We start from the raw sequence: 72089 nt of genomic DNA on the forward strand, positions 1-72089 counted from the left end.
CCACGGCAGTCCAGTTTGTAGCCCAGCAGCCAGAGCCATTCACACTTTGTCCTATTCTAGAGAAGGCTTTCCAGCAATCTGAGCTGCTTTCAGGCTTTTGGCTGAGCTCCAGAGCTCAGCCCACCATCTCACCTCATCAGCTGCAGTCAGGGACCTTGGCACACACCAACTGGCAGAAATTTAGGTGCTTGCTGAGTTAAATAGGAGCTGAGAGGTGGTTTGGAGAGTGTCACTGACTCCTCTGTGGTAGGCAGTTAATGTGCCTGTGTCACCAGCTTCTGTGTTTCTCTGCTAGTTACTCTCATAGGAAGTGCTGCTTGTTAGACTTCAGTCTTCAGGGAAGAATGCAAGTCCTGTGAGAAGTTTGACTCATGGACCTGTTAAAGAAGTCTTGTACTCATTTTAAGATTCAGCCTGAGTTAAAGGTTTGGTGCACTCCTATCTTTCTTTTAACTATAGACTATTTTACTTCCCTGTAGCTTTGGGTAATGTCTCTTTAACAGTGAATACACAGCTGTTGTTGTTGTTGTTTTCTCTGCAGTTTTCTGTTGGTCTGTTCCTTTTCCTTGAATTTTTTTTAAGATGTGGAGAGGATAAGAAAGTTTTTAAATAGAACTTTGAAACAGGTCAGCTGTGCTTTCATGTATTTTTGGCTTTTACAGTAGGTCTGTCTATACAACAGCTCACAAAAGAAGCAGATTTTCTTATTGTTTGTTGCTTTGTTGCCGTTAAGGCAAAGGAGTCGGTTGATGTGGCAAGCAGGTGGCATGACACTAAGTATACATGACAGTATATATGTAATACCATTTTCTTTAAGGAAGCTTGTACGCTATTTCTCATTGCTGAGCTAAAGGTCAGGGTGTCAGGTGACTTCTGCAGCAAGAAACAATTCTCCAGTCTGCAAAACTTCTGGTGAAGTTGGTGACATTAAGAAAGATGGAGGCAAATTGGAGAGAATCCAAAGGAGATCAACAAGAATGATTAGAGGCTTTGCAAACATGACCTATGAGGAAAAGTTAAAAGAATTGCATTTGTTTAGTCTAGAAACAAGAAGTCTGAATAGGGACATGCTAACAGTCCTTAGCCATGTTTAAAAAAGTCCAGAACTGCTATAAACCGGGTGCTGATCAAATGTTCTACATGGATACCAAGGGCAGGATGAAAGTTAATCAGCTGAACTCGCAGCAAGGGGCACAGAGAGTAGATTGTCAAGGGGAGCACAACTCTGCAAGTTAAGCGTGCAGCAACTTGAGGAGGAGTGCAGTCACTACCGCTGCACCTCGTGACAAACTGACATGGGTGTTCTTGACCTACTTGTGCTGCAGAATAATTAGACATTGAACTTTGAGGACTCCTGTAACATGGAATCCTTCCTGAAAATCTTAGATATGCAAAGAGTACATTTCTTTTCTGCAGAAGTGTGTCCACCTTCCTGCCATGTCTTGGTAATGACTATTTTCATTTTAATGATTTTGATGGAGCTTTCATGTCCCTTCTGTCAAAAACGTTCAGTTTGTCAGGCTTTTCTTGTGCTGCTTTACTCTCCCTTAGCAGAGGGAGGAAGCTGCATGGCTTAGCATCATTGTTGCCTTTGCTGACCATTTTTGACAGGCAGTGAATGGCCTTGTATTTCACCATTTTACACTGCGACTACCTTCTTTGCTCAGGTGAGGTTGCACTCCTGTAACTCTGGTAGGCAGAGTTACTTTAGACACAGCCTCATTTTTTGACTGGCAGAGGCATCAAGCTTTCTACATCAATGATACAACTTGGTCCTTTGCAACTGGAAAAAAGGGCCCTTCACCCTTTTTCACTAATAGTACAAATTTTTTGGTGTTTCAGTGCAGACTCCAGGTTCTCAAATGAGCTCACTCATTTACACTCATAATATGCACATTGTGTGGGTAGGACAGCATCGTTTAACCCTACAACATGTAGTACAACATACCCTGCAGTACAGCTGGAGTCCTAGTTACTCCTCAGGGAAGCCTATTACAGCAGCACAATCCCATGTATCAGTAATAAAGTGTTTCGAAGTCTCATAGGAATGTTAATAAGTTTGAGATAAACATAGCATGTTAACATTCAGGACCTCTTGCTACATTTTGCTTTAATTTAGTTCTCACTGCCCTATTTTCAGCCAGGACTCACAGTTTCACAGGGCTCCAAGTGTAGACACAAAGATAAGGATTTAAGTGCCAAAACATCTGTTTAAGTATACTTGAAACATCCTGAGGTCTTCAGAATATGTGCAGGGAATAGACATAGGGGACACAAGACACGTGAGAGGTCCCTTCATCACTACAAAGTGGTTGAGGACTGGGTAAGGCACCTCTCAGGCAGCTCAGCCAGTGGCAAGGCATGTTGCAGATATGGCATCTAATACCTCTGTGTGCAGAGTGCCTCTAATTTTTGCCTTGATCTTTGCTTGATAATATATTTCAGTTCTTACACACACTTGACTTAAGGCTTGTTCTGTAAGGAAATACCTCCATCTGCTTCTCCTACAATTTTTTAGAACACTCAGGATGTTCTGTTTTTAACAAGCCTTGGCCAGAGAACTTAAAAATAGTTCATGGTGTGTCTGAAAATCTGAAAATTAGGAGTACTGCCTTGGTCTTTTTATTTTATTTAATTTGGGGTTTATTTTTGTTGTGTTTGTTTGTTTGTTTGTTTGTTTTAACATGTAGGCAATTTTTAAAAAATGCCCTTAAATATTCCATCTCTCCTCCTTATTTTCTTCCTTTGGTAAAGGGTCTGCATAGGACAATCTCTGCAGAGTCCCCCTTCCCAGCATGCAGAGTTCAGACCAAAGTACATATTCAACAGCAGCATGAAATGGCTACATACAGCCACCTTTTAATCACAGGTCAAGTCAGCAGCCAAAAGGTGATGTAGGTTCCCTGTGAGGAAAAGAAAGGTCAAGGAGTGGGGATGGAGAAAGATTTGCTTAGCAGAGTAAGTCCAGAGAGCAGGTACTGGCTGGTACAGAATCTGGCAGGCAAGAAACAGGGATAATTGCTAGAAACCATGACTTGTAACATAACTAGTTAAGAAGGGGAAATAAAAAAATTGATATTATTATTTATTTTTAAGCATTAAAATGACAGCTAAAGGCCTAAACTCATTATCTGAGTTACTAAATGTCATTCAAAGCTTGGTTATGGCTCAAAGACTAATGCCACTGTATATCATATTTGATTCTATGTACTGGTCTTATGTTATGCCCACAACCATTCTACCTGAGAAATGATGGCTTTGCCAGAAATAAAGACCTTTGAAATGACAGGATGGAAGGGAAAATATGAGAAAATATATTTATTTTTATGTATTTCAATGAAAAATGTGATAAGATGCTAGCTTCTTGCAAGGTATTGTTTCTAAGGTTCAGCCAAAGCTCTTCTGTGGTGTAAATTAGTCTTGTCCTGGGGCAGAACCCGAGGTCTACAGACTTTCTTCAGAGGCAGATCTGCCACTGTTGGGATCCTTCCTATTTTACTTACATACTTACCCATCTCTATGTGTGCTAACCTATACCTTTACACTGATCCATATCACAATAAAAACACAAGCAGTTATTTTTTTCCTAAAGAGATACGATGTTCTAGTATTAAGAAGGCGTAACACAAAATAATAGGGGTTACAGGAAATCAAATTTACTTAGGTCCATTCTCTTGGGTGTATTACATGTCATGAGCCTTCTGCCACTAACAAATCTACTGTTAAATCCATCAAAATTCACCTATGTTTAGCTATTCATTTTATGTATATTAACTTGAACAGAACATTTATTTGGCTTAAATTTTATTTTCAGTGGTGGAATGTATGTTCCAAATGCAAGTGCAGATGATTTGCTAGGATTTAGTTAGGAGGAATGTGGAATGTTAGTTTACAAAGATAATAACCGAGCTATTAAAGCCAACAACCCCTTTTAAAGCAAACATACCATTAAAATATAGGAACAGTTTATAGTGTAAATAAAATTGAGGATATGGATTATTTAAAGATAAAATTTTTAGGGGTAGCTATGAGAAAGTTGAATAAATATATATATAATTGTACCACTGTGTTTCTCTAAACTGAACTTAAAAAAATGCAAATAAAGGATGATAGTTTATGGGTGGGGAGAGACAGCTACACAGAGAGTGATGTTAGAAATCCATTTTACTTATGGAGATGTATAATAGTGATTTGACTTTTATTCTCTAATCTGAATCAGATTTCAGGAGAAAAAAAAAAAATTGTGCCTAAACTCCTAAGTGGCAGAATTTATCTTGCTTGTGAATCCATGCAGTGGAAAGGGAAGCAAGACATTTGCTTCTAGATCATTCTCCTTGTCTGAATGACAGATACAATAATTCCCTCTATTAACCAGATCCATTGTCTTTATTTTGCACAGAAGTACTGTATTGCTGAGGTAGACTTCCACTGCTATGCATATTTTAAGGGTTATTTGGCAACACAAGTAAAGCTAAAAGTAGCCTCTTAATCTAATTAATTGACATTTCTGAATCTTGCTTTCACAACAACACATGGTTTCATGTTCTGGGTTTTAGCACTTGTCAAGCTTTTTTGGAGAATGTTTTGGTCAGAATGACAAGATAATTTGTGACTGAGGCTCCAAGCTAGAGAAGTGTTTAAGGCTATAATGATTTATTATCATCACAGAATAACAAAATTTACAAAGCGTTTCATCAGAATTTTTGAAATAAGTTTGCCACCATGGTAGAAGCAGGCAGGGAGGGGGATGTCTTCCTATACAAATGCCAGGGTGACTTACTTGTAATAATTACAGTGTTAAATTTATTTTGGAGCTTTTCTTGACAGACTTACAGCACGGTTGAGACAAGAGGTGAGGGAATCTTAACAACCAAGAAGGTAAAACTCTGCCTTTTTTTAAACAAACACCGTGGCTAAAATAAAAACAACTAATACGTGCTTCATGCAATAAATAATCTACAGAGCCGCATTAAATATCAATATGAATGCCTCAGCAGGAGAGACTGGAAACAGGGACACTGAAAAAAGTTTAAAACAGTGGATGTCTGTGCTGATGTTATAAAAATGCATACAAAACTATTTTCTTAAAGGACAAAATAGGTGATGTTACTGAGTGACGGAACATTAATGGGCTGGCATTTGTGGACTTCCAGGCAACTGCTATAAAAAGAAATGATGTAGCAACACTAATTTTGACTTCATCTTGATTCTCTGCAAAGTGAGCTAAGGATGCCAGACTTCCTGAGACAAAATGTCTGACTCTGAGTGCAAGGCATTTCCACTTATTCTCTGTGTTTCTATAATTTACTTATTATGTAATTAAATACCTTGAAACCTTAGGCATTGGTTAGTTTAGACAAAGTTGTGACAGTTATTTGACTTCAGAGGCCAGGAATAGAAGCCACTTCTCCAATGCCCTAAAGTGATTTTGAGGCTGTTCTGTTTGAGTATCAAATGCATACCTTTCCAGAGCAATCCTTGTTTTTTAAAGATGCAGTCATAGCTCATTGAGGGATGAGGTCAGGAGTAAACAAGGTTGGCAGCAATAATGCATGCAACATTGTTCAGTAACAACAGAGGTAATATCACATATCCACAGCAAGTCCTTTGTCTCAAAGGATCACAGAGTTGCTTCTCATAGAAATCAGCTTTAATTATTGTATGTGTTTATAAGGCACTAGCACTGCAATATCTATCTGCCCTTTCCAACAGCTAGTATGCAGTGAACTAATAGCAACTTTGGAGCTGGCACAGGGAATGACCACTTGTATTCCAGGCTTTTTTTTTTCCCCCCCTCCCCTCCCTTTCCCTTCTTTTTCTTCCTTTCTTTTCACTTTTCACAGAATTAGCCAGGCACTTGCATTTAGTGAGCTGGAATGTAAAAAGATGTGTCTTGCATCTCCTATGAGAGCTTGCCAGATTTGGGCTCTGATGGATTTCTGGCAAGAGTCAGTTCCGGAGCTGAAGACCCACCACAGAGAATATCTATTTATTTAAACTATTTATAGCATTTCTAAAGAACTCCTTACTGTATTATCTCAGCATGTCACAGAAATTAAAGGTACACCATGAATTAAAGGTATAACACCAGCATCCAGCATTGTCTGAAAAAAAGGCCCTGCAGGGCTTCTAGTGGGAGTCCATACCAGAAGCAGACCGTGGTGGTCACGGTTGGGGATAAGCAATGGTGTGGTGTCTAATTGTACAAGCGTTGAATGTCACATGGGACTGTGGCAGGTCCAAATGTTCTGTTCTCCACCGGCCAGTTTCTATGGGGTTCAACAGTCAGCCCAAAATGGAGCTTATTGTCATAGTGTAGTCTATTAATTACACATATGTTAAGCACTGAATTAAATTCTGGATAGATGATGAATGGATGCAGCCTTCTACCAGATGAGTGAGGGTGAGACACCTAAGCTGGCAACCTTTGCTTCAGGCAGCAGAAGGAAAATTATTGGAGTCAGTGCCACATTGAACTGCCCTGTAAATTTGGCCATGTGCCTTCTGTTGCTGCTGAGAGCTAGTTTCCTGCTTGGGTAGGGAGACCTTGTTTCCACTTAATCCTTAATTTTGACACAAACAAAACTAATAACATGCCTGCTTCCAGGCTCAATGAGAAGCAAATGTGTGACTGAAAGCCCTCCCCTGCAGTCTGTAGGTGTTGCAGTCTTGCTATGTGTATCTTTAGGACAACTCCTATAGATAATGAATGAAACACTGGTGAACAGGGTCTTGTGACTCTTCTCAAGTAGGAAACCTGATACAGCCACAGCACTATGAAGTTAGTTTGCAGTAAATTCTTACAAAGCAGTCTCCTCTTTTCTGCTACCATCAAAGTCAGCTGTATATTCTAATTAGGATGAAAGTGGCTGATTGGTCCAAAGTTCAACGAGCTTGTTTAGATTCTGTTCATTGTCCCAGGGAGGCAATCACACCTTACCCATTCCCCTCTGCACCCCAAGTCAGTTAATACAACCACCAGAAGTAAAGCTGGGGCTCTCTATATTGGAGCAGTAATGTAATTGCTAGAGTTGGCATTGAACTACCTTGCCAATGATTTTTCCCAGAAAGGAAGTTCAGAGACTAGGTCATAATTGGTAGACTCATTAGTATTAAATTATGTGGGTTTTATTAGGGGCCAGACATTCACTTGTTTAAATGTAGCTGGCATTTTAATGCCTCTCTGAGGGAATGTAATATGTACTGCATAGGCAATACATACTGACTTTTATTGGTACAGACCAAATTCACAGGTGACTAGGGCACCTGCTTCTATTGATGTTTAAGGCTTGTTCAGGGTGGTGGTAGTGCAGTTAAGAAGCAGAATGAGAGAAATGAGACACCACCTTTTTTTCTTTTTTCCTCCCTCCCCCCCCAGTCTTTCTTTAATCCTTCCTTGCTTTTGCCTACAAAAGATTGAGAGCCTCTTGCAGAAAGCAATGCTTTTCATGTGTACCTTCCCAGGTAAGAAGAACAATAGCAGTAATAACTATTTATAGGAAATATACTATGATGTTATAGAAGTCAGGTGGCATTTCAAATTGACCATGTCCCTCAGAATACAGATGCTTCATATGCACATGAAACTGAGTTGCAGCAAGGTAGAGCATTATGGCTGTCAACATTGCATGAAGCATACAATAGGAACAAAGAAATATGCATTTAATGGAACTTGGGGTGACTATAAGGTCTTAAACAATTACTACATGTTTTAATGTAAGCATATGATTGCTATACAAAAAAGTCCTTGGCATCCCACATCCTTTGTAAAGTGTGTGTGTTCTTAATACATAGTAAATAATCCAGTGACAACCTGTTGTTTTTACTAAGATGCAGTGATGATGAATAGATAAAACCTTTGCTGTTGACTGATCTTTTTTACTCTCCAGGGTTTTATTGGTACTTTTCCTGAGGCTTTCTGTATGTCCAGTTGGCATAACGTTGGTTTTTTTATGATGAATTGAAATTCTACTTTCTTTAAGTAACTGTTTTTATCTGTTGAAAATCTTGAAGCTTTTGACAATGCATATTTAAATTCAAGAGGAAAAAAAACACACAGGTGGAAATAAAAAGACTGCTCCATAGGGGATTGTGCACCTTAGACTGATCCAATCACACTTGGAATAGCTGGAGAATTGCTGTGTGGTTAACTAACTTGCAGGGTGATATGGGAAAGCAGTCTCTCAGAGTGTAATTAAATGATAAGTTCACATTCAAGGGACAATTGTAAGTTACTCAGACTGTCATATACAATGCCAAAAATAGGCTGTCTCATGATGAATACCCTTATTAACAGCAACACTGCTCTGTGTTCATGGTATATGGCTAGGGAATTCAACAGGACTTGGTCCTGTTTGTTAAACATCTCCCAGTAGATTTTATATGAGATTCATATAAAAGATGACTACATCTGAAAAGCAAATAGACTACATACTTTTTGCCCATGCTGGTGTGGTCGTTAATCATGTATTAATAGTCAAATCTGGTGTGGATTCACACCTTTACTTGATGTCACAAAAGCTATTTGTTAACAGAATACAACAATATGAACTTTGTTATTACCAGGAGAAGGTGTCTGAGGATAATCTGTGTTCATTACAAACTCCCTTTAAGGAGTGGCTTCATGGCTTTGAAAGGTGATGTCTCTACCACTTTCATGTTTTGCTGTGAGAGCTCTTGGTGGGAGTCACTCGTCTTTCAGTTATATAATGCAGCTATTAACTGTTATAACTTTACCTCTGAGTTTATGCTTGATCAATAAGAACACACTAGTTCAGCTAGTCCAGTCAAAATGAGCCTTCCAGCAGGCCCAGGAAATGCTCATTCAATCAAGAATGGGGGAAATAACTACCCCCTGCTTCACACTTGGGGAGCATGAGATGGGCTTTTGGACAGCTGATTGTTTGTATCCAAGACATGAAGCTCTAACTTCCTTGACGATCAGTCCCAAAGCAAAACCTCTTTGTGTTGTGCTCTTGGCAGGATGTTCCAACCAATAAACTAGCTATGGTGCAGTGCACCAGCTTCCAGTTTCCAGGTGGATTTACATTGACTGTATTGCAGCCTTGTTTGTTTAAATAACCAGAACCCTATCTGTTCAAATAAATCAATATCAGACATTCTGAGTGTTCTAAATGGTGCTAATTTTGAAGTTAATGTTGCAGCAAGGTCTCATGTGAAGTCCATGGGAGTGAAAAAACTTGATTTGGATGCTTCTGTGGTGTTAGATCAACCACAGTGATTTAATCCTGAAAGAATATCTTCTGTGTCTTTTTTATTCCAAATACTATTCAGATATGATGCAGAAGGCATTCAGGCATACTGTGTTTGTTTGTCTTGGTTATTTTCCTAAACTTCAGGTAAATTATCTGGTTTATGTTGTTCTTATTCCTTAGGTAGGTTTCTTTTTCTGACACACAGCTACAGAGCAGGGCTGCAAGCCGCGGATGAACTGAGGGAGGCTGTGAGATCTTCCCTGGGTACAAGACAAGCCAGGCAGCACATTCCGTGCCTAAGGCTAATCATTGCTTGGGCTGTCTGTGGGGCTCATGGCCAGTGTAAGGCAGGGCTGATCATTGCTATGAGGCCTCAGTGCTGAGGAGCCCTGTCAGCAGTCAGAAGGTTCTAAGAAGTCCTTCCTTAAAGGCCAGCTGGTGGCTGGGTGCTGGTGGGCATGTCTGCTGCATCCGGTACAGTTCCAACCACTTTGTTTTAGGCATGTGCATTTTTGCATCCCAAGTCTAAGATATTTGGGAGCTTTAGATTAGCTTTCATTTTAATAAAAATGAGAACATGTATTCTCTTCTACTGAATGTGCATCTCCTGTGTGCAGATTTTCTGGAGCGTCCTATGCTTGTTTATTTGTATTTTAAATCCAGAAAGGAGCGTGCAGGGCTGAGGTTGATCAGTTGGCACTGCTACAGGTTTCCTTCATTCCTGGTAAGTGGAATTTTACTGATTTGTAGGCTTATAAAAGCTCTCAACAAGTCAGTTGGACTACCCAAGTTGCCGTGTCTCTGGTAGACTTCTTTGTGTGCCATGACTGAGGGGCTGTGGAGTGGCACTGGTGACTCTGCCCTCTGTGCCTTCATTGGTGGAAGCTGGCATAGTGTGTGACCATGCTTAATGCCTCAGCAGAAACATCTCCAAGCTGTGTGGTTGCTCCATAGAAGTAAACTTATAGAGGTAAGGTTACCTCTATACCTTGCTGGAGGACAAGTGCTGTTTGCCCTTTTTCACCTGTCAGAGCTTTCTGAAATGGATGTCTCAGACCCTTGGACTTATGTTAAGAAGGACAGACATCAACAAGCAGAAAAAGTAGGTATGGAAAGATAGTTTGTTTTCTGATAGATGGAGTGTAGCAAGCTGTGGGGGAATGCATACAGCTTTGCTCTCCACAGAGCTTCCTTCACTGGCGCCTGGATCCAGTCTTATGTTTGTGGCACTTAAGAGATGTAGAGTGCTATTGCGCTGTGCTCCTAGTGCAGAGGGTCTGCAGGCATGCAAAATGGAGCAGTTCAGATGGAATTTAGTTAAAAGACTGAGATAATATGCAGAACAGTCTGTAGGAATGCTGATAGTTTTGTCTGCATGGTTTATTAAAATTTGCATAACTTTTGATCTTATCTGAAATGTAGTACGACCAGCTGCACCAATACCATGGCATTCACACAGGGCTGACTCACTCAAGGAATAGTGCAGGCCCTGCAGAATCAGCCACAGTGTCTTTTTGCAGCAATGTAAAGCTTGGGTTCTCTAAAGTGCTTCCCATGGACCCTTCCTGGAACAACTTCTGGGATGGGAATGAGGGAAAGCCCCTCAGATTTATTTAAGATCTCTGTTTTACTCTAAATCTATTTGCGGGAATTCTCCCTTAGAAGGTGCCTCTGGTGGGGGATTGTGGCATTTACGTGCCAGTGGCTCATGTTGGGTGTAGGAGTCTGGGTCAAGCTGAAGATGTTCCAGGGCTACAAAAACCATGGTTGGATGTATTTCTAACTGACTCTGCACTTAACCTTTTAATAGAGAAAATTCTTAGAATTTGGACTGCTACATCAGGAGTTAAATCACTTCTGGTTTTCACTGTCAAATAGCTGGAAAAAGGTGATGGGGGAAAAAAGGATAAAGTTATTAGCTGAAAATCACAAATCGTTCAAGGAGATTTGGGCATCTTAATTGCACTGAAATTTGACTGAAACATAGACCTGTGTATAGAATGAACCTGATTTTGCATTTCTTTTTAAATATATGAAATTATGAGGAAAGAGGATGTGAAAATGTTTGTGCACATTCTTTCAGTGTGATTTATGTGACAAATCCACGTTGCTGGTGTATTTTTTTCATTTTGCCTTCCAAAGTCACATGTATCTCATTCAGCTGATACAGGAAGATATTTTCCAGGTTTTCATCATGGAATAACTTACTGCATTACAATTAACTGCATTACTAGGCATAAGGGATTGACACACTTGGGAAAATTCAGAGCTGTTGGTTTGAAAAACATACACAAAGCAGTTTTCAGTTTTCTACAGGTTTTCTCTTTTGAGGATGCTCAGTGTGCATGGAGGTTTTGCAAGCCAGCACTAAGTTATTAATCTATCGCTTACTATTAAGGTGACAGTGATATTTAGATCCAGAACTCAAGTAGAATGTACATCACAATTGGATGCTACTGGGTAACAGTCCCAGAAGCTTCTTTATGATATGTGATGGATCTATAAGACAATTGTTTCAGGGCACTTGTGTATATTGTTAATATGATGCGTGATGACGTGACCAATTATAGTAAGCTAATGTTCAAACAGCATGTCACAAACTGTGTATCAATGTATTAGATCTCTTCTCTCAACAAACAAATGAAACTGAGCAAGATGAGATAAAGAGTCATTGGCCTCGGAAAAGGTCAAAATCCTGTTAAAACTAACCTCCCTACAACAATGTAGTTATTAGAACATTTATTTAAGTTTGTAAGGAGGAGAATTAGCTTTGATCTTGAAATCTGTGATTTGATCTGTCAGGAAAATGCTTGTCATAAATTTCCAGAAGTGGAAAAATGAATCCATGGCAGAGGTTGTGGTGCTAGAATTGTTTCTTCTGCACAGCCAGCTGTGCTCCTAGAATAGATGGTTGAGTTCAGGTGAGGAGAAGCCACAGCCTTGCTCTTTTCTCCTCAGGATACAGTAGGAAAATGGACAACATAAATCCTCCCTTGTGTTGTGGAAGAGTGGAAACTTACTTTGTTTCTGAGTGAAGGGAAGAGCTGAGTGTTGGCAGTTGTCTTTCCTGTCACCTGGAGCATGCTTGAATAGTATCAGTCCCAGAAAATGTTTGTGACATCTCTCAGCATCAAACTATGTGTTTTGAGGAGGAGAAACCAGCCTGTGAGATCTTCATTGACTGGTGTTGCAAACAGTGACTTCTCTTTTCTGTAGACCATCCTTGCCACACTTGCCTGGACATGGAAAGGCATCTTGTTTGTTTGGCTTTTATATGCATGGTGTAGATGATGCAATTTGTAGTCTTCTTCAAAAGAAATTGTTCATACATGAAACAAACTCCTTTTAAGTGACTTATCATGTATCTGTGTCTGCAGAAAGTCAAATGCAACGTGCAGGGCCAGCATTTCAGCAGCATGTGGCTGCAACAAGATGATCTTTCCATGTTTAAGTCAATGTGGTCATTCTGGGTACTTTTATGGAGGATTTGTGAACCTACAGCTCTGTTGTGTGAGCAGAAACTGCTAAGAGGTAACATAAGTTGAGAGGTAACCTTTCAGCAGAATGGTTTGAGTTAAAATAAAGGAATTGAAAAAGAGTACAATGACCAAAAAAATCTATAAAAATGCAATTGCACTAATATAATTTTATCACTTATTTAAAAATTTAGTCGACCCAAAAGACTACCAAGTGTGAAATTAAGGAACAGCTCCTCTACTTTTATGGAAATCACTCTTCTTCACTTGTCTAATAGCCTGATTTTGTCAGATCATTTATTTCCATGGTTTTAAAATGAGCTTGACAGACAGAATTTTATAACACCACTTTACTGCAAATAAGAACATCATTTTCGCTTATTAAAACTGAAGCTTAGAGAAAGCATTAAAATTAACAGTTCACTCTACTTTAACCTTTTGAATACTGCTGTGACTTTATCCTCCAGACTATGTGTAAGTAAAGACTTGGTGACTGCTGGGTACATAACTTGAGCAGAGCTCCAAAAGGACAGACAGGGGAGGAGCCACTACGACTATACTTATGATTTGCTCACACTTGGCTTGATAACTCTGTCTATGCAAACATTTAAAACAGCACTGACAGAAATTAATACTTGCTCCAATTAGGGTGACTTCAGGCATTAGAACCATGTAGTGAAGAGAGGCAGTAAACCAGTATGTTACAGCAAACATAGTCTGAGATTACAGGAATGATGCTGCATACAGCAAACACCATAAAATGCAGCTTATTCTCCTTAACAGATGTTTCACTTTTTGTATGATTTTCCTTTCTGAGCAATGAAAACTTTGTCTGATCTTGGAGGTCACTGACAGATGATGAATTCTCTACTCTCTAGCTGGCAGTAACTCAAACATCATGGCAATGGTGGTGGGACACATCCTCCTCCAGCTTGGCTCTTCTCCAGAGAGGGATGTCATCTTCAGAGCTACAGCTGGACCTTATCTGCCTTGGGAGAGTGCTTGGTAATGACAGTTTAGATCAGGTTTTCTCATGCATGTTCATGCAGCCTTGTTTTGCTCTCAGTTGCATGCCTGGACTTACTCATTGCCACAAGTTCTTGCCCTAGTGTTTTGTTCTTTTTTGGGTAAAGCTAATTCAGTGAAGGAGTGGGAGTCTCAGGCCAGGCATTGCTGCTGTAGTTCAGGCTTCTCCCTTTTAGCCAAGCCATCCTTATTCTAACAGTGGTTATCCCTTGAAGTTTATTATAATGATAAAAATAGATTTTTCTTCTTAGATTGTCAACAAGATGGAAAGGGCAGATTTCTTCCAGGCTCTTTACTGGAACGACATTCACACCCTTTCTCTGCCAGTCCATAAAACCTAAAAAACTAAGGCAGTAGTGAGAGAAAGAAGTGTCTGCCAAATGAGCTGAACTTGTATCTACCTTCAAAGGTTTCTGACATCTATCTCTTCTCCAGCCTCAGGGAGGTTTCCTAAAGTTTCACCACACCTGAGATGGAGAAGGAAAGAGTCAAAGTCTCTTTGTGTTTAAATGCAGAAGTGGTATGAATAGGACAGTTTTTGCTTCTGGTTTTGACTATGGAGTTCATTCATCTTTAATCCAGCCCTTCTTTTCTTCTTACGACTGTCTTGACTTAAGATTTTGGTATACTTAATTTCCTGTCTTCAAACAGTCTGAAGTGGTGAAGATTGTTTCCATGCACAGTCTTCTTGCTTCTTTTCACTAGATTTCATTTCAATGCTTAAAAGATTCCTATAGAAGCTAACAATGGTGCATTTGAATGGTGCATGAAAGAACTGTATAATGGAACAGTTATCAGTGCTGTATTTTAATTGTTACAGCTCATAACAGTGAGAGAACATGCTAAATGGAGAACATGTAGCTCATAAATTTCTCCACCAGCATTTCCTGCAAGTCCAGATTTGGTTTGAGTTCTAATTGCTGTATCCTTTTGGTGTGATTAAACCATCATTCCTTGCCTTTAAGGATCAATCCTCTGGACTGGAGGTTGAAAATCAAATTGCCTCTGTGCCCTGAAGTCTGAGAATCAAATGAAGAAGCTTACTGCATGGAGACTTCAAATTTCAGTTGAACTAAGTCTAAAAAATGACCAAAGAACTTTTTACTGTAGTGGGAAATGAATCTCCCAAGAAGTGTTATACAGGAGAGGCTACACAGGATGGAGTAAGGTATGGTTGTGTTATTGGAGAAGGTATAACCTCGTATCATCTTCATAAATGAAAAAGCCCCTCAGCAGCCCAAACCAAAATTAAAGTTGATGGTACAGAAATGTCTAGCAGTCTAAGTTCACATACAAACTTGATACGGCATAAGGAAAACAAATTTATACCAGGAATCCTTTGGCAGCCAATATGGAAATGAATAAACTTTTAAATTACAATTTCCTGTCAACAGGCATCTAAAAAGGACCAATAAGATAAGGTGAAGATATGTTGTGATCCACAGCTGTAATAGCCCATTAGCCATCCAGTCAGTTAGTGTGCCACAGAGGTACCATCATTTCTGAATTAATAGGTACTACAGCTTTCTTCAACACACCAAAAGAAATACAGCAGCTGGAGTAACAAGTGAAGATGAGGAGGTGTAGGAATAGCTTGTAATTCAGGCAAGTTTATCATCATCTGATGCTGTCTTGCCAAAGAACTCAGGAGCAGGAACCATGAATTAGAAATACTAACATTTCTTCTTGAATTAGAAGTAAGAACTTGAAATCTACTTGTTTTTCGTATCACAAGAAGGGCTTTCACATTTCTGGACTCCCTAGAAAACATTACATCTGAGATTTTAAATTTAATAACAAGAACCTGAAGGGCTTTTAGGAGGCATTATGGCCATCCTTTTGCCCTAAGGTAGAGTGTCAGTCCAGGCAGAAGCTTGTCTCATTTTTGTTTAAAAATATTTTGGGAAACTGCACAAATATGTCCAGGAAATCTCTTCCTGTGCTTCACTGTTTTTCCCATACAACAGTTCTCTCTTAATATCCAGCCCAACTCTTCCTTCCTGAGATTTAAAGCTCTTATTTCTTACTCCATTCATTGTGGCTTATGGCAGCTTTGAATCCATTCCTCTTTTCTGCAGCCTCTAATGTGACTGCAAATTGTTATCAAGTTAACACGTAACATACCTCACTCTTTTCTTTGCTGGCTTAATAATGCTGGTTAATTAACCTGCTAGGTTATTGCTTCCTGATTTATCACTGCATCTAGATTTTCTCTACTTGGATCAGGGCCTTGTTGAAGAAAGGTGCCTCAAACTGGTATCAGTTGGGGCTTCCCAATATATAGAGCAGAAGAATTACTTTATTTCTTCCTTCACGTGTTGTATTATATGTGTGTGTTTATGCATCTGAATATGTTGTTAAACCTTCATAGCCTCAAAACATTTTCAGATCCTTGCTTAATTTATCTGGCTCAACATACTTGCAGTACATTCTGGTTTGATCTGCTCAACAAGTTTATTAAGCCTAGCCTTTTATTTTATCATTCAGGTCACTAATGAGAGTGCTGAGTAGTACCTGATTTAGATCCCCCTGTTTAATGCCTCTTTTCCATGTTGACAGTGAACCATAGATAATTGCTCTCCAGATATGGTTTTCAACCAATTTTGCACCCACTGTATTGTATTTTCATCAACATTATGTGGGACATTGCATTGGAAATCAGGAACAAGTGATAGCTATTTAGATGTGCTTGAGAGTTCAGTGAGTATAGATGTATTAATATGCTTTTGGATTTCTTGACTGTTCAGTGAATGGATTCACATTTTTACTGGTGCAGCTGGTGCTTTTTAGAAGTGATGCACAGAAATTCACTTGCTAATGAAAATTGCTAAGATATCACAAAGAAATGAGTTACTGGGTTCAGAAAACCAAAAATTACACTGAATCTAATTACCAAAGAGAAAGGTATGCTGCCATGAATTTGATTGAGATTTTATGTAAATCCTGCCCAGCCTGTCCACTCTGGAATTTGATTTACAAATCTATTGGACAGTAAGGGTGTACATAATGCAGATTGTGGGCAAGCAGCTGCTCTGCTGACCTACTAACTTAAGTGAATGATAGACATCTTACCGTTTCTGCTGTGGTTTTTGTCTGCAATATTTGTTGTTGGAGATGATCAGAATGCAGTTACTCAAAGCTTTAGATTCACGTCAGTAATTTATTGTGTGGAAAACAGAGTTCTGAATCCTACAGGATGCCCTACTTAAGAGCAGCAGTTATCAAAAAAGCCCACAATAACTATTATAAAAATGGGACTAATAGTTGATGTGTACTGGTCCCTCATCTTTAAGTACTTAGTAGTCTCCCAGGCTTTAAAGTAGACAGTGGTGTCTGTCAAAGCTTAGTTTATGGATTTGTGATCTCTGCAGTCTCTAGTTCATTCCAGAGTTGAAGCTGTATCAAATAAAAGTGACATGGAGGTTGTGTATTTGAACCAGTCCAGCAGAAAGCACAATGGTCTGCTCTGCTTTCCATGCTGTTATTTTTTCTGTGGCTTCCAAACCAAAGAGGTGCTTTGTATTCTTCTGCAAAATGTCTTGAATTAAGAGGTTTTAATTTGTAGTGCTGGTTTATTCTTTTTTTTTGGTTGGAGCATTTAACAGTCCCTGCTCAGAGTCTATCTTCAGAATCTATGTACCTCATGGCCAACTCCTTGAACTACACTGATAAGAAGCTGCCTTTTGCAGTGGGAAATGTGTACTTGCTAAAAACAAGAGTTAGTATAAGGGTTGTAACTATAATTTCTGCCATAAGCTCTCCATGTGGTGTGTGCTTTAATGGACCACTAGAAACCTCTTACAAGCCTTCTTCCATTTCATCATTAGTAAATTTCTGCTATGTCCTATCTCTACCCAGAGAATTAAACCAGGAAATTTTCATATAGAAAAGAATAAGCCTCTGAAGGTGATGTTTGATTCTGGTTTATAATGTTGCATAATATGTGCTAACTGGAAAACTTAATCAAGAAAAAGAGTGAGATTTGCTCAGAGCTTCATAGACAGGTCAGGGCACAGTATCCTGGGTTTTGATCCAATGAAACAAGCTTCAGTGGATTCTGCTGATTTAGATCATGCAAGTGGCAGGGCTTAGATTGCACTAGTGATGTTAAGGCATATTCAGGCAAACCGTTTATTCATCAGTTCTGTGATGAGCACTTCATGCATAGCATCTTCTTTATCATTCCTCCCCATAATTCGATGTTAACATTTTCCCTTTCCTTGGTCTTTAAGATGTAAATAATCATCTGATTAAATATCTCTTGAGAAGATTATGCTATGGATAGAGGACTGTCACTGCACCCCTCACAATCAATGTTTCACTTGTTTATGTGATATATGTACACCTGTGAGTAGTTGCCATTACCCTTGATTGCGGTGTGGGAGACTCCTAGCTTGCAACACAACCATACAAAAATCTGTCTTTTTTAAATAGTGTCTATTTTGCAAATGCAAAAGCGAGGAAATGCACTGACTGTAGATAGAGCAGCATTAATGCTGAGAGAAAAATATTGAACCAGAGTGTAGCAGTCACTGAAACTGCTTTGGTCCCTCCATTGCTCTTATCATGGACACTGGGGCTTATACAGAAGATTTCTTAGAATTAAAAAATAAACACTTTTTTTTCCCCCTAGAAATAGCATCCCCATAATATATAACTCTAGGTATGCACTGAGTTTTAGTGAGGCATCAGATACCTTTGCTTACAAAGTTTTACCTGAGAAATTAATTCACATTAGCTTCTAGAAGTGCTGCACATGGGTTGAACACCTAGCTAGAGAGCCGAGGAGAGTGGAACCAGAAAAGGCAATGTGTCAAGTGTAGGGAAGTTTCTTGCTAATGTAATGCAGGGAATAGCATTAGGTCCAGTGTTATTTAACATCCTTGTTAATGATCTGAAAGAACAGAGTAAACAGCTGGTTAATGAAATTCACAGATGATACTAAATTGGAGACATTATAAATATCACTGAGGGCAGCGGAATAATAGAAAGGAAACTGAGATCAGAAACATGCCAAAGAAATAAGGAAAGGAATGTCATCTGTAAGGTAATGCCCTGGGGGAAAACGGAAACAGCTCTGCTGTCTGGGAGAAGCACGACAAGCAGTATCAGAGGCAGATTTCAAAGACACCCCATTTCTGCAGCACAGCCTGGCGTGGACCAAACCCCAGCAATCCACAGCAGCTTTGCACTATAAATACAGCATAACATTAGTCACTAGCTCCCTTACACCAAAGAGTGGGGAAAATACCAGTGTATAGCAGTTGGGTTGCCTCCAGTAGAGCCAAGGACTCCCTCTCCCCTGTAAAATCCATCTTCTGGCTATTCAGCTGGCTTTTTTTTGTGTGGCTGCTAAGAGTCAAAACAGCTTTAGCAGGCTTCAAATTGGACCTAAAGGATGGAGAAGGATAGCACTAAGAAAGGCCAGGAAGAGAAAACAGGAGGAGTATGAAAATAAAATGTTATGAAAGACAGAAATTTCAGCATGGATGCCAGGGAAAAAGCTCCTAATGGTGAGATGTAACTCATCTGCAGAACGGTCTTCTGAGGGAAGTAGTGGAAGCTCTGTCACTTAGGAGTTTTGAACACTGAATGGAGGAAACACTGGAAAATAGATGATAGGAAACAATCGAGAGTAGGGAGGGTATGGGCTGCATGTGTGTTCAGCTGTCTTATCAAACAAAAATAAACATCTCCTATATCTTTCACTATCAAAGTATGTTGCACAAAAGTGATGGTTCTGGAGAATATTCATACATCTCACTCACAGAAGCATTTTCACCAAAATACCTTTGCTGCTCTATACTGCAATTTATTCAGCAAATTTACAAGCTTTGTTTCTTATCTGTGGCTGAATGGATGTCAGTCACACTGAAGACTGAAAAGGAAGATTAGCACTAAGATTCTTCTTTGCTCTATATAGCTCTTTTTACAGCATATGCACGTTCCTAGTTCTGTGCTTAGAACCTTAAGAATGGTTAACATGGACATTAAAAAAAACACCAAACCAAAACCATAGCACTGTAATGATAGTAAAAGTCTATATGCAAGTAGTCAAACATATATAGTACAAATCCAGCTTTGAACTGAGAGAGCCATTCAACCAAGGAGTCAGAGTTCCCAGCAGTGTCAAGTGCTTATGCCAGAGTACAATCAGGCTGAGAACTCAACCCACCACACTGGAACCAGCTACACTGGAATTAAACTACAGCTGTGGAGGAATGTGAAAATGGAATGGCATTTTTTTAGCAAGCTTAAAAGATATGCAAGTGCCTAGTTTGTGTATGACGACATCTACTACTTGCATGTGTGCGCATAAAGCTTCATACAGATGTAACACCATAGTAAATGTATGTTTAAAATGTGCATATGGAGATAGCTAAGCATGTATCATGCTTAATCAGGTGTAGGATGCTCATGAAGCTGTAGGGTCACAGGATTAAGCAGCAAATCTGATCCCATGTATTTGAGAACCACTCCAGTAAGACTTACACTTGAGGTATCAGATTAAATGTTGGCTACTACATGATCATAACAGCCTGGCCTGCTGCAGTTATTTTTTTTCCCTGTAGATATGGTTATATTTTTTTTTCCCCAAGATGTTTTTATTTTGTTAATTGGATGTGCATGTCTTCTGTCAGTCTCCAAATACACTAAAGGAAAGCTCAAAGACTGTAAGCCTTAACTTTCTTCCAACTTATACCAAATGATGGCACTACAGTGAGCCAGTTCCAGCAGTGAAGTTGCATCAGCGTATAGCTTGATCTTCTGATTGCAGCAGTGTCAGTCCTATTTAAGCTAGTGTGAGTAATAGGAGCTTTAATTCAAAGAGAGGCTGTTTCCTAAAATCATCTCCCAGTGGTGCTGAGATACTGTAGTTATCCCAAATACAGATGTCTGCTGTTCCTTAGACATCACAGCAAGGTACCTACTGGGTAAATGTAAACTTTCAGATGTTGAGGTTTGAGCTGCATGAATTGATCAAAGCTGCAGATAATGGGACATTATTTAAAGGATTTAACAGTGAATAGGGGAAGTGTATTAGCTGAGGGAAAACTTCTGCTGAGTTTTGCTGATGCCATTTTGACAATGAGATCTAACATGGGACACTTGACATGATTTCAAAGTGCAAGCACAACTTTGAGCCTCTCGGAGAGGTGAGTGATCATTGCCCAGCTTTCTGACAGTACCAGGCAAATGCTCTGGCCACCCTACACTGCAGAATGTACTGAGCTCCAATGCAAACCAGCAGTGCCATTCTTACATGTGACATCACCACAATCTTCTGCCACAGGCAAGTTAAAAATACACTTGGTGTATATCTAGTATGGTGCAGCATTTGCACGCTTCTGCTGCATTTTATCCTCCTGTTGATACGTGAATCAAATTTCAGAGTGCTGCAATCCATATGCAGCAGTTGTGGAACTGCAGTAACTGACAATTCACATTCATAAATGAAGTTTAGGTGATTTTTGGGGGGGTCATCCTACTAGAGTTATTCGCATGGTTATAGCTGAAGTAAGTATGGTGTATCTATATGAACGTAGGCACGATCATTTTTGCATCTGCATTTGAAATTATTGACATTTATGCCAACTATATTATCTGTACCTGTAAGAAAAGACCTGATGTAGATCTTGCTGAAGAAAACTGAAGCATTGTCATCCCCTTCTCTGGCTTTGGATCAGATCTTCATTTTATTTGTTAAGTTCCTGGACTTCAATCTTGTCTAACTTTAGTCTACTCCGAAAACCTGCTAGCAAAATCAAATGCAATAATCTCAGAAAATGGTGAATTTAATCATCATTTTGTAATAAAACCATATAACACTTGTATTTAATTTTCATCCATAGATTTTAGGGTGCTTAAAAAAATAATCTCCGTTTTTCCAATAGTAAACAGATTTTTTTTTATATTACATTTAAAAAAAATTAAGTCATTTACACCATTGGCAGTGTAGCAGTCTTTAGGAGAGCACAATAGATGCTATTAGGTTTTTTGTATGCTATTTTAATAGAAGGAAGCATTCAAGATTAACAGAGTGTCATTTCATACTTCCAGAAGTAGTATGTTGCATATCTTGGATATTTTTCTCAGGTGGGATGGAAAGTGAGGAGAGTAGATGTTCAGTGTTTGCCTAACAGTGCCTCAAAACTCCTGTCTCAAATCTCCCACCACACTAATTCAGTATGTGGTTGTTGCCAGACTCATTGCACAGGAGTAGAAACTCATGGACAAGGAGGGAACAGAGTGAAGATACCTCTGGTGTCAGACCCTTAGAATTAAGTAAATGTCTAACTTTCATTGGAAGTTACCAACTCAAATGTCTGGAAGGATTTGGGTCTCAGTGACTGTGTTAGAAATGAGGATTAAATCAATAATCATGATTTCTAGCCCTGTGCTCCAGCAACCTTATATTGTGGAGCTATTCCAGGTGTGTTCGACAGCTTATTCCAGAGTCAGTGTTGCTGATACCCTCTAATAGAGCTACCTGGATAAAGAAAATCCCCTTCATATCTCCAGCCTGCTCATATTTCCTGAAGATTTATGACATGAGCTTTGAAAGAAAGCTTCATCTCTGATGACCGCATGCTGGCACTATGTCCCACAATTTCACAGGATGCTTGGGTTTCTTCTGGAGGTTCTGAATTTAGCTTTTTGGATGAAACCTTCTGTTAGGAATTTCTTAAAAAAAAAAAAAATTACCAAAACATTTGTAGGAAATTTGGCTTTTACTGAAAACAGACCTTTTCATTTGTATTCTCCTGCATTTAACGTTTATACTATCTGACAGTTCTGCCTGTCCCCAGTATCTCTTCTGAGTCCTTGGTGGGTATTAATGATGAGCTGCTTCTCAAGTATCTAAAATATTTAAATGCCCTGTTGGTCATGTAAATGTTTTTGGAGTACATTAAAGAGTGAAGCTTTCGCAGAGGTCTCCTTCACTCTTACATTTTCCTATTTTCCTACTTGGTTTTGAATACTGGAAAACACCTGGGCTGGAATGGTGCAAGTAAACGACACCCGATCGCAGTCCAAAAGATGAAAACCATTAAGTTCACTTGCAAGGAGCAAATTTCCTTCAGTGTTCAGTGGAACTCTTCATGATGTTCAATAGAAATGCCCATAACTCCTGGAGATGTTTGAGGCACTCAGATGATTTCCCTGTAGTGGGAGGTTGAGATTCAGGTTTGAGAAAGCTTTTTGAACAAAGAAATTATTTTGACAAGGTAGTCAAAATGTTCCATCTTGAAACCTTGGGCTTATTAGCAAGAAATAAAGAGTTTCTTTGTAGCAGATTTTCTTATTTCTCTGCTCTGATGCTAACTCTGATCAGCTGATTATGTATAAGCTCTCAGAAATGTCTTGCTTTTCACATGAGCAGGGAGGCCTTTGCAAAGCAGCATTGCACCAAACAATATTATTTTTTGTGGCCTATGTTGCAGCAGACCTAATCAGTATTTATAAATCAGAACTTTAACTTAAAGCAGGATTTTATAAACTAAATCATTATTGTATAGCTTCAGAGTAATAAATCAGTCACTTGTATCCTAAGTGTAAAGTGAAGATTTATAAATCATAGCGTTTTTATATATTTTTGAAGGAATTCATCAGCATGATTTGTAAATCTGCTGTAGAATTTGCAAATCCAGATTGGGGTATGTAAATCCATTCCCTGGCTTCTAAAGCAGTGAATGTTTTAGCTAAATCTAATGTTTGAAATAATGATTTCTGAATCAAAACTTTCTGCTAAAGATTTACTGGTGAGTTTTATAAATCAGGGGCAAGATATATAACTCAAACTCTGAGAAGTGCAGATTTATAAATCCAACTTGTAAATCAACAGGGGAAAAAACATCATGTTTTACACTAAATAATATTTTACAAATGGCACCTCATACATCTTCCAATTGCCACAAATCAGGGCAGGAGTCAGGGTACATAATGTGTGACTGAATCAAAAAGAAAAACTGTGAGAAAGATTGCACAGTGGGTTAAATGCTCATCTTGAAACTTCCAGGCTTTGGCTTGTGTTACTCTCAAACCAAGTTCAGTGCTGCTGACTTAGCCTGTAGTGGACATTTGTCCAAAACAATATAGGATGGCATAATTCATACCCTTGGCAATTGCAGAGGAGGGGAGGCCCCACACAGGAATTTCAGGGGTTTTGTGGATCATGATTGAAAAGCATTGGCAGAACTATGTAGGGAACCTCATGCAGCACCTGTCTGCAGCGCACCTGTTATAACAGGCTGTCCCTTTTAAAGGAGCCAAAATCCACCAAAAAACCCCCGCCCTGACCAAAAGAACTGCTAAAACCCAATAACCTAGCAGACTTTTTCACTAATGTGGTATCTAGATAAGGAAAAAAATCAACAGTGTGATTCTAGTTGGATGCAAGTATAATTAAAAGGATTTAAGAGAAATATACGCTTTTTAATTTCCAAATAATTTTATATTCCCACAATGAAATTTAGGTCCAAAAGTAAATATTAGAGAGTAGGATTAACCTATGGGTTCTGCATGGCTTCACATCTTGGTAGCTGAAAGTTCTAATAGAGGTTTGGAGACAGTGAGTTTGCATTTCCACAGCCATGGAAAACTTTTTTTTCCCCTGTACATTATCACTTGTTTAGAACCAGCAATCTGCCTTTCATGACCAGCTAGCATCAAGAGCTCAGTGCTTTCCCTCTTCTTCTGCCTTCCACCTTCAGTACTCAAGTGAAGCTGCAAATCAGGGTAAGAGGCACTGTCATTTCTGGTGCCTTTTCGGTAGGATGAGCAGACCTGTGGTGGCTTCCAGGAGCTCGGGTACTCCCAAACAGGATGCAGCATGTGGTCTTCACAGATACTGGGCTTTTTTGCTCTTTAGTGAGCAAATGCACTTTAAAGGTAGGATACAAGAGCATCAGCTGGTATTATCCAAGTCAGAAAAATACTTGTTACAGAGTAAAATTATGAGCAGAGAAGCTATAGCTGTCCTTGTTTCCGACAGAGGTTTTCACATGGGAGAAACTTCCTGTCACCTAACAGTGAGTGATGAATATCTTGTGTCTCAAAATATTATTTTTGGTTAAAAAAATTCAGGAACATCATGCTGAGGTCTGTAGATGAGTGCCACTAATTTTTACAATAGGAGCTTTAATTGACTATTTTTCAGTTTCAAAGTTGGGACAGGTTGGACTTGATGATCCTTGGGGTCTCTTCCAACCTTAGTTATACTGTGATACTGTGATACTGTGAAGTTAAAAAAAAAATACATGTGAAATTTGCATTTAATGTAATTTGACAAAATTCAGTTCTGGAATACAAGAAACTCTTATGTATTCCCTAATGAAAGAATTGAGTTAAAACAGAGTTGAAGTTGGAGTGTATTTCAGTAACTTGAGGGTGAAAGAAATAACCAGGGTGTTGTAGTTATCCCCAGATCCCCAAAATTCAATAGATGAGAATAAACTTAAAAGAAATGGCAATATGTTAAAGTAGGAAAATACTGAGCTAAGGCAAGTAAACAACCTTCACTGTGCCCTCTAATGATGTTGCACAGTAATTATATAGTTAGGCATTTTATTGTCCACTAGAACTGATTCTTGATGATTCTTTGGATTTTATACTTCTCCCTTCCTTTGTAGCATCACTGCATGCCAGAGATATGCAGCATGAACTGAAGGAGTAGTGAGCTGGGATGTGGAGATAACAGACTACGGGGAGAAGCAGGTGGAAGGAACTGCATGCAGGGAAGGAGAAGGGTTATTTAGGGATGAAGTAATCTAAAGGACAATGGTACATAACAGAGTGAAGCCAGGGCTGAAGAAGTAATCTTTTTGAAGCCTTTTAGACATTACTAGTAACAGAGAAGCTGGACTCTCTGGATTTCTTTAAAGCCAGACTATAGGGTGAGTGAGAGGCAGTGCCAAAGAGAGAGCATGGGCCAATGACTAGGGTTGGAATGTCTCAAACAGATTTTGTTCACCAAGTGATCCTTGCAGAACTACCCTCAGAGTCATTAAGTTAATTTTTCTGATGTGCTTCTTTCTACATCCCTGCTTCAGAGCAGTCATCTGTTCTGCTGCTGCATCCCATGGAGCCAAAGCTGCTTTTCAAGGAGTCATGCAGCTACACAGACTTTGTATGGGTGGCCAAGTCTTCTACAGCAAAAAACTGTTCAACATGATTCAAAGATTTCTTATGCCTTCCACTTGTTACAGTCAATAAGGCATGAAAATTAGGAACTGCGTGGACATTTCCATAGCTTGTTACACAATTGAATACAGCAACTTTTGCTGAATTCCTCAATAACTACAGCCTCAGAAAAGACCACAACAAACTGTAACTACCTGGATAATTTTGAGAGTTTTTGATGTTCCTGTTAAAATATTTGAAGCAGTGGAAGGCTGATAGTATGTTAAATTATTTTTTTCCCTAAGTTGATGCATTCCTGGACAAATCATTCTGAGTTATAAACTAGGAGAGGATATAGTTCAGTTTTCAGGTATTACAAGAAGGTCATCCCTTGCTGTTAAGGGCTAAAGCTTATCTATAAAGCCTCCATTGCAGTTTTTGGGTTTTCTACCTCCTTTTGGATTTATAGTCCAATATAGATATAACCTGAATTTTTAGGTTTTTTTTTTGCTTGCCTGTACTTGCTGGTATTTTAATATCAAAGTCCTCCTGCAATTTTTCTCTTGTAAAAGCTAGGCAAATGTTTTGGTTTTATCTTGTCACAACATGATTACGAACAAGTCTTAAGTGAGTTGCAGTCAGTCTCTCACAGAAAACTATCTGACTGATTTTCTTCTTTCAGAAAGAATGCAAAACTCTGTGGGCCTGTAACTGACCTGGCAGTTGTCTAAATACATTAGGGTGCACTGCTTTAAAAGGCAACATTGTGTCTGATTCCTCTGAAATAGATGCAGTTTCTTCAAACGGCCCTTCCTGTTCTCCAGCATACACTGGAATTCAGGGGCAGTGCTTAGAGAAACCCAGGCTACATATTCCAGGAGAAATAGTGAAGCAGCAGATATTTAACTGGTTTTGAAGGCAGAGAGCCCTATTCAAAGACATCTCAAATATTACTATGCTATTTGACATGACTTCCTGACTTAGAAAATTTAGCTTCTTAATAGGAGACAAAGTTGAATGGCAATAAAGTCATATCCCTTAAGCTGTATGGCAATACTTGAAAAGCCTGTGTTGAAAGTGTATTTATGTCTTACGTCATGATATGGAATTTCTGATAGCATTAACCTCATCAGCTTGTGCAGAAGGTCAAATTTGGAACTAGATATGGAAATATGTACATTTTGTAAACCTCTCTAAGCTCTGAAGTCAACTCAGTCCTAGCTAGGTCTAAGAGCTGAATAGTAGCTTCCCAGATCACAAATCCTGTCTGCTTCTTGAGGAGATTTGATGGGGTGCTTGGTGCCATGGGTTAGTTGTTTAGGTGAGTTGGATTGGTTGATGGGTTGGACGCGATGATCTTGAAGGTCTCTTCCAACCTGGTCTGGTCTATTCTATTCTATTCTAAAAGTTGGCTATTACCAACTAGAAGGCACAGTGATTAAAAAGCTGTTGGCCTCCTAGAGCCTTGACTAAAGTTCTGGGTAAGGGGGTCACACTGATAAAAGCAATCATGAGAGTATCAAAAAACCCAAGACATTATCCTAATGTAAACCAGAGAGGACTAAACACCTCAGCAGGCTGTGCTTCAGAGATTGTGATTGCTAGAAGAAACTAAGATTATTTCCCTTGTACCTAACCTCACATCTCAGAAAGATTAACTCCAGTTGTATGGTTGCCTGATTTACAGGCACAATACCAGAGCTAGTTACAGATTTTGTACCCTCATGGTTCAAACTCAACTCACAGAAATTGTTTTAAGGATTCCATCACCCCTTATTCTGTCATCTGCCTCATGAAAAAAAAGCTTTCATGCTAAAAGTTTTAGGGAAGGACTTAAGAATATATGATTAATTTTGGCTCAAAAGTCAGCAGAGGAAACTCTTCAAGTAGCTGTCTTGCATTTGTTAAGAGTTTGGGATGAATGATCTAGGGGTTTCTTGGTTATTGATGTAAGCTAATTGCTAAAGCAAGCAGGAAGGATCCTGCCTCTTGTGTTCCACCAGTGAAACACAGCAGGATGAAAAAGGCTCTGTGCCTTTTCTGTCCTTTGTCACCCACAGGTTGGTGCATCAAAGAGCCATGGAAGGAGCAGGCACCAGCACTAAACAAGTTTCTTCATCTTTTTGCTACATATTTTTGTGCAGATACTTTGTCCAAGAAAAGGAGTGCTTTAGGATTCATCACGTGCAAAGCAGCAGACATGCAGGTACTCTCTTGCTTTTTTTATACATACAAAATGGAATCAGATAATTTAAGTACCTGCGGAACTGCAACCCCAAATCTCTTGTTCCATGCAGGGCTACGCCAAAAATTAGAGTATGTTGCTCAAGGTTTGTCTGCCTTGTGCTGACCAAAAATGAAGGCTGGAACCAGATAATCTTTGAGCTCCCTCCCAGTGTGCTCTTCTGTGATTCTATAGAAAGTCCTCATGGATGGCAATTCCTCAGCCTCCCTGGATAAACTGTCATAGTGTGTAAGTAGTCTTGCTGTCGTATTTTATTTTTTTACCTACTGCCCATTCAGCTTTCCCTTAATGCAACTTGTGACCATTACCTCTTGTTCTTTCACTGTTCATTTCTGAGAAGAATCTCTGCTATAACCCTGCCTTAGGTACTATGAAGCAGCAATTGGATTTCCTCTAAACCAGCTCTTCTCCAGGGTAAACAAATTCAGTACCCTCAGTGTCTTCTCTCTTGTCTCCAGTCCACTGGAATCTCTTAACTTTGTTATTGTTGCTGAACTGTGACTGTAGATGTAGCTATAAAACTAGTAAAGTTGTTAGTAAGATGACTATCCTGTGTGATACTTGTAGCTCTGAATAAATATTCTCTTTCTTAAAGCTACCCAAAAGCATTTGTGTAATAAGGATGCTGAAATAATCTTGATTATACTTGTTTATATCAATTCTCTTCAGACATGATAAATATTAATGCAAGAATGAGTGTAAATTAAATCAAGATTATCACAAACCAGCACTTTAAAACAGAATTATCATCTATTGGATCATCCTATCTACAAAGATGGCAATAAAATATATTAGTTGGATTTGTAAGTAGCTTTCATATGTCCTTACAAAACTTGGAAACTGAATGTAAATGCAAAATCAAAGCTTTGATATGTTATGGTAGAATGGGTTCAATAAGTAGTATAATGACCACTTGATTGTTTAGTTTGTCTGAGTCTATCCAGGACATCACTTATGAGTCTGCCAACAATGTGCAAGGTTTTAGCAAGATCATCAGAGGAAGCCGAGGTGGGAGAAACTGACACTTAAAAGGCATTTAATAAAAGAAAGAAAAGAAAGGAAGGAAGGAAAAAAAAACCCCAAAACCATCAAACAGCCCACAAACAAACAAAAAACCTAAATCAACCCACCCCAAAAAAGAGTATTACAGTAGTGGGAATTGCCTAAGTGTTATCACCTGGTTTGACTAGAACTTTCTAAGAGCAGAGGAGCTTGGGAATTTAAGGAGAGCACTGAGTGCAAAATGCTCTGCTACTTCTGTGAACTGACCTGCAGTGATAGAGCTCCTGAGGCTAAGGTAGGGAATATATGTGTGTGTTCTTTTCCTTCATAGTTAGTTTTCTTTCCTGGTTTGTGTATTTTTACTTTTTCTTGCATGTAAATTGTACACAGTGAAGTTAAGCCCTGTATTTTGGCTCTTCAGTTGTGCTGTGTAAGGTGCTTTACCTGGTAACCTTCAGAGGCTGTGTGTAGAAGTGTGGCCAATACAATGAGTTTGAGGGCTTCTTGCCCCCATGGATGAAGAGCAGAATGGGTGAGCTGCACCATCAGTCTATGATGGCTTGATTATTAGACATGTTCTATATTTTGATATAACCTTTAGTATCCATTTAAGTGGCTGTGCTGCTAACAAAATGATGTCCAAAAAATTAATCTGGAACTGGATATACATGAAAGATTCCTGTGATTGCAGAGTACTTTGGCATGGCCTTGGGCATCCATTAAGAATGCCTCCCTATGCTGCAGTGGTAAATGCTGCCGGATGCATGATTGGCACAAATGCTAGAGGTTTGTGATGTCTTTTTGATTGTGAATTTCTTTATAAGATAAGCTTTAGTCTCTCTCTTTTTCATCTGTTTTTCCTCTGCTGCTTATTCACTTCTTTATGATCACTGATAGGTTTTCTGGGCCATGCCCAGATGATTACCTGCAGTTTAGCTCAAGGCTTCATAAAACGCGGCTTTCAAATGAGTTAGTGATAGATGAGTTATGTCGAAGGGGTGTATGTAGAGCTGGGAATAATGGCTACTGCTACTACTTAGGATTGAATTAAAACCAAAAAAACCCACCCACAATCAAAAACCTAAAAAAACAAAGCAAAATCACACACCCCACCCCCCCTCCAAAAAAAACCCCAACCAACAAGAAAACCAAACCCCCCAAACCTTGGAAATTTCTAATTTAGAGAGATTTAATTTAAGAGATTGTGTTTATTGTTCTGGCTGTGGAAAGCATGTTTCTTACTCTATCATCTTGTATCAGTCAGGCTACTTCCCCTTTAAGTTGGTAGGCAAACTCCTGATTGATAATGAGGGAGGACAGGTGGTATTGTGTGAAACCAGGCAAACAAGTGCTGCTGAGATGAGGGCCCCAGGGATCCTCAAAGAGCAGCTAGAGTTATGTTATCTGTGCTGTGCTTCTGTCTTTTGGCCATGTGTGCAATACCAGGAGTCTGGCTATTAGTGAGTCATACTGCAAGCACGGTGGAGAACCCTTTTAAAATTAATTACTTGAATGAATGTGCAATATTACCTGATTTTTATTTTTTTTTAATTATTATTATTATTTTTTGTGAGTGCTTTTCTGCTCTGAGATCTGTCCTCATTGGTGATGGCTTTTATGTAGCATGGACTTCTTGGAAAAGTTAATAACTGCCTGTTATGCTCAGAGGTGAATAAGATGTGAAACCTTCCTAATTCTAAATATGAAAGATGGTCTTTGTGACAGATGAAGGAATAGTACTGTCACTTTATGGTGGAATTCATAGAATCAACCAGTTTGGAGAAGAGACCTCCGAAATCAACCAGCCCAACCTGTCACCCAGCCCTAATCAAAAGGAAGGAATCAGATTTCCCCATGTCTGAAGTTTAATAGCAGTAATTGTATTTATATGCATTAAAAATAAATCCTCATTGGACTTACTCAAGCTTGTCAGGCTTTGTTCTAGTCTTTTTTGAAACCTGTTAATTATACTAAGGTTAGTATCAACTTTGAGTGTTGTCAGAGACTTTCTATATATGCTTATGTATGTATGATTATGAGGAACACATTCTATGAGCAATTGGAGGATTTGGTGTGGTGTGATACTGAATTATCTTTGGTCAAAACCTTGTGGGAAAATGATTTGAGTAAGAATCCCAAATTAATTCTTAGTAAGTGAATTCAAAGCACTTAGTTTCTTTTTCTCCCATAGACTGTAAAAACAAGACTAGTTATGCTGTTAGCTGGACTTTGAAAGTGGAAATAATCATGCAGTTCAGAATGTGCTTCATTTGTATTACACTATCCATAAAATTCCACAATCCTAAACACACATTTTGAAATATTTAACTAAATATAATTCATGTAACTGAATTTTATATCCCACCAGCCTGTTGCCCACCAGCACCCCCAAGTCTTTTTCTGCAGGGCTGCTTTCTATCACCTCCTCCCCCAGCCTGTATTGATAGTGAGGGTTGTTCTGATCCACATGCAGGACCCTATCTGACCTGGGCCCCAGGGAGGCAGCAGGCTTCCCTGTGAGATGGATCAGGTTGCCATATGGGGTCCTGTGTTCCCCTCAGAAGGGAATGACCTACAAAGTTACTCTGCTTTCTTTCCTAACACAAGTAGCCCTGATATGTGAGGCTGGCTGAGTCACCCCAGGCAATCTCCTGAATGGCACTTCATCTACTTCCTCCATAGCCTGGCCCTCCAGTTCTGTTTAAGGGCAACTGGAAAGGTGAGGGAGGCTGGAAGGTGATTTGCCTGCCTCCCCAAGCAGGGCTCTGTTTCAACTTCCCCTTGTCTATTAGGTCTCTTCCTATTTTGTAGCAGCAGGAGGCAAGGGGATTCTACTTTTTGGCAAACCTCCATCTGTTGCCTTTGCCTCAGGCTGTGACTCCATCAGTCTATTTCTTTCTCACATTCCATGATACTCTTCAGGCTTTCCAATTTCTCTTCCAACTCTGCCACCCAGGAAAGCAGATCATTGGTGTGCTCACACCCCATACAGGAGTCCTCTCTAGTGTTCTCCAGTGCCAGGCTGGTAATACATGTGTGTGTTTTTTTACAAGTGTAGCTTGAGCATCAAAAAAAAATCAATGCAGTAACCAAGTACCACTTCTGTAGAAAACTCTTCTGCCTTGGTTTTATCTTGGGCCAAACAGTGTTTCTCTTCCTGGTCTTTGTGTGATAATAGATCTGCAGCAACTACCTTTGAATAATATGTGGGCTGTTTTGTTGCAAAAATGTTAGGAGAGAAACAGCTAAAGAGAGAGGATAGAAAGTCAGGGACAGTGGAAAGTGAAGCAGGACCATTTGACAGTCACACTTGTCTAGACTGGGATCCTGTTGCTGAGTGGCCTTGACTTGCATAGAAACCAGGAGAATGGTGTGGAAAGGGATTTACACCTTGAGCACGAATCCAGGAGAAGTATTTCATGAGGGACGGTTTCTAAAGGACTTCTATAATTTATTGTTTGATTCTGAATTATGAAACAGGGAAAAGGTGATATTAATTTGACTTTGTTATAATACTTGCTTTGCACTGTTAATCCTACTATCTATATAGCTGGGGAAAAGATACCAGCTGGTTATAGGCTAGAAATTACCATATTAATGTTTTATTTGTGTGGGAATATAGTTGTGTTAATTAATGTTTTGATGTGGTTACTAGTACTTGGAGGTCTCTGAATGTCCCCTGCTGACTTAGGGAAATTAAAAATGTTCAGGTGTAAATGTAGTGGAGCCACTTATACCATCTTTACCCAGGTACTGGAGGTGAGGGACTCCCATGTTACAAAGGGTGGTGGTGTGGGCTTGTGCCATCAGGGAGAAGCCTTCCAAGAAAGGAGTGAAGGGTGGCTGGGGAAAAGGGAATGTGGGAGGCATTAAGCTGGAAGAGGGATTTTCAGGCAGTGTGCAGCCTGACTCTAGGCAAGCATGGATGTTCCTCACTACGGGTAATTATTACTCACTCTTTGAGAACTCTAGGTGCCTGCCTTACTACAGAAGTATATTTACAGTTCATGGTTATTTCACAGTTTGAAACATCTTTAGTTGCAACCCATTCACTCTTATTTCTTAAAACTTCTCATTTATTTTGCTTTATTTTTTCCTGCCAAAAGTGGGATGGAGAGTAAAGTCCCCAAAATACAAAGAAGAGAGATGAATGAAGCTGATGAAATGTTAAACCTAAAGCTATCACTTATATCCTTTGTTTTACCTTATTCTAGCTTTCTCTTTCTGCCTTCCTCACTGCCCTCCTCCCATCTCCCTCATTTGGTCATTTCCTTCTCCTCTCAACTGCCTTTATTGCCAGAAAGTGTGGGGTTTTTTTAATATAAATATTTTAATCTAATGGACAGACTCTGTGTTTATGCCATTGATATCTGTCCTGTGCTCAGCCTGCAGATCTGAAAGAGTTAAATCTTCCAGCACTATGTAACCTAGATTAAAAAAAAAATGCATTTTAATTTCTAATAAAAAAAACCCCAAGCAGGTATGAATAGCAATAAAATTGCTCAAAATGTTTAAATTGAAGGAAAACAATTGAAAATGGATTTAGAAATATAATGTTTAGTTAAGCAAGCTATAATGTTATTTTAATCAGCATTGTGAAGCAATTTAAACTATGCTGGGAGAGAATTCTTATGTTTTAACTTGTAATTCTGTCCCTCCCCCAAACAGTCACTAAAAATTCTTTAATGTTTCAGTCATATTCTATAGTCCTTGGCAATAGGAAGCCCTTTGTGCAAAGATTTTCAGGTTTTTTGTTGTTTCCTGGTTGGATCTAGTACAGCCAGCCCTGGACAGAGCAGCCAAATGGACCTCCAGGCTGTCATGTGAAGAACTTGATGCTTTATGTAAGCTCTGGAACAACAAATAAATAAAAAATCCACTATCAAAATTAGTATTGTGAGAGAGATGCAAAGGATTGACTGTATGGGAAGAGTCTTGGTTCAGCAGCATCTCTGTTATAGAGGAAATCTTATCCCTGCCTTTCATGGCAGGGTATGTGATGCTGCATTGCTGCAAAGCTGAAATATCAACTCTGCTAGGCTGTGTGCTGCTGTGAAAACACCTGGAGTAAGACTGTGACTTTAGGGAGAAAATATAGATTGGTAACTTCTAGTGTCACCTTCAGCCAGCTCTGGTTCTCTGATGAGCCCAACCAGTTGACAGTTTAGTACTGGTACGTGTTCTCTTTTGAATAAATGAAACCTTAGGAAGTATGTGTGAATTGGTTCAGATGAACGCTTCTGGTTTAGATGCTTATCTGGAAAGCATGTAGCTGTATTTCTAGCCTTTGTTGTGATTTTTGTGATGCTTTCTTAGTTCCTCTGCCTGCACTGAAGGAGGTGGTTCTGTCTTGTCAGATGTCCTCTATTGCATCTTCAAGGATGACTGTAACCAGACTTCTCTCTGTGTCCTCCATCTCCTTCAACGTAGGCTTGTAGGTCTGACACTATTGTGTTTGAAAACAGTGAAGACTTTTGGCACAAATGTTTGCAATGCTACTTGCCTCAGCAGAAATAAAGTATTTGCTCATGTGGATGTAGAGGTTTATTTTCCCGGTCTTCTTAAGAGACACCCAGTACTTTGAAGAGTGGGAAGCAGTGTCTGTGCTAAGTCAGCCTTGGGACACTGCTCTAAAGTAGGCCTGTCTTATGTGTTCAGCTCCTACCTGGAGGAACTGCTGCCTTTCCCAAGTTGTCTTCAGCAGTGCCCTGTGCCGTGAGGGGTAAGGATGCGGCTGCGCCAGCAGGGGAGGGCTGCTCTGTGGCTGTGCTTTCCCCTTTGGGGCCTCCTCCTCCTCCCTCCATATGGGACTGTTGGCAAATAGGCTTCCCATGCTGACCCCAGCTTTACCCCACAATTGTTTCTGTCCATTTAAATTCCAAAAGAAACGCAGAGAAAGGAGAAGATCCTGCCCCTCGTCTGTGGAGCACCCAGCCTCTAAGCCCACATGCCTGCTCGGATGTTGTGGTAGTGCTCCAAAAGGATTCCTCGGGGGAGAAGCCTCATTGATGATAAATCACTGTGCCTGAGGCTGCTGAAGAAGTAAAGAGGGGGAGAAAGGAAGCACGTTGCCCTGCCTTTTATTTTCAGGGTGGCTGCATTTGTGGGGAGAGAACTGTAGGTTGCAAAGGGCGGTTTCTCCCCTTAATCATCCAGTTCTCCTAACAGGGGGCTTCAAATTGTGGACACTTCCTACGCACATCAGAGTGAATGGCATGCACGGGGACACCTTGATGTGCTATGCGCAGTCCTTGCTGCTTTTAAACAAGCTTTTTAGTATTTAGGATGTATTTATTAAGGAAGATTTGGGCTTTAGAATCCGTACTAAATCTCTGCAACGTGCTGAATTCCCATTCTGTGAGACTCCAGTGCCAGCGCTGAACTGAGGGGAGGCGGGTGAACTTAAATTAACCCAGGAGAGGAGGGTGAATGCTGCTTTCAAGCAGCAGATGCTGCAGCACCAAATAAGCATATTGCACAATAAATAGCAGTCATGGCTTTAATTAGGAATTCAATTGAAGTTGGAAACCACTTGCCTAGAGTAAAATTGTTCTATTTAACATTTCTATCAACATATTTTTTATCATTGACATTGTTGCTTTTAATTTAACTTTTAATTTTAACTTTCAATGTAATAGATAAAAATCTTTTTTTTTTTAAGACCACATTAATAGTTCTTTCTCTATCTTGATCTTCTATTTAAATCACAGCCACTGAACAAATCTGAGAGGTTCAAAGAAAAAAAGAGAGTCGGGTGTTTCAACTAGCTGTCCAAAATCTGGAATACCTGTGTTCCTTGCATCACTAGGTCTGTTTGGAGCTCCAAGTATGTGTTTAGTCCTTGTACAAAATTCTTTCTTTGAAACCAGTGGTCTGGTGGATTGGAAAGCAGTTGAAAAGTGACAACCTGTCAATATGTGGCTCAGAATTAGAGGAATAGTAGCTTCACTTCCAAATAGCAAACATGAACTAACTTGAGATATTGAACTTCCTAAAATGTGTTCAGGAAAGAATAAATGTGCTTGCTTTGTTCCTCCAGTGTGCTTTTAGCTTACCTATTGCAACTGTAATTGATGTTTAACTTTGAGGATTAGCTGTTTATTGTATTGGCAGCCTTAAGAAAGGCTTCTACACTTTTAGTGATTCCTGGTGCCTGCAGAGGCACTTATGTAATGATGGCAGTAAAAAGCCAAGGAGAAGACGTGTGATATGGGGTAGGTGGTCTGCTAGTGGGAATTCTCTGGATTTGTTGGTGGAGATGTTGAACTGGGAGAGACTGGGAGCCTGCCAGCAGGATTAAGACTCAAAGCCTCTGAGGGAAATAAAGATACTTGCTGGCTAAGCCACATCCCCTCCAATGTACCTCTTCACCTGTCAAAAAACTCCCCACATATCTACATTATAAATGCACCTCTAAAATAATGATTAAAACCTTTACTATCAGAGTAGTGCCACAGTTCTGAAATGTGAAAATATTAGTTCACTTGAGTAAATTCTTTCCTGGTACAAGATCTGGGATTTGAAGTAATCCTGGGAATGTTAAGTTGAAGACACTAGTCAAACTTCTGAGAGCATTTAATGCCTACAATAATACCAATGTTTTCTACCCTTTCTCCTCCTATCAGATGTGAGCAGTTTGCTTTGTAACGGAGGAAAATGGCAGACCAAATCAAGACCACTAAGCTATCTGTGTTTAAGCGGAAACTATCTGCTGAGTATGGACTACACCTGAGCCTTGTTATCTGAATTGAAATTGCAGCCCAATAGAAGTATCTCAAATTGTAGATTTCTATTTATTCATCCTCTGCTTAGGAAATAACTTTCCAAACAAAGCCTGGGTCACACAAGCATTGTCCATGCTGAGTGTGGTAAGAGCATGCAAAGGGCTGAAATTCCCGCAACATGGAGCTGAATGTAATCCATTCAAAAGTACCCTGAGAAAAATGACATCTTGGTAAATATATATATTAAAAAAGAAATAATAAAGGGCTAAGAGGGAAGAGCCTAACAATGTGAATTCAAACATTGTTGAAAAAAGATTTAGCAAAATAAAAAGAAGGAACCAAAATTCCTTTATTCTACTAAACTCTGAATTTTTTGGAGTAATGTATGTGCAGTTAAGCTTCAGAGGGCAGCCTCTGTCAGGACTGACATACCATGTTCCTTGAGCTCTCTAAACCTCTAATATAGCTTGAATGTACTTGTCAGAGGTGGAGAAAGTGGTGGATTTCCAAATCTATGTGTAATTTCAAGCAATGAGTCATTATCAATAAACTATTCCCAGAACTATAGTTAGGAAGGGAATAAAAACAATGTGAAATCACACAGGAAGTAAGGAAATAAGTTCCTAAAGAACAGTGGCCAACAGGGTATTGGCTACTGATATTGTATCCAGTTATTTAGATAAATAATGTGTGGGTTTTGTTTTGGTTTTATAAGCAGGTTTCCAAAGGATGGACTTCTTTAATTTAGGATCTGCCTTGTAGGGCAATTTATTTTGCTAAAACCTACTTTGAAATAAGAAAATTCTGATTTTTGAAGTTTGCCAAAAGAATGATCTCCCAGAGAAACTATTCTCTTTCCGCGTGCACGCCATGTGAAAGAACGTCTTTGAGCGTGTATATGGAGAAAGTACCTTCTAGAGTGGTTTACAAAGGCTTACTCTGTGGTCTTTTTGCAAGCTGCCTTGAGATCTCACCATTGCAGTATATTTGTTTTTTGCTGAGTGAAGTTGGAGTAACTGGAGTAGATTTCTCTGCAAAGCATATCCACAGACTAAGAGGTGACTGTAGTGAGAGTGTGAACAGGAGGAAACCTGACCAGAGTACAGAAGAAATCCTTCTGCCTTTGAAGCATATGCATCTGCTAAAATAGAAGTGATACACATAGCCTTACTGATACAGCCAAATCAAATTCAATAGCTGAATGGCATCTGTCAGAGTTAGACTGGAATCAGAGGATATCACATTTCCCTGTTCTTTCTCTGTGAGTGATCTTAGTTTTTTGTCATTTAAAAAATCTCAAGGAAAGTGCTCTGGATGTGATCTCTTTATACTCTCCATCTTCCATTGCAAGTGTGACCAGGATTGATATAACATATGCAAACTAAATCCAGGCTATTGCATTTACCAACACTGAATTTTTATGAAGGCAGGGTAGCTTTTTAATAATCCTCCCTGGCTTTTATTTGCCTTCCTTTTAAGCATTTCAATGAAAAAAAAAATTGTTACCATTTGTTATTTTGCAATTTATTTTTATAAAAATCTATTTGTGTTGTTTTTTTGGCCAGAGAGTTACTGTAACTTGCTCCAAATTGCTGTCCTCCTGGAGCAATCCGTGGAAATGTGTTGCTATTGTGTTAGTACCAAACTATTTCATATCTAGAAGACTGAAATCACAAGGACAAATGCAATATTTTTCTTTCTTCGACTTCTGTCTAATGAGCTCTGCTGTTGGGCAATTGGAGATCTTCATTCTAGCCCTCTTCTTGCTAGTTCCTGTGTGACTGAATGCATGAATTCTTAATATTCCCATTTCCCCATCTGTAAAATGGGAATTTTTATACTTTCCAGCTCTATAAAATTTATAATGCAATTAATAGGATATTGACAGAGCAGTCTGAGACCTCAGGTGGTAGGCACTATATGTAAACATTTTGACAGTTTTCTTATTTCTTTTTTGGTTAAAGGTAGAAAGGTTTAAGAATTGTGTTTGGAAAAAGGCTAAGAGAATTTGTGTGGCTGTGGCCAATGGTCAGAAGTATTCTGTCTCTTTAACTACTTCAAAAGAAGCCTGTCATCTTAACATGTATCTATTTATGTGAATGGAATCTACTATAATTGTTTTGGAAGGGTTCTTGTATTAATGGAAAGCCATTATTTCTTGCAGAAAATACATAAAATAAGAGAAAATAATTTTGTGGGGTTTAGACCTAATATTTCTGTAACATTGACCTATCGAAGTTCAGTACAATGCATTACAGTGGTTGGGAATAGCACTGGCTAACCCAAAGGATCAGAACTTAGGAGAGTGTTTCTCACTGTTCTTTTCAGCTGACCTTTTGCTTAGCTGTGTGCTAAGGTCATTTTCACTCTTGACTGGGCTTCCTTGACAGCTAAGATGGCTTCTTCATGAAAATACTGAGATATACTAGGGTTGTGCATTCATTCACATTGCTAAAACCACTTCATCAAATACTGCTTCTATATAAAATACTCCTGATCTAATCAAGAAAACATCAAAATCCTGCAAAGTGCCCTTGTTAATCTTGTCACTTACTATCTAGACCATTTTTCAAGATGATTTAATTAGCAAAGTAAAAGAACTTACAATTCTTTCCACATTATTCATTTCAGTTAAAATATATGCTTTGGCTTAAGATATAAATAACTTGCACTAGGAGAAAATACATGAAAATGTAGCATTGACATTCAAAAGCAAAGCTATATCCTTCAGTCAGATATGGTCTGTTTTCTGCCAGTATCTCTAGAACCCTACAGCTATGATAGAAGTTCTACCTTTGCTAATTTTCAACAAGACAGGGATGAAAACTGCTACTGGAAACAGCTATGCATGGAAAAAAATGTAGTTCTGTCTTCAGTTTTTCAAGAAACAAAATGTCTTTCCTATGCTAAGAACTGTAAATATTCTACAGAGGAGGAAAAAGGTAGAGGAGATAAATACTGGCCCAAATTAGATATATAGGGCAGGTGTTATATGCTCCATGTATATATGCTAACCCATAAAATTTAAGTTAGTGAAGGAATACCAAAAATAGCCACAAGAACCCACCATGCAACTCTAGTTCAACCCCAGAAACAATTCCCCCTATCCAATAAAGCATAGTCTTGCTGGAGCTAATTGTCAGTGCATTCTTTATTGCTACTTCATAGATATAATATCAGAGTGCTCCTAAGGTATAATTAAAGATTTACCAAGATTTATGAGACTTTATCATCACCAACAGGGTTAAAGAATGCCGAGGAGACCCATTGTGCGAGGGTTTTGCTCAGCAGTTTCCACAGCAGTAAGGGCATTGCAGAATTACTTCAGCGCTTTAGAGAAGCTTGCCTGTTTGGTACTGATGTAAGGGACATCATTAGAAAGGGGATGGTACGCGTGTTTTAGGCCAACTGTGGGCCTCCTTACCTTTTCTGAATAGGAGAGTTGGAAAGAAAAAACAAAAAAGGCAAAATAAGAGCACAGATGTACTCTGAAGAGTGAAATTAAACAAGAAAATACAGTTGTCATTTATAACAACAACAATGATGCTCTTGGTGTCCACAAAGCCCTCTCTGTTTTCTTAACATAGATATCCTTGGTGATGGATCAATGCTCTTCCACCTGAATTTTACACAGCCTGTGCTTTTAAATGTTAAGTGAATGGTGCTGAGTGTTTTAAGCTTCCAGATGTTACCACATTTATTACATAACCGTTCAATGGATGGGTTTAGCAAGCATAGATCATAGGATGAGCCTGGAAATCCTGGAAGGGATAGAAACAATCTGTGGTGGTATTCTAAAACAGGATGATACCTCACTTTCTGGTTTACCATGCATACAATCAAGGTGCAAAAGCCAATCCTGACTTTGATTAGTACTTTATTAGAAGTTTCTCTGACAGGACGGACTGAATAGTCAGAAATCGCTGTTAAGGGTTCACAATTTGCCTTTCTCTTAGCTGCATTTAAGCACACCAGAAAGTGATACTAGAGTAGAAACGTGATTCTTGTATTAATAACAGATTCTTAGATGATGAATTGTATATGAATTTACTTATGCTTTCATACATATATCTCACTAGAAATTACTCACCTCTTCTATATTCGCGGAGTCTGTGTCACCATGGTAGTTTATAGAGGGCAAAGGATGAAATTTGTGCCTGAGTTAAATATAATACTCAATTCTGCACATGGCCTGGAAACACTAATTGGTTATCTTGCCCTCTAATATTAGTCTTTTGCAGTGTGAATCTTTGATCCTTTGGGCAAACATTTCAGTTTCTGTTTGCTAAGGAAAGGTTTCATTCTGTGCATACAGTACACGGGTGCCTGCCTCTTATCGCACTCACTGCAACTGTAAAAAGCCTGATACTCCTTGCACATAAATTGCTTCTTTTACTGTAACTTTCGCATCCTGTTCTCCCTTCTTTGCAAATTTGGAGTTGAATATGTAATAGAAATTTTAGTCATGTGAAAAGGATCCAAAGTAAAAATACATGTTTTCTATAGGTGGGATTGCCATTTTGAAGAAGTGAGATGGGGGAAGTCAGAAGAATAAGAACAATAAGATTATGTTATTTTGCACTGCTTTCCTGTCAACAGCTTTACCTTTAAAACTCCTCTAACTAAAGAACCCTTAGGATGGAGCATACAATGGGCTTTTGTAAGACCATTGTGATTTCGCAAGCAAGTGCTCAATTTTTAGAATATACTGGCATTTTATGCTATTCATTCAAGCTATACTTTGTTGGTCTTGGCTAGCATGCACATGATTTCATGTTTTCTTTAGTTCCCCGATCATGCAATAGTTTTTTATTTCCTATGGAATTTTCCTCCTGCCCACCATCCTCTCATAGAGCATAGGATTAACTATTTTCTGGAAATAAATGAAAGCACAGTAATTATCTGCAAGTTCCTTGCCTTTGTAGCTCTAGCATTTGAAAGTTAATAATACTTGGTACTACAAGAAGAGAAAAGACATGGCTGAAACATTAGAGTATATACTACGCAAGAAATTTAATCACAAATGTGGCTGCTCAGGCTGGGATGTATAGGGCCTGAATTGCAGACTTCCTAAGCTTTTACAGTGGTAGATAGAGTCAACCAAGAAGTAATTATGTATGTTGATCTGGAAGCTGGAGCATGTGGCTAGGAGACAAGAGGCTTTAACATAATGGCCCAGACTTATTTAGGGCCTGTGTTGCCTGTAAAATGGGAAAAATAATGTTGTCCATTTCCCTCTTGTCCCTCTCATCATTAGTAACTTTAAGGCATGCATATACCGTGGAAATGTCTAAGCAATTCAGCACTCCTTGCAGTAAATGCATCAGAGGCAGAAACCCAAATGGAGAGTTGGAGAGGTATTCTTGGAATAGGTGCTTCATTGTCTGTGTTGAAGTGCCCCCCCTTCCCTCCCCCACCCAACTTCATGATGCAGAGCATGTGTGAAGTAAAGTAATAATATAATTGAACATAGTTTCTGCTATACTTAAGTAGAAAGCAGATTTGAAGTCATATGGACCACCTAATTTTAGTATTCCCTATCTTGTAAGTGCTTAGGTTTTGTAAAATAAATCATCATCTCTCAATAGTTTTAATGTAATTTCCTGGTGGTTTTTTAAATATTTTTTTTTAGATGAAGGAAATGAGAAAATCCTATTTTGTGTAGTCTTAACAGCTCCCATCAGACATGTGATTTGACTCTGATTCCTCAGGACAGATTTAAACTATTTGAATGACATGACTTTTTAAGTTACTGGCAGCAGGAAAAGGTTCTTGTCATGGAAAGACTGGGCTGTTGCAGCTATGCACTGAGCCAGGGAACCCAGACCAGATTGTGTATGCAAGCTCATGCTCTCTTGACTGTGTGTGCATCCTAAGGCTGGAGGAAGCTCTTCTGCTCTGTGGTGACACAGAGGTGGAGGATGTGTAAGAAGCCCTTTTAAATAAGGGCTTTGCTTTTCTGCAGGACATGCATGTACTACTCCTGTGTTGGCTGCAGGGTGATTTGACTTTCCAAAAAATGTTTATTTTCAGCCAGTACTTGGGAATTCTGTGAAATAGCAGCAAATAATCAGAGCAGAAAGGAAACTGTGTTTGTGGGAAGGAAGGAGTTAAGGGTAATCTGCAATCATTTATTTTCCCCACACTAAAGAAATAGTGGAAGAACTTCCTTAGCTCTAGTAATTTCTTCATGCCATACTTTGAAAGCTGGATGAAAACAAGATGTTCATAAGAATTTCTCAAATGTAAGGAAGAAGTATTTTTAAATGAAAAGTGGATATGAGAAGGAAGTTCCTAGCTGCCTCCAACTGAAAAATCCATGCCTGTGTCCTAGGAAGAAGTCTGCAGTTTCAGAGCTTAAACAAAAGCAGTAAGTTGTTTTCTTATTTATGTTCTTTTCAAGCTTTCCAAAGTGTGCTAAAAAGATAGCTAAATCCTGAAGATGTTTATTCTTAGACAATAGAAGAGATAGAAAGGCTTAGACTCTTGAAGATATCTTGGTGCATAGATTATACTGACTTAATAAATGGTAAGATTTCAACAGGAATTATAAATCTGCATATTGTGACTCCTGCAATGTAAAACTCTGCTTCCAAGGAGCTGTTTAGTAATGGACAGTGATGGGAAATCCTTTAAGAGAAAAACCTGTGAGAACAGGGCCCAAAAAGGGTTTTATTGGTTTGGGGTTTTTGTTTGTTTATACCTTTGTTTAAATTTATTTTTTTTAATAGCATCTTGTTGGGCAACTTGAAGCCTTTAGGTGGCAGACTGGAAAAAGTAGCTGAAGACACTCTTAAGTCCTTCAAAAATAGCCTTTGTGATAAGGACATGGTGTAGGAGATGGAAATGGCTGCCAAAAGCTGCAATGTAAGGAGGAGGGTGAAGAGAGGTCAGCAAGCTGATTTAAAGAGATCATGGCCTGGATAGAGAGGGAAGGTGGGAAACAAATTTTAGCAACTGTATATGTAAATGGTTGTAATAATTAAATTTCTACTATCATCCATAGCAGTAACAGTAAAACATGGGGTCTTGGGCAAGCAGGACTAACCTACTGCTGAAATACTTCATTCCTTAAATGCTGATAAGTGTTTTTAATTCTGTTCTAGCCAGGTTAGTTATAAGCTTAGTGATATCCAGCTGTAGAGGAACACGTGGCCAGTCCTGTCATCTCTCACCTTAATGAGCACTGAAAGCGAATAACTAGAAATTCTACTTGGTGCTCAGCATAGCAGTTCATTATATAAGTTCTACATATAGTTAAATTAGTAGCTTAGTTGACAAGAAGGTGACATAGCTCAACTTATTTTTTAAATTGCTTAGCTTTATCACTCTATTGAACAGATTGTTCAAGTATTTATAGAATACTCTGCTACCACCAATATGATCTGCAATTAAGGCAAAAATGGTCAAGTAAAATGACATGATCAAGTAGTTTAAAATGAGTTGACCTCTGATTGCCATCAAACAACCAGAGGTTGAGGCCTGAACCACAAAATTGCCTTTTTTAATTCTTTAAGGAAATTGGGTGCTAACACTGAAATGTATTTTGATTGAAACTGTAGAAAGAAAATGAAACCATACCAGCTATAAGACCAAGAATTTTGTGGTTTATTAGCATGTTGTTGAGTCTCAATGAGATGACCCTTTGCTAAAAGCTGTAAACCTTAGATGAATTACAGTTGCTGAAGTCCTAAGCCAAGAATCTTCCACCCTGAAGATGTCCTGTTCCTGAAATATATGGAGTTTAAATTTTGATTTAAAAGACAAAGGCGTTTTAAATGCATGGAAAACAGTCCAATTGAAAGGCCTAGGGCTTTGACTCTAGGACTTTTGGCTTCCAAAACTTTTGACTTCAGCCCTGAAAGAATAGGGAAATTGTATTATCATCTGCTGATCCCTGACTTGAAGAACATTATTCTAGAGGAAAACAGTCAGAAATTTCTTTAGCACAAACATATTTGTGTATTTGAATTTTCTGTTGAGATTAACAATATCTGGCTTTTGGGATCACAGATGAAAAGACAAGTATGAAATAAAGTAATCACAAGGAAGAAGACTCAGGTTCAGCCATCCTCTTCTAAAATACTTCAGAATCAAGACCATAATTCCAAGTGAGATTTTTCTTATCTTGTAGGAAACTTGTTTAAATCTGTTTGTTTGTTTATTTTTAACACTGTCCTATCACAAAGATGCATTATTTGGAAAAGGAATTTTTCATTAGGGGGTATTTAATTGTCTCTGGGGGGCAATTATGTGGAGAGGATTTTTGACCATCACCTTTGGTGCACTCCTGTTGGCTTTACAAAGGAGAGCTGGGAAAATGATGCAGTGACAGAGAACAAAAATTTAGCAGTTAAAGAATGCATGTTCAGAGGAACCTTTCAGGAGCAAAAATTTGTTTTAAAAGTCTTCCCAGAAAGAATCTAAACCAAAAAGTGAATTAGTTCCCACTAACAAAATTTGGGGCTGGATAGCTCTTGACTGGCAAGATTTTTCTATTACAAGAATCAGCTGACCTGTGTGTTTGGAAGGCTCCCATCGTCTTCTAGTGCAGCCTCCAAAATGCAGTAGTGTTTATATTCTGCTCTCACTTGTGCCAATGTTGAAAATTCCTTTGATTAACAATAGAGCTTGACATGTGGATGTGGTGCTGAGGGATGTGGTATAGTAGTAGTATCTTAGCAGTAACAGTGAGATTGTGAGCTCTAGGCAAGCAGCTGGACTTGGTCACAAATGTCTCTAACCTCAACAGTTCTATGATTCTACAATTCCATGATTCTGTGTTTTTGTTGTGAAGTTGGTCAGATAGTCCTCCATTTTGAGAAAACCCTGGGCATTTTTGTCTAAGACCTATTTTAAAGAATGATAAATGCATAATTTTTGCAGATTGAAAGAAACTTTGGCTGTCTCAGATGAGCTTGTTCTACAAACTGAATTGCTTTGATTCACTTCAGGTTTGATTTAATTGACCTGAGGTTCTTCAGGCTTTTTCTGAAGCAGTTGTCAGTGTTTTAAAGTTCTTTAAAAAGAAGTCCAGTACTGTTAGTATTGTTAGTACTTCCCTCTAACACAGTAGACTACATCTTGTTTCCTAATAACTACAAATCCTTATGCTGCCAGGAAATATTTCCAGTGGATTTTGTAATAGAAGGAGTCCACTGGAAATGGAAAACAAAGATACAGGAATATCTGACATCAGTTTTGGCCAGAGCACCCAATTCTGTTTTTAACTGCACTAGGCTGTTGCTGGTTAGAGCAAAATCTATCAACACAAAATTATATGATGCACAGTAGGAGTAAAACTTTTCTGGACAGTGCTGATATGTGGTTCTTGCTACCATTCTCCAGATGTATCCTTAGCTAACATCCCCATGCTTGTCTCAGTGCCTTGGCTTGCTAATCTTTCTAGGGGTATTTTGAGGGCTACAGGTGGAAACAGATCTTTCTTTGTTTGTCCTTCAGGAAGGTAAGGAAGAAGAGGCATCACACATCTTCCTCTTTACTTCTTACAGCAGAATGACTGATTTTATCATTGGGTGTCTTGGTTTACTGCTGAAGCTAATAGTACTTCATGAATACCCTGCAGCTCTCCTCAGTGATTACTCCTACCTGGCATTCAGGGGCCTTTGAAAGGCTTTTTGTGCTTCTTTTCCACAGGGGAAATTTGTGAAAGGGAGAACTTTCTTGCTGCCAAGGGGTGGCAGGGCAAATATAGCTTAGGAGCTTACCTTAATTGAGTCTGGTGGTGCCTGCCATGCACTAAAACTTCAAATTTGATCTGGTCAGCACGCCTATGTGCTGCATAGGTGGTTTGAAGTTGGATTTATCCTGCCATGGGAACTGTCTCCACCAATGAAAGGAGCAGCCTGTGAGTCTAGTAGTCTGTGACAGCCTGGAACTCCAAATTGAAATGGGTATGCTGGCAAGGGATGAGCAGCTGTATCTGCAGAGCAGCTAATTCTACATTCTACTTCTTCTGCCTCTTTTTTTTTTTTTTTTTTTTCCCCCTCCCCTCCACATACTCATTTGGTTGGTTGTGCATAAGTCTATGGGGAGTGGAAGGCAATACGTGTCTCCTCAACCCAACCCCCTCCATTTATTTTGCTTTGACCTAGTAAGCCACCCTTCCTCCTCCTTTTTTTTTTGTGGCCAGTCAAGTTTGTAAAGTCAGCCATCCTGACTCCGCTGTACAAGCAAGATAAAAATTTTAGAAGTGGAGGTTCAATGCTGCAATGTCATTTAACTGTACCTGTCTAAACCTCCTAAGTCTGACATGTCAGTATCAGAATATGACATGTCCTCATCAGAATGATGTGTGAAGCCTGGGGCATTTCAGGAGTGCTGTTTAACCACAGTAGAACATCTAGTTTTAAAATGCTGTTTTAATTTTTTAGTTTTTGGTACTCCTAATCTAGTCCAATGCTAGCATGTAGTTGTTTACTAGATAGGTAATGGTGAAGAATCTGGCCCCAGAAGCAGTGGGATTGGTGTATGGATATTTTAAATGAGGCAGGGAAGAACCCCAAGAAAAGAAGATTTTGACCAAGTTTGCCTATTCTGTGGATTCTCAGGATTGTTGAGCAAGGGTTAGTGTGCATTCACACTGTTTGCTTGTCAGTCCCATCTGGGAAGTCCTGGAGATCTGAAGCTAAACCCCAATGTTTTTGATGTAATATTTTTCCTTTTTACCAGTTCTTTTCCAGCTGGGGACAGGCCCCTGCTTATCCTTTGTTTTCATCTGGGCGACTGCAACCCATTATGCTAGCATGCTAGGCACTATAGCCTGGGGATGGCCCTCACACATGTCCAGTCTTACTGGCAATAGTGTCACATAGGAACTGCAGAAATTAGTCTGTCATTGGGGGATTTTTGGAAACAAAACCATTTCTGAGATGGTTTGTCTTTCACTTAACCCTAAACGTTTCTAAAACCTTCCTGCAATACTTGAAGGCCAACCTCATGCCCAAGAAGGGTAATATACTTCAGTTCTTCCCTGAGGTCTCCTGCATTAACTTCAGCTGCTTCAGCAGAGGGTGGGAGAATTGCTTTTGTGTTGGGGCTAGAAAATGGTAATTTTTCAAGACTGTTTTAAAACATCAGATGGGAACAGAAGTTCACCAAAAAAGTATTTCTGCCTTTTTATTTTTTTTAACAAACTGTTTCATAGCATATGCACCACTTAATATGGCATATGTTAACTTCAGTGTTTTAATTGATTAGCAAAGTAAATAGATATATATAATGGGAATAATCTGTCAGAAGCATCATGAGCCTCCAGCAAGGTGCATTCTTTCTTAAGAGTGTATTTGTTTGGTAGTTTGGGTTTTTTGTTGTTGTCTGTGATATAAAAGAAATTTGATACATTATCTACTGTACGTTTTATTTTCACCCTTGCAATCTGTACTGTCTGGCAGCATGCAAATGAGAGATGGTTTTACTGGGGAAGAGAAAGAAAGGGATTAGATGGGCTACTAAATACACAGTACAGAATATTGTCAATGTTCCCTAGTGACTTTGGGAACAGAATTTGACCAAGAAGAAAATGGACCGTCATTAATAGTTCAAAAAGTTCCAGTCAGCCAGGCTAGATTGCAAAAGGCATGGAATGGGGAAGAGCACTCACCAGGCTTATGCTGTCCTTGAAAGCAGTGTTTGGTTTTATATCAGTCTTTTCATGTATGTTAACCCTTGATTTTGGAAGTAGGAGAAGCAAACTCTTCACTTTCTGTTAAAGAAGAATCTAAAGAGAATTCTGTTAATGGGTATATTGAAAGATATATACCTTGTCCATGAGCTTTCCTACAGGCTGTCAGCTGCTTCTTCATCTTGGAGGTTTTGGTCTTGGATAGGCTTGTGGGGAGTGAAGGTACCTTATGCACTAAGCAAGGATTGGGAACTTGCTTACTTTCATAAGCTGTATTTTGGTTTATTAAAGGTTTCATGACGTGAACTGTTGAGTAGTAAAAAATAGGGTATCGCATGAGAATGTCTCTTGTGCTCCTTGAATTGCTCCTATTATCTCCCACTTCATACTGAATTTTCTGAAGTCATTGGGAATTTTGCTTTACTATAACTAATTTTCATTAGAAAAATTTAGCTCAGACAGCAATGTCAAAAGCTCCATTCTAGCTCTAAGCAATCCCATTTCTGTAGGCAAGCTTGCGGATCTCGAGACTCTCTGCAGGTGGGCCACTAAAATCTGGATGTAGCTCTTGAAATACAACTGTTATTCTTAGTTACTGCTTTACAGACAGCTTTCCTGAGAGACACAGCCTAAACAACTTCTCTAAAATCAATCATTCCATCTAAAGTAGTATAAAAAAGCCTGTGACAGATTATTTTAGATACAACAGATAAGCACAGTTGGTTTTGAACTTGTACATGTATTTTTCTTCCACGGTTTTGATAACCTTCATGCACGTAGCAGTTAACAGCTGAAAAACATTTTTTCATTAAAGCGTATCAGCGAAATACAAAAACGTACATCCAGTAGGACAAAAGCTTTGGGGACCAGGACTTCTTGTTGCTGCTCTCTGCATGAAGCTGACCTTGTCTGTATTCTATAATGGAAGTTACTTCATCATCCAGCCTTGGGCCTCTCCTGAGCAAATACTGTCAATCACGCTGAATTGTGCCAAAAGGCATACCAGCCATGTCATGCAGATGACTGTCCACTGTGGACTCAAATGAGACCACCAACCCTTAACCCAAAGAGAACTGAGAATTTGTTTTGTTTCAAAGCAGAGACAAGTACATAGGTCTACAGAGTGCTTTTGTTTTTACATTAGCTCTTGCCATGTTTTCTAGGGATTACATACACTACTGAAAGCAAATAAACAAAGGGAAGCTTAACCGACTCTCTCATACTGTGCAAAACCCAGTCATATCCCAGACTTCATATTTAGCTGGCATGAAATATAAGCTTTAAAGAAATTGCCTGTTTATTCTGACCTTATATGTAGTTTCATTTTGCGTATTTGATTGAAAAAGATGAAAGATATTTGTTATAAAAATATGATACCCTAAAGACTATATGGCACAACCTAAAAAGTTGTTGGAGTTTGTTGTGCAGCTAATGTTTAACGTGGGAAGTTTGCAAAGATCCTTTTGCATAATGTTTGAGTATTTCATTAATTTTTGCAGGAATTGTTCAGACTCAAATTGCCATTTTAACGTTTTCCCTTAACTACCTTCATCAGCCACAGATCATAGGACACTGAGAATCCTGGCTAACAAAGCTAGGAAAAAAGTATTTAGCAGACAATGACCGTAAGCAAATTTCAAAGACCCAGGCCAATTACAAATCATATTCTCTCTCATTCAAAATCAAGGCAATATTTTACCACTTTCAGGGCCTTTCTGAGCCTCCATTAGTATTCCAGATTTGCTGCAGCATAAAGCTCGTCTGTCCCCACAGGAAAAATGCAGATTGATTTCTCAAAGTATGGTCCATTATCTTCCTTGTGCTCTCAAAGCCACATTTGGACTACAACCAGTGACGTTTGCTGAGACAGCTGAGCATTAGTCCTGCTGGTCATTTGACTGCTAATCCTTCGGTTGTTGTGCGAGGTAAGCATTAGGTTAACTTCTCACTAGGAATCATCATTAGCCCGTGCATCCTCTGAGCTGACCTGCTGAAGAATTTCATACCCTTCTCCATTGTATTGTACACTGTTGCCAAATACAAGGTCTACCTAAGACCTTAAATTTCAAAAGCTTCTACAAAAAATCAGGGAGAAGATTTAGGCACAGATGTGTTTAAGACCAAATTGTAAGTTCAAGAGCAGCCTCAGTCCTTGTTGCTGAAGTATAATACTGTATGATGATTTTCCTGGTCAAAATTTGGTTCCCCATACTGCAGTAAAATGCAAATGACTATTCCAAGAAAGCTGTAACAGAGATGTTGAAAAAACTTCCTCTCTTATACTTCTCAGGAGGGGCTAGGATTTTTTTTTTTCTCATCAGAATCTCTGTCCCCTTTCAAAAGCTGTGTTTCACACAAACCTTCTTTTTAAATGTACCACTTATGAGAACGAAGGATCGGTGATGTGGCAAAAAGACCAAACACAACATAGATCACCAATGCCTCCATGGAATGGTGTCACTCTAGGCTACTGAAGATGTCAATTCATTGCACCATTGTAACAGCTAATGAATGAGTGGTTTCTCAACTGGTGAATGTGTTTTTTGCAGTTTTCATATGTCACACCCGAGTCCCTTTTCTAAAAGACTTTTCCTGTGCAGAACTAGTAAATTTCTCTATTGAAAGATTTCAATGTAATTAAACTGCTTAAAAAGGCACCATTCTTCTAATAAGGCAATTTACATATTTAATAACTTTAGACTTGCTTTCTGAAAGACAGCTTGAAAGTTTATTTGTATGCTCTTTCACTCAAATGTTTTGAGACTCTTCATCTTGTTTCCATTAACATGCCAATAAGTCAAATCAAATTCCAAGGCAGTTTCTGTATTTTTCTCCTTTAGCAGGTAGGTTCCAGTGAAGGCCTTGACTTGAACTTCAGGAGTTTAAAGGTATTTTGTCATCAATTTTGATGGCTTTTGGCCCTAAGAAAGCATTATGTGATTCCCGCCCCCTTCAGCAATCTAAACAGAGTGAATGTTCAACAAGAGTAATCAAGACAGTGTAATTTAATACTTGGTAGCAGTAAACAGTACTCAAAGCAACATTAAATTTTAACAATCTCCAAAGATCCATTTTGGACTCGTACCTCATGTTTGATTTTAAAACACAGACTTTAACCTGATTTCTTGTAAATATTTTTATTAAATGACAACAGGTATCTTTCCTGTCATCAATAAACCTTGACTTCTTGTAGTCGGAGATATGCAGAAGTACCATAATGGGATATCCTTTTATCTTTTTATGCCAGTTCTGCAAATCTTCTGATCATTTTTGTGCTTATTATGCACAATTTAGTTCTTCCTAGGTTTGCAAATAAGCCACAAAAAGAGATTGATTTTTACAGATGTTTGCTATTCAATATTGGTTGATAAATGTTTTAGATGTGGTGTAGAGCTCATAATTAAGGATTTACATTCCATAGACCAAAACTTCTTAGCATAAAACATTTATTAGCTAATATGTACCGCAACTGCTGGTAGGTGTACTGCTATTGGTAACTTCACATATGCGTGAGGACCACTGAGGTCAAGTTACTGTTTCTACTTTCACATGTTCCTTGAGACTTACATGTAGGAGGAAAGTCTTTGTGAGCTATTAATGTGCTACAAGAGATTGCACTCTGCTATAGGTACATTTTCTCATGCATATGAATGGCTTGCAGGAGAACTGGCATGGGTATGGCTCTTGATCTGAATTTTGAGCATTCATGTTAGTTTTGGCCTTTTGTGTAGGAGTAACAAAAGACTCGTGCTTCCGTTCATTAAATTAAAAGTGATTTAAGAGGAGTAAAGGCTTCTTTGTAGCCCTTGGCGATGTGACAACCTCAATGCAAGATGAAATCATATGAAATCAGTCATGTGAAATCAGGTTAAAAGTCAGATACTAGTAAATTTTAAGAGAAACTGGATAAAAGAGATGGTACCCAAGAAACTGAATGGATGTTACCAAGGAGTCATTCACTGTGTTTTAAGTTCTTGCAGTAAAATAAAAGGACAAAAATGATAGCCATGGAATTCCATTTTCCTCTGTGTTTTACTTGCCTGACCCCTAGTTAGCTATGTCTTCATTAAAAGAACAAAACTCAGAATTTCACACCCATTTAACACCAAGTTAAGTATCACTTAACCCCTTGGTACTGACCAAATGTATCCCCATTAAGCAGAGTTTTTGTTAGTACCATCCCAATTAAACAGCAGTCACAGCTATTCACTAACATTATACCAAATTAGTTTCCTGGGAGGTATCTTAATAAAGCAACCATCCCAATTAAGCCTGTCCTCATTAGATGGAGGATACAGTATTACTATTTTATTGTAATTGAAGAAAGGCTCATGGTCCCATTTCATATAGTTTAGCTACAGAATTATTAATAAACAACAGTCCCAACTAATATATTAGTGCTGACTCAGAATATAATAACATTGACCTATTAAATATGGCATTTGCATGTAATCAGTGGCTTCTTGCTGTAGTTTTCTGAGCCACTGGAAAACAGAAGGATTTTGTCTTCTTGTGATGTCCTTGTTCTTCTTTGTTGACATCATCACATTTAGTCTGTACAAAAGAAGTGTTGAAAAACAGAAATTGCTGACTTAGGCTCCTTGGAGCTTTTGGAGGTGATGACTGTGATAAGCTGGAAATCTTTCGAGCTCACGGTGTCTGCAGTTTCCCAAATGTAATTCACATACTTTACTAGCTCTAATTTCTAGCTTTAGCTCCAGTTGTTTTCTAATACAATCCTGAAAGGGTGAATTTGGACAATCTCATCTTGGCCATTTTGAGCACATATGCTAGAACTAAGTCTTTTTGGCTCAGCTGTAGCTTGAATCTAATGAAAATGACAGATAATGCAGAGCGCTGTGTGCCTGCCAAAAAAGAGGATATTTCCCATGAGATAGCACCTGGTGATGCAGAAATAGACACTATAGATTTGTGATTGGCTGGTACTTACCAGTATTCATATCTAGTCAGTATTATCAACCACACAAGATCACATCTTGGATAATAACAGCAACAATGGCATGCATAAAAAATTACTGCAGCAAAAAAGGGAAAAAAATAGATCAATTATGTCAATTATATGGTAGCACTTTTTTCCCCTCACAGTTTCAACACCGAGAAAAGGTGGCATCTATCTCTGATCTAATTATTCACATGCTTATTCTCTCCTTCCCCCCCCCCCCCCCTTCTCTTTTTTTACACACATAAAGGATCTTCCTTTTGAAAACCACAACAGTGTAGAATCAAACGTGCACACCCTCTGTATGTGACTTAATGTTTCAGCAGATGAATAGTGGGATACCTGAAAATAATAAAAAAAAAAGGCAGAAAAAGATTCTTGTTTTGGTTTTCTCTAAATGGATATATATTGAGATGACCTTACCTGAGAGCAAAAATGCCATCAGCCAGAAAACTGCCATAGATTAAACCGTTATTTAAGCTCCAGTTCTAGTAAAAGGGTCCAAATTTCCAAGGTGCCCCTAATGGGTCTCTGCTCGATGATAATGGATCCTTTTTTCTTTTTTTTCTGAAGAAGTAGCTTTACAAAAAAAAAAGAGAGAAAGAAAATAAAATCACAAACACAATGTAACAGGAAAAATCAGCCTCCTTTTATTAGCTACGCTTGTGTACAAAATCCAGCTGGTGAGAGAAACTACAGCTCTGCTGAATTTAGCTTACCTAAGGTGAGCTAATGAACAAGGTGATTCGGAGAAAGAAATACAAAGTCATTAAGCAGATCTGTAAATTTTATAATGAATCATTTCAATTAGATTCAGGCAGCAGCAGATGTTAACTCATTTTGGCACACCCAAGCTTTGAGATTCTTAGGCTGATTTTTATTTTTTTTTTTTTCTTTTTGGTGGAAACTTGATGAATCTCACATTTAGAACTGCGCATGAAAAAGATGTGTTAGGTAAAAATCGGAGCAAATGGGCCCTTCGTTTGCTTATTAATGGGTCAAACCTCTCTTCTGATACCATGAGGGGCTTTTAATGGGAGAAAGTGGTAATAGGTGCACAGAGACAAGGTGGGGCTTAACACTGCTGGTGAACCCAACAGCGTTTCTGTGTTTTCTCTTCAGATTTCCTCACAGTAGTACAGCTGTGCCATAGAGGAACAGCAATTCTCATACGTGACAGTTTGCGTGTGGTTGTAAGTGCAGTAAAACATTGTTTGTTTTCAGTGGATTTGTTGGTCAGTTGCTGGATGTTTGCATTCATGTCGTAGGCTGAGAGTTTTTGTCTCTTAATGTATAAAAGGCATCACGTGAAATTTTGCACAGATTTGTTAATGCTTATATTTTAAAAGTCCTTGCATTAACATGAATGGAAACTGTTCCACTACATAGGATTTTAATAGTCTTGTACCACTTTGCTTTCTGCCTAGACCACCTGAATTGTCTAAGCCATCTGATTTTTGTCTTGCTTGCTCTTAACCTTGTCTACTATCATGAGAAGGATAGTGTTTGGTTTACACTGAGCAGCTAAGCAGATGTCTCTGTGATGGCTGTGTCTGCCTCTGTACTGGAAGGGAATTTCTGCTGGCTCATAGTGCTTCCTGAAAGAGCTGTCTCTTTAAGGAGTTATCTCATATTTTCAGAAATTGACTGTGAAAATTCTAAGTAATGGTGTGACATGATCACACTCACTTTCCGTAGTTAATCCTTCACTAGGGGTCAGGCGCTTTCTCTGCTCAATGAGTCATTTGATTGTCATCTACCTTGCACAAAAAAACTACGGAGCCCCAAGCACTGTCTGGTAAGGATGACAGGCAGTCACAGTGCTGAGCTCTGTGCAGGAATAACTGAGTTAGAAAAAAGCTGCTGGCACTGTAATAAAGCGTTTAATGGACAGACAGCCTCTTTTACCTTCCTTGGGGTAACACTAAATCCCTTTTTATTGTAGTTTGCACAGATGTTAGTGAGTTATCCATTTCTCTAATCATACTAGAAGTTGGCACATCCATCTTAAGTAAGAAGACCAGCCCACTCTGTTTTTGAGAGTCCTTTTTCTAATAAACTTGTGTCAGTTTCAGGTCAGTTTCACCAATACAAATAAAATTCAAACAAATAAAAAGTATATTGTCTCATGATGAGATGTATGTAATTATGTCCCTTAGGTCAGTTTAAATTTACAGAGGGAGTTACACTGTGTATAACCCTCACCACAATCTAGATTTTCCTCCTGCTTTAAAAAAAACCCCAACCAACCCTCCTGCAATATTTAGCCAATATGTTGTAGTTATGTGGTATTCTCAGTTTTGCAGCTGATGGTTCTGTATGATTCATTTTACTTTGCAATTATTTGTATATAAATGCATCATTGTGTTCTGTGAACAATGTTACCCCTACTCCCCTCCCCGATAAATCTTTGTGAATGGAATCCACTTGTTTTGTTTATTTCCTCTACAAAGTGATGCTAACTGGCTCAGTAAATGCAGAATATTTCTATTTGTTTCTATTCTTTTTGCATGCTGCTAAAGCAATCGTATCCTCACATTGAGGACTTTATTTCCCTTCAAGTGGTTGTTCCTAAATGCAACACTTTCTATTAATGAAATGAAACAAAAGCTTTAGTTTGGGGCTGACTGGGGAGAGAGTAAAAACCCACAGCCTAGATCGTACATGACAAGGTGCTACATGCTTCAACTTCTAGCATGCTTACAAAGGTCAGCTAAAGTTCAGGAAGGGATAAATGATTGCTACTTTGAAGGGGGTCCGTGGTAAGCCTTGTTCTTTTTTGCACTGAGTTGATGGGTTCACAGCGGTAGCTGAATTTTGATAGATTGGCAGACACTGAAAGGAAATGCTAAATCTGCCACAGGGACTCTAACTAACTTCATTTTCTAGGGGCAAAGGGTAAAAGAGAAGGGGTACTGTTCAAGGGCAAGACATCATATGACCTGGTCAACAAAGCTACCAGTGTTGTTTGTTTGGATCCTTGCCTTGTTGTACCTGGCTTCTTAACAAAAGGCCTTACCAGCAGGGTGGGCTATCAAAATAAACATTAAAGGTTCAGGGGTTGATGCTAGTCCTTTGTGTATGTAAATTTACTGCTCTCTGGGGTCTCACTGTAAATGAGAAGGCCTGTCTCTGTTGTGTTTCCTGGTAAAATACTTTTAATAAATAAATCAAAGACTATGGAACATTAACTATTTCTCACCAAAATGGAAAAAGTATGCACTTATTTCCCTTAAATAGTTCCCATACTCAACTATAAAACAGGAAAGCCTCTCAGCTTCCAAATACCTAGGGCTCGTTACACTGACAATCTTGCAAAGGAAAAACCTAACCTCCCAGGTTGGCTGTTGAGTTTTACACCGAGCTGATGTGCTGAATATATCTGACATTTTATACATGCCTTGAAATAGATAAAACAATTGATTAAGTTGAAGGCCGCATTTCAGGAAGGTCAGTTTTACGATGGGGTATGTACAATCGAGGCACATTTGACATCCAGTTAGTACATGCAATTGTAAAGGCTTTATTCACAAACTCGGTAATTGTGCACACAAACGCTTAATTAAGTGCATTTGTCCGGGTCATTAAGCTGGTTGTATACACAGTTGTGAAAACCGTATGTTTTCACTTTTTTCTTCTTTTTAAGCTTAAATTTCCTTTGTGATCTCCTAACGCATTCTAGAACGAATGAAAGAATTTAAGAGAATGGGGCGTTTGAAACATTTGCAAGGGAAACTGAAACCATGTGAATCTAGCTAATGTTGCAGGTTTCATCAGAAACTCAAAACGTGTCACTGACTCTCCAGGTTTACAAACCATATGGTGAACCTGAGCCTAACTTTCAGTGACCGCAGTCTGATTTATGGTTTTTCGCGGCAATTGATCAAAACCTGTGATTTTTTCCCAGGCTACAAAGGAAACTAGACAACCTGAAGTGATTTGATGAGAGAGTTTGGTTTAGTCTCAAGTCACAACTCAGAAGTTGACTGGAGGTTGGTATTTCCATAGCTTTTGAAACTGTCCAACCGTTTTATCAGTACACTAAAATTAAAATTGGCTGCCTTACTGGCCAAATACCAATAAAACTGTTGGCTTTGTCTCCTTGTTTACCTTCTAAGACCACTTGGGAAAGAATAGAAAAATCTCATTTTGACTTTTGGTTTTGTTTTTAATTGGTGGTTGTGGTTAACAAGAGCAGACCTCTCACAACTTCCAGGAATCGACCTCTGGGCCGGTATGGGTTAATTTAACTCGTTTTCCATTCCTGGAAACTGGACAGCACACATTGCAAGGATTTTAAGGTTTTTTTTTTTTCCTTCTTCTTTTTTTGCCTAACGAGGAACAAGCCCCACTTTAGCTCACCAGAAACAAGTCTGAGAAAGCTTTCTTCAAGTACCACACCCATTTTGAGTTAAGCACCCCAAGTCAGGACACACAAGAGGCAATATCTGTTTAGTGGGATAAACGAGAACCGGAGAGGATTAGAAGGTGAGTCAGATTGCGTTCTACAAGAAGATAAATGACTCCACAAGGCTTGAAAGCAAGTTGCTTTTTCCTATTTCTTTCCAAAAGGAGAGCAAGATTTTTTTTTTAATTTTTTTTTTTTTTTTACCCTTAATGAAATCTTATGTCAAATACTGCAGCCAAGCACCATAACTGAACAAAACAGGAAAAATGACTTCACTCAGATGTACAGCCTTACATGCTGCGGGTTGAATTTCTGCTTAAGATAATGATTTTAATGAATTTTAGATGGAAATTTTAAATAAATTATATGGAGGGATTTTCAGAGGTTATTCTAATTTGTCATGTTTTGGTTTATTCTAATTTAAAATTCAGAAACTAGGATGGAGTTGATTTGAATAAGACTTTCCTACAGCCAGTTCATCTGCTGTATTTACTAAAGTTGTTTATGTATTTGTCCGATTTCTGTGCTGTTGAAAAACTCTGTGATCTCCTATCTCAGTTTGAATTTCTTGATCAAGAGTGCATGTGAAGATTACCATATTGGAACATCCTGTGGATAGGATATAAGCTCTGTCATGTGAGTTGTAATCAGGTGTTATAATCTTCCATCATTACAAAATCACTCTTTAGTGAAAAGTACAATAAATAAGTGGTATGTTGCACTCTGGATTCATCAAAGACAATGGGCAATTTTGTCTAGATAAAATCTTCATGATGTAGCTTAAGGTGTGGTCTTGAAAGTCTACTGGTTTGCGGTGTCTGGGAATGCATTTTTCACATTTGTTTCTCCCCCAAATAAGAGCATCTTTCTTTTGATAAATACATTAGTGGTTAGTTACATGTCTTTGAGGAGGTGTACGTAGTCTATCTCCAGACAGCTGTGAGGAAGGTCTGCCTGAATGATGAACTAAAAATGGTGTGAATGGAAGCACTGTTGAGTTCAAGTTAAGGTACTTTGTTCAGGATTGTTGCTCTACCTGCCTCCTCCTCATGACCTCTAGGCAAGAAGTACATAAGACCTGATTGGGGCTTGCAAAATACCATACAGACCTATCTTCAATGAAGTAGTGAAGCCTCTAAATCTCTCACCAATTCAGTTATTGTAAGGGAAAACATCATTATTGGAACAATCCAGGGATGGTTGTGACCTTCAAGGCCTGCTGGAGGAGCTGTCTGTAAAGTGGTCAAACCTTAGGATCTAGGAATAGATATTTCTGTGTTTTAAGATAAACTAAAGAGTATGCATGTTGCAGACTCCACAGTATATACACAAAACCACAGAGCTGTTGGAGTCTTCTCTTCAAAATGTACTCAGTGGTAATGAATTTATTTCTTCATGTTTTCCACTCCCACTCATCCTAAGAGTTTCCTTCAAATTTCTTTTCTCCAAGAGTCAGAGAGGAAATGAGCTGCTGCTTGATAGCAAGGCAACTGTTTAGTTTATTTAGCTCATGTTTTAAGTTATCATTTCAGTTTTAGCAGCTCCCAATGAGCATCACTTGAAAACAGTGAATTTTGTCTCGTTCTCAGAATTTTATAGAAGTCACAAGGTCCTGAGCTTGATATTGCTAAAACCAGAAGTGTTTCTAGTGCAAAACCCCAGATGTGTGGCTCCAGAAAATGGGCACCACTTAAACACAGATCCAATGGTCAGGTTGTCTCTCCCTGCTTCCACTGATGGACAAGAATATCCTGAGGTAGATGTTTTCTGGCTCTGTTATACCAGAGTGTTCATTCCAAGAAGGTGAAATACTGAATTGTGTGACTCTGATAAGCTTAACCAAAAGAAGGGTCTTGTGTTTGCTAGAAGAACAAACACGGGCTTTTATGGCAATATTAATCCAGCAGGAGAAAAAGGCATAATTAATTCCATTGAAGCCAGTTCAGAGGCAGGCATGTAATGTCTCCCACATTTCCATCATTACACTGCAAGCAGTCAAAACTCAAGGGAACTTCCTAAGAACACTCTCAGAGATGCGGGAGTCCAAAATGTGGGTGTCAATTTTGCATGCTTAAGCCAAACAAGTAGCTTGACCTGACCTCACTTTCAGTTGGCCTTCCTCAGAAACAAAACTCCTGTAAATGGAGAAGTTCTTTCAAATGGGAACAGTCTTTGCAATCTTAATATTTTCACTAAGTCAGCTGCTATTTTATGGTTGTAAGAGTGTGCATCTGCCTTGAATTTTTTTTCTTTCTTTCTTATTTTTTACTTGAAAGGAGAAACATTTCTTTGAAAATAGACACCCTCATAGCTTTTCATGGTGTAGGACACTATGAAATCTTTAATTGGTCTTGAATCTGTCTTTTAAAATGCTATCTTAACAGAGAGAGAGAGAGAACAACCTGATAGGGACAATGGACCAGGCTTCCATCACATTATCCTTGCAGATTTTCAGGCACAGGATTGGAGAAAACAGTAAATCAAAGAGTCAGCTGAACATAGATATGGCATGCTATTACTCAGTTCCAATTCTCTGTGTGACAGACATTTTTGAGAGTTCTGAGTAATAACTGAGGGACATCTCTACATTCCCAGTTGGGAAATGTAGTCTAAAATTGGTATTTGGGTGCTTCGGCTTGTCCAGAGAAATGAGTGCAAAATGTACACATTACAGCACTGAAATATGTGAACTGACTGAATAGACTGAATCATTATTTCATTATTGCTTACGTAATAGGTGGTTATTTTGAATGTATTTAAATGCATTATGGTCATTTCCTTGGGTAGTCACAGTCTTTTGAGTCAAATTGGCGTGCCTTTTGATCTATTACAGACACCAGAAGCATCATCCTCACAAAAGGCTCTTGGCTACATTTAATCTAGATTTAGTTGGGGATAGTGGTCTCAAGACATTAAAATGCATTTAGAAGTTGGTGCTCAAGTAAGTTCTGAGCATCACTTTCCCGCTCATCATAAGCTAGCTGTATTTTTACTCTCTGCCCCCACAGTATTTCCTGTAATTCAAAAAAGGCCTTTGTGGAAGGTTTGGAAAGAGCTTAGGCAATTTTGAGGTGTGCTGTTTGAGGACTCAGGTTTTTAACCTACTGGGCCCACTGCTATCTATTGCTAGTAAATTCTGGTCTCCTACTCAACAGGAGGAGAGGGGGGAAAAAAAGAAAAGGCTGAGAATTCCCTCCCTCCATTGCTTCCAGAGGACAGATTTCTGTAGCAAATTGACTTGTATCCACAAAAACAGTGTGGCAAGCTACCATATGTGGCAATTGTATGCATTGCTCAAAATATTTTAAATGAACTTGCTCTTGCAAAGAAATAAGTTATGAAGTTAACTTTTACGTTTGTGTGAATAATTAAACTATTATTGTCACTACTCTAAATTATCATCTATTGTTAACGTACATCGTTAAATCTTCCTTCTTTGCTGAAGAATAATGAAAAATACACTTAATTAACGGTTATTGCAAGCTTGAGGCCATTGATAACACAGTTCTCAGACTGAATTTCACAAGTGTGTTTGGTACTTGAAAGTGCTGCTTTATTCTAAAGCCCTGCACAGTGACGTGGGCATAACAATTTTTTTTACCACAAGAACGAACTCCCTTAGTAAATTATGTCACTGTTGGTTAAGGTTAGGTTGCTACAAGCAAACAACTCGAGTGTTGGTTTGTGTGTTGTTGTTTTTTCCCCACTACAGAGGGTGGAGTTAAGGTTTGAGCCTGCCGTTCTAGTTGCTTGTAGCAAATTTATGAAAGGCTTTTGCTGCGTGCCAAATCTGACAAAATCCCACCCCCTCTGCTTCACGGCTTCGCTGTGCCAATGCATCAGAAAATTTTGGGGGGTTCTCTAACGGTTCCCTAAGGAAAGTGACTCTGGTTAATTTCCTTGTTGTTTCGATTACAGAGGTGATAGGGTTTTTTCCTTGGATATTGTTAAAGAGGCTTGCCAGCACTGTAAAGAATGTGCTGCATTCTTCAGATGAAATAAGGCCAATCAGTGGAATAATGAGGAAAGTAATATCTCCCTAGAGAGTCTGATTGGGTTTTCATCAAATCAGCCAACCTTTTCCAGTCATTTACACCAACGTTCACTCCATGCAGGGTGTTATGCTGTCTCGGATTCTTTCCTCCTTTTAAATCCCTTGTGATTATTGCTGATAACTAAATAATTGAGATGAGGCAAATTTATGTATATTGTATATATTCTCCTTTTTAAAATTAATTATTTTGCTTTTATTTTTTCACATATATTTCAAATGACTCTCCTACCCTGGAAGCTGTTCCAAAGAAGAGAGGGATATGCGAGAGCTGGAAGATTTATTCCTTTGTGACACTGAATGTCCTTTTATTTTTAATATGTGAGGTAGGCTCCCCTGAATGGAAGGTTACCTACTGTTAAAACTACAATTCCGTGACAAGATGCCCAATTCTTGTTGTTAATTAGAGCTTGACACATTTATTTTTATTTATTCATTAATTTGCCTTTCTGAGATAAACCTTTAAAATGAGCCATTTAATTTATTGTGGTGTGAGGAGAACAATAGTTACCATGATCTTCCCTTATTTCATGTTCATTTCTCTGCCAAGAGCTCAGCATTAAATGCACGAGGAGCATCTAACTACTGAAACAGAAATGCACTCTCTCTTTCAGTCACACAGAATTCAAACTAAAATGGTCATTTCAGGTTTGCACTTAGCTTATGCTATGGTTTCTTGCTGCACCTATGTATATCAATCTGACCTGAAAAATGTGAGGATTACAGTGTTGGGCCAGATCCTCTCATGGAGTAAACCAGGTTGGTTTTACTAACACCAGTAGCTGTCCTGACTTATACTTTCTGAGCATTTCACCCAGTGTGAGTCCCTTCAGGTACACAGAAACTCATGGCAAATTACTCACTTACCAGGGCTACTGTTCATACATCACTAACTAGCCCTTTCCTATGAATCCAGGACCTTTTGGCCACCAAATGAGAAATAAGCAGGAGCACAAAAGATGCAGGATACTGCAGAGCTGTGCTATTTCAATGTATTTACATAATAAATGTTGCACTCGGCCTGTGGCTGACAGCTGCATACATGGCTATGCGGTACCTAAAATAAGGGGGATTTGTGTTTTCCTTCTGTGCTGGGTAGTGCCGTGTTCTGGAGCGCAGACTAAAAGGAAGCTGATATCCTATCCAAGTTATCTTCCTTCTATGGCTGGGAGGTTCAGAGACAGTGTAGCTTCGTTATACACAAACACATTTATGGCATCTTTGACAAGCTCCTGGACCACATCAGGCATGATCTGATTACATCACTGAAATGAATGTGGTCTTTGGATGTTTTACACAGCAATCTGGAAGACATTTATTTCCCGCAGTTGCAGGGGGGGGGACATGTTTAGCATGTGAAAGTTTTCAAAATTAACTGAGTTCCATTCACACCAGTCCTCCCACACTGCTCAGCAAATGATTCAAAGCCTTCAGCGTGATTTCATCTGTGCAGACTCTAATCCACTTACTTAATGAAATACATAATTAACATATTATAATTGCAGTAAAGATGGTTTTGACAGAAATCATTTCCCGTATCTAATACCGTGGTAATTTAATCTGTTCCCCACTCCCTAACACGACCCTCCGTGATTAAGTTTCATAAGAATTTTTTTGATTGATTGATTCATCTGACGTGCCTGGGCCCTGCTAAAGGAGTGTCTGTCAGTTTACAGAGCCACGTGATGTTGTGGCAGATGGTTGTGGAGAGGCTCTTTGCGCTGTCTCCCTGTGTGGTCTTTCCACACACCCCCCTTTCCCCTTTCCCCCCCCCCAAATGCCCTGATAATCCAAATACTGCAACCCTGATCCACTAAATCGCTACATGTTTTTATATGCTGTCTTTTAGTTGTGTATATAGTTATTAAACTAGGGAAGGCAGGATGTGTTAAACTAGGAGGTCTAAATCCTAATGCTGTCATTCACTTCCACAATAAAACAACCTACACAGATACTTTTTATTTGATTTTTCTTTCTGCTTGTTTTCAACGCAATCTCTCTAGTCTGTCATTCACTCTCAGGCAGTTACTTGAGTTAAAAGGGCCAGCAAGCCAAGTTATACAGACCTTCTCAGCTAAATATCACTTGTTACCTGCAGGAATATATGGGGAACATTATCAACCACTGGCTTTTCAAGTCAGGCTCAAACGGCTGCTCTCTTGATACGGGTCATGACTCATGAGATAATATCCAGCAAAAGGTCTGTGGCAAATGATTACTTCCTTTTCATAGACTGAAACCCTATAATTTTTTTTAATGCTGTCAGTCTCCAGGAAGCTGTGTCCTAGTGACACTGGAAAAGAAAAAACAACTCCAAAAACCAAAACCAAAGCCCAAGTCCCAAAGTGGAGTGATGCTGGGTGTCTTCCACTGAGACAAACCAAATCATTTGACAACATAAAGCATCCTTTTCTCACCTTCATTCCTGCCTCTTCCACCACCTTAAGCTCCCATCTCATGTTTGCTTCTCTTATGGCAGTTCAACCAATACTGCTCATCCCTGTCCTGCATTTTCCTCCCTGTCAGTGGCTTGCATGCAACCAGCCAGTTCTCCAGAAGCTCTGGCGAATAGAAAGTAGCTGTCTGCCTTTGGAACAGAAAACAGAAAGACAAAGCATTGCCACTGTCAAGGCAACCAGTCATTGCCAGATCTGAGATTAGAGCCACTTGCTCTAATTAGGTGCTCAACTTGCTAAAACAGACCATCCTGTTGCAGTTTTGGATATTGGTGCCTACAAATTTTGCTATCCACAGCTAGGAGGTTCCCCTGACACCTTGAGCAGGGCCAGCAACAATGTTTACTGTTTATGACTTAATTTTATTCACAATATGGTTGGCACAGTAAGGTATAACCCTGTGAAAGGGCATGGGGCTGTCTCCTGGGGGTAGGCTAGAGGCAGAGACAATTTGATTTGTGTGAGCTGATTTGCCCTTGGGACAAGGAGGGCATAGATTTCTTAGGGTTTCTATTTTGGGAGAGGAGAGAGTAGGGGTGCTTAAACTCTTACAAGTCCCCTGATTGTCCAGATTTTTAAAAGTTGGCCTCATGAGATGAGAGAGCATCACAGCAAGATAACAGTCATGGAAGCTCAAGCTTCATAGCACAAGATGTACCAGCACTGCCATCCAAGTGGTGTGGTAATCCCTTAGGGTCACATTTTGCTTTGCAGTTGTGTCAGTTTGTGACACTAGTTGTGCTAGGCAGTGTGGCATTAAGAGCAGTACTGCAGGCCAATTTCCAGTCTGGTGGTCTGTGGGATGCTGACATTAGTGGTTTATGGCTTGTAAGAGCTGAGGTTATACTGCAGGCACAGAAACCACAGTCAGTTTCTGTGTGTTGTGCCTGAGCTCCTGGAAATGGTTTGAGTAACAGTCCCTTGGCTCTCTTGGTCAAAAGGTGGACAAAGGTGGTGAAGTTGTGAACAGTGAGCAAAACTTTGCTTCCTGTCAGCCTGAGTCTTAATTTTTTTGCTTTCCCATAACCGCAAGTAGTTGCAAAGGGTCCGGTGGGCAATGTTGCTAAAATGTCACAGGGCAGAGACCTTGGTCTTAAAAAATATTACTGGACACAGTTGCAAATTGCAGCATTCATTCTGTTTTACACCTGGAATGTCCAAGTGTTTCTGTTCACTGCCAAGGAGGGTAGAGACACAGAAAATAACAGAAGATAATTTACTGTCTGTCTTTGGTCTGTTTTGTTATTGCACTTGATAATAAGTCAAAGGTGACTTAGGCTCCAGCCTCTGTGATGGTCGTAATGCACCAAAGGGAGTGGAACTAAAGCTGACCCACCTGTCCTGCTGCCCCACATCCTTCTGAACATTACATCTTGGGAAAGTGCTTCTGACAGAAATCTCCATTCATGGACGGCTCAGTCTCTCTACTAGTAGGAGGACGCGTGAATCATTTCCGATGATGTGAAGCTGCATTTAATTGCATTGTCTTTCATAAACTGAGGGACTGTCAGTGCTTGACAACATACTAAGTTTATGGTTTTTTTTCGTGATGTTTTTATTTTTTTTTTAAGATGATGCAAAAAGTAGTGTATTCTTTCATTTCAGCAGTGTTTTTAATGCTAATAAGGATTTAGGTGCCTAATTTCTGTTGATGAGCTGATGCATTAGTTGTGGTTTACTTGTCTACCAGTTCTCACAGACCTATATACTACTGATGCGCTTGCATAAAAACTTATGCTAAGATTATCTTATAGCAAGTGAAGGCTTTCTGTGATGCATCTAAATCTGCCTTCTCTTCTAGTGACAGATTGTAAGTGCACTGATCAACAAAAGCTCTGCTTTTCCCATTGAATTGTGAAACACTTACCTGGGAACAGCTTGAGCACAGAATGCGAGATGAATGAAGAGGCATTTATGTAAAAAGAGAAGGACTGAGATTGGGGGGGGAGGGGGGAAATACACGCAAACAATCAGTTTATTAGTACACTGGCACAGAATCACAAGTGTGGACAATATACCCACCCACACTGAGTTCAAGGAGGCCACACAAAATGATGCAGAGTAACTCGTACATCTGAGTCAGTGAACTCATTGAACTTGACTGAAATTCCAGTCGGAGCATTTTCTTTTTCCTATGAGCGTGAAGGGAGGGGGAGGCTCCTTTGTGAGTGGCAAGTGTACATGAACACCACCACATCAACTGCCAATATGTTATGAGGCCTTGGTAACAATCTGGAGTCTCTGGGGAGCTCTGCTGCAGTTCAAGTGAGTATCAGACAGAGAGAAAACAATTTCTGGTGCCAATAATGCAGCACAGATGAAAAATGTTTTAATATTTGAAGCTGCTTTATGGCAGAAGCAATGACAGTGATGGAGTCAATGTCAGCTTTTTTCCTTTAAATGTCATCTTTTGTCTATGAGTTTTTTCTGCTCTGGAGGCATGCAAGCCTGATGCTGACTGTTTGCAACCATTGATCATTGATTTTATTCTAAATGGAAAGCTTGCCAGAAGACTAGAAATTCTGGAATTTATTAGGATTTCTTTAAGAGGCACTTTAGCTCAACAGTTCTCATTACTGTCTTTACAACGTTACTTATTTTTCTTTTTATGTCATATGATTTGTAAAGGGTTGGTACTCAGAGAACAATATACGATTAAACCATTGTGCATGCTGGAGTTGCAAGCTTAGAAGGGAGAAAAGGATTCTTAGGAGGGCAAAGCACGTATCTGAGCATTAAACAACAACTAATGCCTCCTCACAACCAAAAGCTCTCTTTTGAAATGTGTGGACATGATTTTTGTTAAACAGCAGCTTTGATTCAATAAGGTCACTCTTAAATTAATAACTCTTAAATACATAAATAAAAGGGCTCAACCATCTTTATGTTCTGGCATTTAGTGCATAAACAACGTACTGTACGTACCAAACGCCAGAATATAATGAAAGTTTGTCCTGTTAAACCAATACTACTGATGGGCAAAAATGCCTTGGACTCTAATGGCTCTTCGATGTATTTATTTACAGTGACATTATTCTGACCATGCCAACTAGGAGTGGTTCAAGGCTTTATTGCATATTAACATTTAACATATTTGTGTGCCTGTGTATAAGTGATTAGTCTTCATTTGCTTAAAAAGAATCCATTTACGATTATACAGTAGGTTAAATGTTTTCCGTCGGTGATATGTTTCCATTGGCACAAGACTAGTTCAAACAGGTACGTTAGCTCTTGGCTGACATGCCTGACATTCAAGCTTTATTACAGAGCAGTGTACCCAGGGAATGTGAATTATAGTGAGTATCAGCCTTGGCCTGCTAAAAGCATCATTCAGCCTAGTTGATTATGGAATTTACTCTGGAGTTTGGGTCTGAAGATCCATCTACTGAACTGATGTTGTTTGTTTAGTCACAAATATGTTGCAGACCAGACAAAGGGAAAATTGTAGTGGAAAACAGACTGGTTGGATAGAAATGACCAGGGAAAAGCAAAATCCTGCAGGGTAAAGAGTCAGTAGTAAAGTTTATTGCCGCTGTTTAGATAAAACTGATTCTGGCAAATGAACCACCAAGTGCAGCACTTAAAATGTAAAAGAAAACTTTCCAGAAAATAAAATTACCATCTGCAATGTTAACTTAGATGCTGTAAATGGAATTCTGCTGTAGTGTCATCTATGGTACCCCTTTGATCTAGTTGCTTTTAATGCTTATAGTAATTAACTGTTCTGATATGCAACGCCAGTTATAATACAACAGTTGGATTGTAACTGGGGTAGGAGAAACAACAGAATAATGTCTGCTTGCCTCAGCACTGTCTATTCTGCACAGGCCATATTCCTGCATGTTCATTCTCATGCTTGCTAACAGGTGTATTTGTCTGTAGCAAGGAAGCTCAGGTAAGAAAAATGGCATACTTTTCTCTTCATAGTTGGATAACCTATGTTTACTTCTTCATAGGGTGCCCCCAAAAGGGCTTGTTTAGAGTTGTTCTATACTAAATGATCTGTGATTTCTGGCAAGGTTTTAAACATTTTCTGATGATACTGGACTCTTTGGCTAAGTGCAATAATTGGGAAGTACTGAATTCTATTCAGTAGCCATTTCTTGAGTGCTGGTTTTTGCTGGTGAATCTTCATTAATATTCTATCAAACTCCCTTACGGCTTAAAGAACATTTGGAAAATAACCATGAATTTGCCCTAATAGTAACAGCTGGAAGCTTATCTGACAGTGTTGGTATCTGTCTGTGAACAAATATTCAAATATGAACTGGTGCCAGTGTCTTAGGCTCCCACGGTGTAGAGATCCTCCATATCATTATTGCTTTGTGTTGTAGCAGAATGTAGAGGCTGTAGTGGATTTAAGGGTCCCATTGTCTGCACATATCACAGAATTACATATACATTCCAGAAATTTCTTGCACTTAGGAATTTAGTTTCAAAAGAATAAGACAGCACGAAGAGAAATGAGAAACGAATATGCTATTGATACTATGATCTGGGTGAGGAATGGAGACTCAGTGGGTTTTAGTTTGCTGTCTGGCTGAGTAGATTGCTTCATACACTTAACCCCCCGCCCCCGTGTTTTTCTGCATAGCATTTAGGGTTACAGGCTTCTGCTTGGACAAATTATTGGTTGTTTACAGGTCTCTCTCACTGTCAAGGAGGGACTGGCAAAAGAAGACCTCACAAAAAGTGATCTTCTAAAAAAGAATTTTAGATAAAATAATTCAGGAGGGAAAATATAGATTTTTGTTCCTTGGTTGGGAAAAAGATTTTAAGGTAAAGCAAAACTAACTTTTCCATTCTTAAGTGGATCACTACTAAGTGGAAGCAGAAGGCTGCAGAGGGCCACAGAGGCAGTGGAGAGTGTGTTGAAAACAGTGATGTTAAAAGATCTTGGGAGAAGCCCTGAAATTTTCTAGAGAAAATAATTTCAGCTGAAAACCATTGAGTAGCTCTAGCTCATAGAAGCGTAGAATCAATAAGGTTGGAAAAGACCACAAAGATCAAGTCCAACCTATTACCTAACACCTCATGACTAACTAAACCATGGCTTCAAGTGCCATGTCCAATTCTTTTTTGAACATCTCCAGGGATGATGACTTCACCATCTCCCTGGGCAGCCCATTCTAATGGTCAATTACTCTTTCTGTGAAGAACTTTCTCCTCACCTTGAGCCACCCTTCCCCTGGTGCAGCTTGAGACTCTGTCCTCTTGTTCTGGTGCTGGTTGCCTGGGAGAAGAGACCAACTCCCACCTGTCTACAACCTCCTTTCAGGTAGTTGTAGATAGCAATAAGGTCTCCCCTGAGTCTCCTCTTCTCCAGGCTGAACAACCCCAGCTCCCTCAGCCTCTTCTCATAGGGCTTCTGCTCAAGACCTCTCACCAGTCTCGCTGCCCTTCTCTGGACATGTTCAAGTGTCTCAATGTCCTTCTTAAATTGAGGGGCCCAGAACTGGACACAGTACTCAAGGTGTGGCCTAACCAGTGATCCTCTAGTGAGGATCTTACTCCTTTACACTGGGAATCATTGACTTTAAAATGTCCGCATTCAGCAATCCGTAGTTTTGTGAATTTATCTATCTATCTTTACAATCATTCAGTTCATATCAATTAATGGAGGCAGTTCCTTCACTGTGAGGAACCTAGCCTTGCAAGAAACCTCTTGCTAACCACTTCCTGCTAATCCATATTCAGAGAAGCCCCAAGGGAGCCATCATGACTATTCTGAGAGTAAATTACCCACCCAGGAAAGGACTACATGATGCTGGCCCCATTAAAGATCCCCAGCTAGACCAATATGTGTCAGTCTTTGACAAAGGTTTATTCTGGTAATACGTTCAGCATGCTGATGTCCCCAGGACCATTCTGTAGAGACATCTGAGTTGAGAGACTGAAGAGTACAGGATTGATTTTTGGAATCAGAGAAAGCAATGGTCACTGGTGGCTTCTAGTAGGGTAGCATAAAGCCATCAATACCCTTTTGAGTGACCACATTAGCAGAAATAGAGGGCAACAGGTAAGGGTATATCCTGTGGTGCTGTACACTGCCATGACTTCTGTGGTTTTGGTACTGACATGAGAAGGGTTGAAGCTCTAAAGCAGCCTCCTTGCTCCTCCAGTGAGGAAAGGATAAGCTGCAGTAGCTCTCCTTAGCTCAGCTTGGCTGCCCGTGTGTGGGGACACATTTGCCTCATGGTGTCAGACAGGATGCTGGTACTGTACCTCACACCATCCTTTTCATCTTCCAGATGATGGAGAGATGAAAAAGCCACACAGTGTTTTGCTTCTGATAACACCAGTCTAGGACACAGCTGTGATCACCCTATCACAGCCTGTACCTCTGTGAGTAAAGTTCAGCTGCCAAGATATTCAATCTGGAACTCCTCATTAAGAAAGAAAAAAAAAAAAAGGTGCTATTAGATGTTATATCTGTAATAAATGGCCTATGTATTATGACATAATGTAATTTAGTGCTCAGAACGTATTATGGCCACCATAACTCCTTTACATTTATAGGTTTCATAGTTTTGCTGCTATAAAACAACTACAATCTGTACTCCTTACAGCTAATTCCAATAAAATGCTTCCATTCACATTTGCAATGTAAACTATGGGTAGAGGTGGGTGAATTCTGACTCAAGTTTATAGCTTTCCAGGCTCCTGAGATTGCCTTGGTTTAGCATCCCTTGACTAAAGTGCCTTCTAGCATCAGGTCCTGGGGTAGACCTACCAGGCAGGGGTTACTGAAAGGGATATTGAGAAAGTGAAAGAAGTTGAAAGCAGATACTCGTTTATGCCTGACCTGGGAAAAAAAAGACTAACAGACCAGAGTACAATACATTCACTGGAAAGAGAATCAACTGTGAGAGATGCAGATTGATTGAGCACAATGCAGGGCAATGAAGCTTTGGAAATTAAATGACAGGTTCAAAAGGCATGTGTGTATCTGAGAAAATGCAAAACAAGGTGAAAGAGCATATATAATAGGTTTAACTTTCCTATCATGGTGTAATGTATTTATTCAAAAGCTGTTTACATACAGGACTCCTGCAAAAGCTATGCTCACTACTACTTTTTTTTTTAAAGAATGAAAACATACAATCAAAGATTCCAAATGACTGTAGAAAAAGTTAACAAAATCCATTCTTATTTCAAAATCCCCATGATTAAAATAATCTTGTATCAAGAAAAGTAATACTGTCCTGGTTAACAAAACTGTAATGCAATGTTTAAAGGACTTTCTCTTTTAAGTAGGCTTCCCACATCTGCACAAATCAGTTAAAAATGAACTATCAGCTCTACTTTTGGTACACTATTTGTTAAAGCTTTCCCCAAACCCTCTGTAGACTGAACATGGAAGAGTGTCTAAGAAGCAGGGGCCAAAAGCAAAACCTTCTTCTCCTGTTTAAATCTGTACTCTGGAGTCCATGTTCTTAATGACTACACTGGAGAGCAGTCACTCCTGATTTTCAGTTATACCCAAATGGAACAAAGAGAAGTATTTTTTGACCTTGTAGTCCTCCTTGCATAGTAAAAAAACAAAAACAAACAAACAACAAACCAAAACCCAAAAAAAGGCCCCCAAATCAACCAAACAAAAACTCTAAAGACCTCAAATTGTTTCTTGGTCAATTATTTTCATCATCCCTTCCTACATTTTCTGGTTTTGTGAGGGATGCTCTTTTGAGAAGACAAAATGCTGTGTTCACATGGATCAGAGGTGACCAGTGTTTGCAGCAACAAACACTACTGCCGC

The sequence above is a fragment of the Dryobates pubescens genome, chromosome 19 (assembly GCF_014839835.1).
Source record: "Dryobates pubescens isolate bDryPub1 chromosome 19, bDryPub1.pri, whole genome shotgun sequence".
Lineage (NCBI taxonomy): Eukaryota > Metazoa > Chordata > Aves > Piciformes > Picidae > Dryobates > Dryobates pubescens.